The sequence below is a fragment of the Rhinichthys klamathensis genome, unplaced genomic scaffold (genome assembly GCF_029890125.1).
Source record: "Rhinichthys klamathensis goyatoka isolate OS25496 unplaced genomic scaffold, OSU_Roscu_1.1 h1tg000055l_1, whole genome shotgun sequence".
NCBI lineage: Eukaryota > Metazoa > Chordata > Actinopteri > Cypriniformes > Leuciscidae > Rhinichthys > Rhinichthys klamathensis.
In genome coordinates, this window is record NW_026606600.1 from 7,004,741 (window position 1) to 7,076,829 (window position 72,089).

The 72,089-nt window shown below is 41.6% G+C and overlaps 1 protein-coding gene across 3 annotated transcripts; it reads right to left on the reverse strand.

Moving 5' to 3' along the window:
* Positions 1 to 5,596: 5,596 nt before the first annotated feature.
* On the reverse strand, positions 5,597 to 44,273 carry tshz3b (teashirt zinc finger homeobox 3b). Of its 3 annotated transcripts, none has more exons than XM_056248496.1 (3): positions 43,174 to 44,273; positions 42,443 to 42,796; positions 5,597 to 10,560 (listed from the first exon to the last, which is right to left on the reverse strand). In XM_056248496.1, exons 2-3 carry the CDS (start codon positions 42,480 to 42,482, stop codon positions 7,157 to 7,159), a joined length of 3,444 nt encoding a protein of 1,147 aa, XP_056104471.1. In that variant the 5' UTR covers positions 42,483 to 42,796; positions 43,174 to 44,273; the 3' UTR covers positions 5,597 to 7,156. The 3 variants fall into 3 exon arrangements, with proteins under 3 accessions (XP_056104471.1, XP_056104472.1, XP_056104470.1); XM_056248497.1 differs by having other exon boundaries at positions 42,443 to 42,832; positions 43,174 to 43,385; XM_056248495.1 differs by lacking the exon at positions 43,174 to 44,273 and having other exon boundaries at positions 42,443 to 42,918.
* Positions 44,274 to 72,089: the final 27,816 nt, after the last annotated feature.

A 72,089-nucleotide genomic window follows, 5' to 3' on the forward strand; every position in this document is an offset into this window, starting at 1 on the left:
TTCCTTTCCTCTCTCTTTGTCTGGCTCAAAGCTTTGGCAGACATGAGAGCCTGATGTTGTAATCAATATATGTGAGCTGACGTGAGTCTGGACATGCGTGTTAATTAAGCAGCTTGTGGGTGGAAATAATTTGAGTGTGATAATGAGTTTTGAGAGGGGACTAGAACAAGATAACTGTCTCTGGAGTCCAGCCACTGACACGCAGCGCTGTCTAACAGGCTCCACCTACTTTTCTCAGCCCATTCTGACAGACAGGTAGCAATCAACCAATCACAAACAAGATTCACGTTAATGTGTGGTCAAGCTTTTGTGTGGGGATTTACTAACTCAGAGTGTGCATATGATCAAGACAAATGCCATCCTTTGTTAGAGTTAGCACCTGAACGGTGGAAGGATCATCTTTAAAATCCACATAAATCAGGATCAAATATAGAGATTATCTATTAATAAATGAATTACAATGTATAATAAAAATATATCAAATTTAATATTTTTAATACCTTTTTATATACAAATAACATACAACTTTTTAATATACACGTTGCTTATTAACTTAACATGTGTGGATACTTTTATTTTTTTCAAGCTACTGTTCAAGGAAAAAAAAAACCTCAGGCTGATCACCGCCCCTGCCATTTCACAAAACATGACACTCACTATAGTTTGGTCATGCTGACCTCTTAATTCTGTTATTCTATTAAAGGTGGGGGTAACATTTAATTTGTGTGTGTGTGTTTATGGAGCAGTGAGGGGTGTTCAGGTTAAATGGCACTAAGCACTTTCCCTTATCACCCCGCTTTAGAAGATTCACCTCTGACCTTTCTGAGAGGTCTTCTTTAGTCTGAGCCCCAGGGCAACAAACCCTCCAACATCAGCAAGCCAAACACAGACAACCAGCTCACATCACTTCCCTGACTGCCCTCGAGCGACACTCGCAGAGCTTTCCTTTCCTTTCCTTTCCTCTCCATATAAAACTGTTTATTTCATATCCTTTTCTTTCCATTTAAAAGTTTATTTCATAACAGATTCTCTGTTCAATTTTACTTGTAGAGATTGAATTCAACTTCTGTAACCTTTGCTTTCCAAACTCAACCAAACCAAACAATAAATGAACAAACAATTTAAACGTCAGATTTCAAATAACTGTGGAGATGTAAAAGGGAAAAGAAGAAAGATGAAATAGGATGCAAGAACATGTGTCAATGTTGCTAATTCACAAATATATTTTTCTTAATCAGTATATTTACATTTACATAAAATCATTTAGCAGACGCTTAAATGAGGAGAGCAATAGAAGCATTTAAACTAACATTAGGACAACAATATGCACGTGCTGTGACCCTTCCCAGTTTAGTCTACACATATTTTTTTAATAGATATTAAATAGAAAAGAATGAAAAGAAAGTATATATTAATATATTAACCAACATTGCCAATCATCCCCAACACAGTGTTAAAAAGCAATACAAGGAAAGCAACAAACAGAAACTTTTTTTATACAAATTCAATAGGTCCTCTTTGCCATGTAAAACTTTTTCTATATTCAATCTTTATTATTTTTTGTGAATTACTTTCTGCTAAATGTTACTTGGAAATGCTGAGAAGCAGAGGTTGTGGATACATTCAACTTCTGCCATTCACCCCCACGATCGGGGTCAAAGGTCAGAGGTGAGTGACAGGACAAGAGGGCCATGTCAGGGCTATGTTTATTTAACTCTTCAACCAATGGTGATGTCACCACATTAATGACAGGATAGTACCGTAGTGAAAAATAAATATACCAAAATGTATTTGAAATACATTTATTTTATGTTAAGTATACTACAAATACATTTATATATTTATGTACTTAATATAAATACCCTGCAATTGAACTTTCGGAACTAAACTGGTATACTAAAAGTCTGTTAAATTGGAACAACTAATTTTGTACTTAATGCTTTAAGTTATCCAGAAATAGTGCTGAAGTTCAGCTAAAGATACACTTAAGTATATTTGATTGTGCTGAAATTATTGCTATTGTAACTATAGGTAGACTTTAAATATCTTGCATTTAAAGACTGATATTATACAGTGATCATACTATCCTTACTAATTTTAAAATTTTATTTTCTGTTTTTATTTTTATATTCTTGAGCATCCCTGTCTGTTTGTTACTTGTTGTCTGTGTAAGTTTATCCTCTATGTGCTGCCTTCTTGGCCAGGGCTCACTTGTAAAAGAGATTTTATTCCCTGGTAAAATAAAGGTAAATAAAAAAGGCAAATCCTTACTAATAGTGATATTAAAACACATTGTAGGCTATATATTAAGAAATGTGCATTGTGCAATAAAGAAGTACTCCAAAATAAAGTTTAATTAATATTTATATTAGTGGGTCTCATGTCAGTAAATAGGCCTATGTTAATGAATTTGTAGTATACTTAGCATGAAATAAATGTATTTTAAATACATTTTGGTATATAGTTTTTTTTTTTTCCACTAGGGTAGATAGACATACAGATATCTATTTTTCTTTGCCTGACCTATAACATTTTAATTTCATTTCATTCTTATTCTCTTAAGAGCATTCTGATTCACACAACATTTAGCCTAATAACAGCTTCGTGGCATCTAAATACCATGAACACACTGTACTGAGAATGGCAACATTAAAAATGAACAATTTCAGTTTGTCTCTAGGGCATAGGTGCAGTGCAAACAGAAGTAATGCTGTTTTGAAGGCAAATTAAAATGAATTAGTATATAAATGAAAACATGGTGCAGGCATCAGCAACTCCCAACCATCTCAGACAGATTTTATTGTGTTACATGTGCTAAAAGATTCACCCTCAGTGTCTTTTATATGCATTTTATAGTGGCTTTTTTCATTCATCTGTGTTGGTGGGCTTTAACGTCTGCTGTTTGTGATGAATACTTCAGCGTATGTGTGCATCTGTATTGTAGCAACTAACTGCTTTTGCACTGTAGATAATTCTTCCCCCCGGTATGTTTGTTTCATAGACGTGCAGGCCCACGTGGGAATGTGAGCGGGTTAGGAGGGAGTGAGTGTGCGCTCACTGAGACCTTATTACCTTTTCCTGCGTGGAGTGTGTTGTGTCTCGAGTGATTGGTGATCACATTTGTAATGGCACACTGCTGCACAACGCCATTATGCCCTTTGTCATCTTACTGAGCCACTGACAGCCAACCGGCTCTTGGAGACAAGAGGTATAAATGACAAACACATACACACAACCATGTATGTGAGATGATTCCGAGACTACAGGTGTGCGTTTAATGCTTTTAAGTATGCATTAAACTCTCCGACTCCTAGTTCCCTAATATGTGTGGCATATTGATTTCTTGTTGTGCAAAGAACCGTTTAAGATTTCTATCCTGCACGTAGCCGGGAGCACACCAAGGCCCCGTAAATTAGGGAAATCGCACATTCATCACACGCATTATTTTAAGATACTTTGGGAACGTGACAGCTGGAAGATCAATGGTGGTGCATTACAAAACGCTACGACGCCTCCTGTTCTTTCTTTCCATTACTCTTTGGGGTAATGTTGGGGTCATTGGGACACGCCCATGATTTAAAGGAGGGGTTTTTCTTGTGCTAACATCCATTTTTTCCATGCGTGTATATTGTTAGCGCACGAGCGTGTGATTGAGAGAATTTATAAGGTGCTCTAAATTAGCATTTGTAATGGGAGTGCTTGCAAGGTGAGATTGCAGATGGTGAGTGAATTACAGTGCATGTAAATTACACAGGTTAAGAGAGACAGCTCGCCTCAAAGGCATCCACAGACAAAGTGAAGACTTGGGTCAGCTCAGCAGTGAATCAATCAGGCCCGATTGTGGAAGAGTGGATGGATGTTGCCTGCGTCATTGTAATTTGCTGTGGCTAGACGCGCCAGTGCCCGCTTATTGTAAAGGCCTACTGAAAACTGTCTGCGCATGTTTGTTTGTGATAGTGCGAACACACGCCATGCGTAATCCGCAATTTCGTTTATCTGAAAAGTCCAGCAATACATGAAGTCCCTCAGTTAGCTCAATAGCATGACAACACACCACTCATTTGTGTTGGAGAGGGCTGGTTCGAGAGTTTCACTGAGCTTTAGACACTCTGGTCTTTTGTAGTGGCGGAACGGAGATAAAGCCTCCAATGTGTTGTTCGCTCCTGCACACGTAAACCTCTCATTCTGAGCAGATTATGTATACAGACCAATTACGCTCCTCACATCCTGGGAAATATACTCATTGTTGAGGTATTTAGGCACAAAGCAATTATGAGGGATTTTTTCTACACAAACATACCTTTGGCTGTGCATGTCTGTTTACAATTTGTTTACTCCCCGTCGTGAACTGGGTCAAATTCAAAGCGCAACGCAATCTCGAGACCGATACAGCATACACAGTGTCCTGTACACGGATATCATTTAAAGCTCGAGTAACTTTAAAAAGATGCCATTAGTATCAGGGTGGAGTGGGATATTGTTTATTTGACTGTGTGGGAGTGTGTAGGCATTTCTTGATAGTTAAATGTCTCCATGTATAGTTGTTTTCAACCTTAATAACCCTAAGTTTGGTAGCTCACCAGGCTGGGAGAGAGGAGAGAAAATGGCTTTCAATTTCACGCACATTTTCTTTGCGCCTAATGAGCACCTTAAATATGGCGCCAGACTTCAGGGTAGCTTGTGAAGGCTGGCATTTTCACACACAGCAGCACCTTGTCACCACACATGATGTCCCCTCTACCTGGCTCCTGGCGTCTTTGAGTATGCGCGTGCGCATGCTGAATGCTCTCTGACAGATCTGACGAGGAACATATTCAGTAACCAAACAGAGTAAAACATTTTTGAGAAAGTGTCCCACCATTATGAGGTATTTCTTATATATGCCCCTACTTCCACTGATCTGTTAAGAAAGGTTCTTTCACACACATACACAAACACCAAGCCAGGAATCAGCACATACAGTATGTCATTTACATTTTCTTTCAGTTCAGAATTTTGTAGTCAAACTCTAAATGCGATTCTGTTGTCATCCTGGATGAGGCCCAAACAAAATTGTCCCTGCTAAATGGGAACCTGAGCTAATTACAACAGTGAAAATGGTGAAAAAGAGACAGTTAATGCCAAAGCAATTATCTGCTACATTCCTTTGTAGATAGGGAATGGCGCATCGCTCTTCACACCGCCTGATGCTTCCCTAGTTAAACCATATTAGGAGACGTTGTGAGCCGATGTGTCACCAGGCAGGGAATTAGATGAGAGGAGTGATGGGATAGATCTGCCAAAAATATATGACACCACTAAAGTCTGCCGCATCAGAGATAAACACTTAATGTTTGTGAGACCAGCAGCAAAGGTCTATGTGCACACACACAGACACACACACACACACACACACACACACACACACACACACACACACACACGGCTGATTTTAAAATGCTCATGCCTGTCAGAGGTCCGGTGGTCTACCCTTACCGCCACACAAACATATTTTCACACACTTGTCGACTGCTATTTAACTGACAGCAGTTCTCTTTAATCTGCTCATTTCTTATCCCCCGGCGCCCGACAGACTTGTGAGCCATGACACATCAAGTTATTGCAAAAAACCAAAACAATTTCAATTTAATGCTGCAGTAGAAAAAAGGTTATATGAAGTCATATAATGAGAGCTTCATTGTCAACAACAACAAAAAAAGAAACAGCACAGAATGCATAACAGTGCCTGTGCTGTTAACATGCCAATATTTTACACATACGATTTCCATTCACTGGCAGCTGTCAGTTACTTCAGTAAATTAACTGCCAAAACGTAGCAGAACTGTCAATTGGAGGTAAGGTAACCATGGTTACCTTTCATATCCCCAAAAATTATGAAGCTGCAATGTGATTTTATGGAGGAATAATTAGACAGAACAACAAAATAAAAGATACCAATCAAAAAGGCATTCTACAATATGAAACAACAAACAAGAGTGTTTATAAATAAAAGGTTACATTGTGGAATTCCTCCTTACATTATAAAGTAGCATCTTTTTATACAACCATTTAAGTGAAATGATGGAACAAGTACTGTCTTGTACAAGAAGTTTAACCCTTTGAGCACGAGGTGGAAATAAAATGTGATTTCTTTTTTCTTCTCATTTTCATATCTTCTGATTAAATAACATATTTATAAAACTATTGTGCAAAACAATTTCATTAATGTCTTCATATATTGTGCACCAGTAGATAGTCATACTCATCTTAAATTAAAAAATATAAAATGATGCATAATTTAGACAGAAATTAGTTTATGTATTTATGTACACATTTTTACACTGACCTGAATTCATAAAGGCCCCTGATTTGAGCAAACTAAAAAACTGCTATTTTGGATTCACATATATTTATGCACCGCAACCTGTATAAGAGGTGATATATCAGATGATGTAACTTTTAATGGGTAGACAAAATACCCTTGAATTTTCCCACTCAAATAGATATCAACTTGATTTCCAATCTCTAATTTATCTCTTTATATATATATATATATATGTTTACTTTTGGAGGGGGATTGTAAATATAGAAGTATTTAGGCGTACTCAGAGGGTTAAAAATTTTTCTGCTGACACCAGCATACTTAGGTCACGTAAAAAAAAAAAAAAAAAAAAAGCAGAAGAGAGAAGTAAAGAGAGAGAAAGAAAAGCCCAGATTTAGTTATCAAATATTGAACTAAACCATTTCATTAATGCATGCAGCTTACTGCATCTCAAGGATGCCAAAAAAAAAAAAAAAAAATCAATTTACACAACTTTCAAATACATACAACTTCATTTTAAGTCTTTTTTATTTACCTTCATATTTTACCAGTGACCTCTTCACTCAGCACTGCACAGTTAGAAAATTATCAATTGTCATAATTTTCTCTGTTTTCCATTGTGAACTAAAAATGCTGAAAATTAATGTCTCTAGGGCCAAATGAGTGTTCCCCAGAGGAAAACTCCAAATGATGTGCCAAAACTAAACAGCAGTTTTTTTGGCATCTATGTGCAGTTAGTTCTTCGTTAATTACTTGCAGTTCTTTCTTTTTCCTTAAGAAATGTTAGTCAGAAGGCTTGAAAAAAAGGACAGGAGATAAAGAGATGAGAGACAGAGTTTTTGTCCTTGGCCATCGCTAAGGTTTCTCAAGTTCACTAACATACATAAGATGGTCCTCAGGGGATTTACCATGGGTCTTACTCAGATGGAGCTTGACAGCGTGCTTGCTGGCAAAAGTCCGGTTACACAGTTTACACTGATATGAGGTGCCATTTGCCTCCTCATCTGGGGAAGGGGAGGGGGAAAGAGAATGAGGACTGGGGTTGGGGATCGAATGGGCCAAAGAATGCACTTGGGCTGAAAGCAGTTTCTCAGAGAGCCCCTTGGTGTGGCGTGAGATCTGGCTAATAAGATGCTCTCCAGACAACTTAGCCAGGTCCCTGAGCCGGAAGCCCAGATGTGATTCAAGATGGCTGACATAGGTAGAGGGGGAACGGATTTGTGATGCACAGTCACTGCAGAAGAAGACAGGGTGGCCAGAGTCTAGATTTTTCAAGAACTTTGTGCCACCTGTCCGCCTCAGCTGGTATTTGACGTTGGCCAGCCAGTGACTGATGGTGGTCATTGAGAGGCCAGTAAAGCGAGAAATATGCATGCGCTCCTGTGGACTGAGGTCCGACATAATGTACTTGCCATCGCCTGTTTGCCGCAAACTGGAGGCAAACTGTGCCTGAAGGATAAGTAGATGCTGAGGATTCCAGTTGGACTGCCGGCCCTTTCGTTTCTGAGCGGGAGAGATCTCCTCTGATTCCTCTGGAGTCGATCCATCTATATCCGAGCGCTCTGAAAGACTCGTTGGTGTTGAGGATTTAGACGCATGGCTCTCTGTTAGGTTGCGCAGCATATCAGAGATGTCGGAAAGGGCATTTTCTCGCAGAGGTGAGTTGGACATGAAGGAAACCACAGCAGATGAGGCTTTGGCCATGGTGATGGTTGATGATGGTGAAATTGAGGTGGGAGTGGAGGTGGAGGAGGACAGGGCAGCAGATCCCAAGGAATTGCTCTTATCGCTCTTGCCTTTGGTCAGATCAATAGGCTGGTCATTGTTGATGTGGTAGAAATAGCGGTCTAGATGCTCATTGGTTTTTTTGGTCTGAGATGGAGTGGATGCAGCTACAGCTGCCTTCTCTGCCAGGCTGTTGCTCATCTTGAAGAGCATGCTCATGGGATCAAGAGATGGCAGGGCAGGTTTGGCAGCTTTGCCTAGGTGAACATTCATGACAGACTGAAGCGCACTTAAAGGGTTGACAAATGGCTGCTCTGGAGGATGGTCAGTTATAATAGCAGTGCTGCTGCATAAGGTAGACACAGAGGTTTTGACAACATGGTCAGTGCCATTCTCCAGAGACTCTTTTGTGAGAGCATCACCATTTGAATCTTTGTGAGTATTTCCACCCCCATTAGTCTCAGGGGTTTTGGCTCCTCTCCTTTCCTTGGGGGACTCCCCTCTGGCAGATTCGCCTGCATCGCTACTGCAAGGAGAAGGTGTGGTTCGTCTAAGTGGTGAGGACCTGGCTCCAGGATCCCTCATTTTCTCCTCTACTTTGGCCACTTTTTCTGTGACTTTTTTGACTAGCTCCTCCATGGCATGGAAGTTGTTTTTGGGCAAAGGGGATGTTTGGCAACTAGGTGGAGAAATAAGAGGTTGGCTTTTGGTAGGAGACAGAATCTCTTCTCCAGAAAACATATACTTCAGAGGAGAACTTTTCCCTGAGTTGCGCAGGGACAGTTTCATAATGTTTGGAAGCTGGTAGGCAGCGTGAATACTGGGGTAGCCTCCCCAGCTGGGTGTGCCATTCTGTGCTTTGTTGATGGCAGATGTTACTGTATTCTCAAGAGACTTCAATATGTCAAACCCCCCCTTAGGGCTTTCTTCAAGATCTTCCTCAGTCAAATATGGATATTTGGATGAAACTTCAAACTTCTCGTCGGTTTCACTTTCTGTTGCCTTCTTGTCTTTGCTATTATTTGTCTCCTTGGTACACTCCACTTCCTTCTCCTCTTTTTTAATCTCCATGGGTGTGATGGCAGGGGAGATACAAGGGGGAGGAGGTGCAGGTGGTGGTGGAGAAAATGCGGTGGCAGCCAGTGGCACTGACTGTACCTTTTCTTCATTGGTAGGTATTGTGTTAGGAGCCGTTATGGACATCGACTCCATGATAGGTTTGCCTTTCTTGATGGCAGAGTTAGTGACCTTGATGAAGTGTCCTGTAACCATCATATGGGCCGTCAGCTCCTGCAGTGTGTCATGCGAGCTTCCACACTCCATGCATTTCAGGATCTGGGATTTCCGTGACTCAAACTGCCACGCATAACTAGCACCGTTCTGGTGTCCATACCGATTGTTGGGTGTGATGTAGGGATTGGGGGTCTTTTGCAGAAGGTCATTGGTGTCAGATAAAGAAGGCTTGGGGGTGCCGCCATTGGAATCTGGTGAGCTGGGGAGTTCTAGCTCAATAGGGGCTCTTTTACGAGCTGAGGAGATAATCTTGGCTGCCACAGGAGTTACAGGTTCCTTAAGAGGCACTTTCTGGTAGTGTTTCGTCTTGATCATGTGAACACTAAGGTCCTGCAGTGACTCAAAGGAATGTCCACAGTACATGCACTTAAGAACTTTCTGGGCATCCTCTTTTCCTTCCATCTCCAGGAGGGAACGCTTGCGAGGCTTTGACCAGCGCTTGGTACCTTCACTGTCTGTCTCATGGTTGTCATCCCGGTAGTGGCCCGTCTCGTTCATGTGCACCGTGAGATCGACCAGAGTATCATAGGCGGCACTGCAGTCTTTGCACCGGAACTTGCTTGCACCAGTGAAGATGGAGCCATACAGTTTGGTGCTCTGCCGATAAAGCTGCACAGTACTGAAAAGGTTTGGCTCAGAGGCTGGGTGCATCAGTCTACTCTGGTTCTGTGAAACATTCTGCAAGGTCTTTGCAATGGCTGTCTGGTGCCAGTCGTAACCACCACTACCACAGCTACTGCTGCTGCTACTACTGCTGCTGCTACTACTGTGGCTACGTGGGGGCTTTTCTGCTGGTTGCTGAGACACATTCAAGTTCAGCGATGACCAGTAAGAGTTGGTCAGGAAACTAGTGTAGATAGCTTTCATCTGCTCCAGGCTGTCTGGCCCTAATTGTGTCACCTCCTCACTGATTGGTGTGGCTGTTGTCGTCATCATCATTGATGAAGTTGAAGAAAGAGAGGTGAGGGGCTCCTTGGCTGAGATATCTTCTTCGTTCTTCACTGAGGCACTCTCAAAGTCTGACATGCGGTCACTGGATTCACTCAGGTGTGACTCGCTGTCCATCTCATGGCTGGAGAAATCGGCTGGTGGAGAGTCATGAAAGCCTGGCCTGTCTTTAAGGAGTAAGTCTTTGTCCTGGCACACATACTTCATGGCAGGTTCCTCCTCCAAAGCTGAATCCTCTCCCTCAACATCCTCATCGAGTAAGGCACCCTCCTTTAGCTCTTCTGGCACATATGCTACAGGTAAAAAAAAAAAAGAAACAAAAAGAAAATATGTTATCACATTGTCCAAATGAAGATTTAACACACTGCATTCCTACAATGCCTTGTATGGAGGATAGACAGCTGATGAAATGTCAAGCATCAGTGTGTTTTCTCCAGTAGTGAAAAACAATCGGTCAGAATTTTTTATATTATAAAGTGTTGCAGTAATGCTTTCTCTGATTTCCAATTGCATTACATTGCCACATGGAATGAAGTTATGTTTCTCTTTTCCTTTCTGAAAAGAAAGTGCAGCAAAAATAGAGAGACGTTAAAAGAACGGAAAAAATGACTCTTCAAACCGAAGTTGCCACCTTATTCTTCTCAAGGGGCAACAGCTTGAAATTAAAACTAAATTTGAAATTAATGAAGCACATTCTGGAGGTGGCATTCGTTTCTAAAGTAATAAATTACTTGTATCAACCTCAGAGACAGCAGTTCCTGTCTGTCAATTAATATGTCTTACGCTTCTTCAGCAGCACCTAATGCATTCCCAAACAGACACACTCACCATTTAAATTAAGAAAGCATTCTCATTACACAGCAAAGGGTTGCCTGCTTGTAAATAAAAAATATTGTATGTATGTACAATGCTTCCTACATAAAAATCCCTGCACCAAACACATTTGTGTCAATTAAGATTATAAAGTTGAAAGTTATTATTTACAGTTTAGCCTGGAGAACGCAAATGCTCAAGAAAAACATGGTCATGTTTTGTGCACGCCAGCCTAAAAGATAAGAAACTAAAATATACTATTTTTAATTCCAGTGCAAGTGATGCAGAATAAAAGGCAAAAAAAGAGAAAGAGACACAGAGAGAAATGCAATGCATTTAAATAATTCCATGCATTCCTAACTGTGTCAGTTTATCACGCTTTTGACCAGGTATGTAAACAATGGAGAAAGAGGACACTCCATTGGACACACTGGTTTTCTGTGAACACATTCAATCATGTCTAAATACCACAAAAGTCAAACTAGTCATGCTAAAACTTCAACACACAGCATTTAGATTTAATTCTAAATACAATGTCAATTTGTATACAAGGAACATTCATGGGTTTCCTCAACAAAGACTGCATATAATTAGAATTTTATGAATCATCCCCTTAAAAACATAATCTTTTTAGGTTAGTAAAGAGATTTCATTTAATCTTAACAAGACAACACTGCTGCGATGCAGCTATGATGGTTGTGTAACAACAACAAAAAAGTAAAAAGAATGCCATAAACATGAGGACAGACATTTTGTAGTCCTTGGCAGAATGATGTCAAGGGACTGGCAAAAACCCTTTTTTAGTTTGTATTTGTAATGTGCGTACCTCGTGGCTTCAGGCATTCTGTGCTGTTGCAATAACCCTTAACAGGACTGAATTGTTTTTTTTGTAATGTAGTCATATTATTATTATTTATAATTAATCATTTTTAATTAAAATAAAAAAATCTAAACTGATAAATCCACAAAAATTATGTAATAGGATTTAAACCATAGATATCAAATGGTCAGCTATTTCATTTTCTGAATATTACTAATTTCTGTGTGTGTGTGTGTGAGAGAGAGAGAGAGAGAGAGAGAGAGAGAGAGAGAGAGAGAGAGAGAGAGAGAGAGAGAGAGAGAGAGAGAGAGAGAGAGAGAGAGAGAGAGAGAGAGAGAGAGAGAGAGAGAGAGAGAGAGAGAGAGAGAGAGAGAGAGAGAGAATGTTTGAATCTGAAATTAAGGGGACAATATTAAGAAACTAAACAAGTAGTTTCAACAGAACTTTATTCCAAGTAGGCAGAATAACAAAGGAAAAGAGCATTCAATAGTGATTTTTTACAGCATTATTATTAGGATCCATCTTCTCACACACATCACAGTCAGTCTGTGAAATCGAATCACCCCCTACACAAATCACAACCAACTGTGATCGTGCAGCACACACAAACTCACATGCACACGCTTACACACAGCCATCTGTTCTGAATCAGCCAAAACGACAGCTGTTTAAGAGAACAATGCCTTCGTTCAGGAAGCAGGAGAAGCTGAGCTTTACATCAAGGCCAAATAGCAAGGTAAAAACCCAATTCCTTCAAATACATACACTTTAAACCTCCTCTCAATGATTACAACACACATACACATGCACACACGCACACACACACACGCACAGAAAGGTGGTGATTTTAGCATGAAATTTTTAGCTCCCACTAAACCACTATATGTAAAATGTAAGGTCAACCTTGAACATAATTACACAAAATGATTAGCTGGTAATTAAAGTTAAAAAGGAGGGTGAGTGTGCCAATGGGGGAGAGAGAGAGAGAGCGAGAGAGAGAGAGCGAGAGAGAGAGAGAGAGAGAGAGAGAGAGGATGAGAGAGAGAGAGAGAGAGAGAGAGAGAGAGAGAGAGAGAGAGAGAGAGAGAGAGAGAGAGAGAGAGAGAGAGAGAGAGAGAGAGAGAGAGAGTTTGCTCATCACTTCAAGTACAAGCAAACCTGTCTCACTGTAACCTTGACCTGAACTTGACTATATGCACAAAGTGAGTATTGCCAGTGAGTAGGCGTACTCCCTGCAGCAAATCTGAGGAGAAGTGTGTACGTTCAGTATATTGTGTTTTTTTTTTCAAAATTCATTATTCCGACACCAAACACAGAATTAGCACTGCTTGACATCACAACAATCAGCCGTAAGCCCCAAGGTAACATGAGAGGGATGGAGAAAGACGAGTAGAAAGCAGAGGCAGGGGCTAACGAGAGAGAGACCCAACAATCTGCGACACACATCCCGAGTGTTGGTGCATGTCCTGGCTGTATTCCAGGTTCCTAAGCCCCCAGTGTACCTACAAGTCTGTGTGATCTGGCTGGGAACAATATTGAGATTTCATCCCTGGACCTTCAGAAGCCAGTGCTGTGGTCCAGGCCTACCCACACCACACAGGTGCTGTTTTAATTAGAAAACAGGATGCTTGAATCCAAGAGTGGTAAGGTGGGGGTAAAATGAGAATGACCTCCCAATGATTTGGCATCAGATTGGAAAAAGAGCTTGATCTAATTTACACTCAGACATCCAGGGAGATGACCAGCAGAGAATGCTGTTTTCTAAGGGACTGGAGAGTGTAACCTTGCAAATTTAAAGGGACGTCTGGGTCTGGATTATTAGAGCACATACTGTCTTTAAAAAAATCAGAGTAAGTGGAAAACCTTAATTCATATAACATTAAAAAAACTAATCCGCAAGCCCTTTTATCAAAGGAACAAGATTAAATGTTAACTATGCAAATATGACTCTTTTTCACAACCATGTGTGACTATATTGTTTGATTTCAAGAACTAAGGTGCCATTTTTAATTAAAATAAAATGTCTACTGTCAACCAGAAGTAAAAGTCAAATGTATTGAATGTGACAAAATCTCTTTACTCTGTCCACTAGGATCTAGGATGGGTTTTCCATCTATATGGCCAGTATAATGTGAATATAACACGCCACTAATGTACGAGTTAAATATTTTTTAAATAAGTCAGTAAATCAGTAATCAGTAACACTGTAAAATATTTTACATTTTTTGTCCTATTTTAATATATTTTACATTTTGAGCAGCCATTACTCCAGTCTTCAGGGTCATATGATCCATCAGAAATCATTCTTATATGCTAAATTTCTGCTCAAGAAACATTCTATAATTATCAATGTTGAAAACAGTTGTGCTGTTTAATATTTGTGGAAACTTTTTTACAAGTAAAACAATGTAAATGCAAAATGTAAAGAGTCATCTGCTTTTAGTGCGTTTCATCCTATATACATAATAATGTAGATCTATACATGCATGTGAACCAAGTTAACACCCCTCAAGGTGCTTCCATTTGTTCTTGTTTGGAATTGAACCTCATTTATACAGACAGAAGTTGAAGTCGGCAGCCCGGTCCAATACTTCTGGGTGTGCGAATGAGCTGGAGAGAGTGAAAGAGTAAGTAGTTGGTAATTAAAGCTGCTATATATAGCCCCTAAAGCCCACATTTATAATGGGAGGTATCTCTCTCTAATATGCCACTATCTGCAATGTGATATCATTAGGAGGAAAATGGTTTGTAGCCTTAAGCAGACAGGCTGTCTGTGTGCGGCTGGAGAATATGAGATAGCACCAATCCACTTCTCTTCTCCTCTTTCCTATCGTTCTCCGCCCTCGCTCCTTTCCTCACCTCCCCTCCATCTCTCCTCGGCTATCCTGACCCGCGTTAATGAAGTTAATTGAATCTGAGATCAATAATGCTTAATTATTGCAATTTGACATGCACAGACAAATTGGTGGGGAGGCCAGACGTGTATGCATGCATGTGTACGCTAGAGGAGATGTAAGTGTGTGTGTCCAGCACCGGGGTGGGCGAGAGGGCACGGCTGGACAGCAGAGGAAGAGAGAGAAGGATGGACGAAGCAGACAGGCGTGCCATCGATTCCAGAGAGACGCCCCATCGACCAGGCCTACTGACTGATGGAGGCCCTGCTCCAAGGCTAGCTGGAGAGAAAGAGAGCTCACTGAGACCACTTTCACCAGCCTGGCCTGCCCTGCCCACAAACGGCACATTGAGATGGATTGGATGGACAGAGGAGCGTAACACGGAGAGAAAACCAGAAAGAAAATGGCAGACACAGATAAGAGGGTTCTACCTATGGAATCACTGGTGTTTTGTTTATAGAACGCATGGCTGTTACTAAGTGATGGTTACCATGGCTGTAACTGTAACAAGTTTTGTTTCCCTGCATTGTCTCTGCAACCAGATGAACCAGAGGTATTATAATTTATGAAAACATTAAAGGAATATTCTGGATTATTTACAACTTAAATGTTTATGGACAACATCTGTGACTTTAATTGCAATGTTGATAGCTGCATATTTTAAATGTTTATTCGTGATGCTGCACACTTGCCTGCTAGGCTTATACTGCCAGTGCATTGCTGTAAACACGTTTTGCATTTATTGAAATTATTGACTGCAGTAACTGACAGCATGCATGCCACAGATGCAGTACACGGACATTAAACTATGAAGAATATTCCCAAAATATTACTTTAAAGTAAATGTGAATTGTCAGCCAATTTTACTTCCACATTTCCAAGTGAAACAGGACATTCAATTGGGGGGAAAAAATAGAGTAGGATTTTAGCTATAATTACAAACTGTAATGCAGACAGACTGAATGATAGTTTGTTAAATATGAATGACAACAGCAAAAAGATAAAGTTGTTTAAAACAAGCTAAATTATTAAAGATTAACCTTATTTTTTTTTTTAAATAACATGTTCCATGAATCATTCCCAATTAGACCATGAACATGCATTAAGAAATTAAATTCAAGTTCATTTTGATTATTTCATGCTCAATTTAAGAAAGAATCATAGCTACTGTGATATCAAAAACCTTGAAAAAATGTTAACAATGAATCACAGGCACTTAAAACCTTTAAAAAAAACCTCTCATCTTTTGTTATAATAATGTGGAAATATGAGGTGGTGGAAGAGTGTGAGAGAGAGCGAGAGAAAGAGCAAGCTGGTGTGGATTAAAGAAAAGAAACAGGGCTGGAGGTGCATCGGCGCTGGCAGAACTGAGAGAGAGAGCTGGTAAACACAGACGCTAGCACGGCTAATCGCCCGCTCATGCCACTCAGCGGGAGAGCCCCTGACAGTGTGTGTATGTGTGTGTATGTTTACACACCCCCGCTCTCCCCCCCCTGCATGTGCACAGCAACCGGTAACCACGCTGGAGAACAGAACTTCCCCCTGCTGCCATAGCACCTCCACTGGAGTTAACACTCCTACACGGCATCAAGATTCGACAGCCTCGAACACACACGTGAGCGCTCAGTCATACAAATTATCCTGTGTGCAACACAATATCGTACAAACAAAAAGTTGATTTATATTCAGAAACTGGCTCGGTGCTGATGCAGGCATTTAGAAACCCCTGGCTAAGGAAACGTAGAGGGGGTCTTTAACCTCTGATGAGCGTGTTTTAGCAATGATTATTACAATAACTGCTCAACTGAAATATGCTTTATTCATTGACTTCAGTGATGTATACGGTTGTGTTGACAAAATCTCTCTGGAGCCGCAACCTCGCGAGATTCCTCCAATAAAAAGCTTACATGTGCTTTTTGGATCTATCTCTTTAGAAATTTGAACTGAGAGGTTAAAACAGCACAGCATGGACATTCTCAGGAGTAAAAACACGCTCCACCTCTTCCAAAATGCTATTAGTTACTAATGAACACTAACGTCCGCCCTGAATGTCTCCTACGATTCTGGCTAATGCTTCTTCTGAAGGTTTGCCCACAATTGCTCCTTTAAGAAGGCTCACATCATCAAACAATCATTCCCATGTCCTCTACTACAAATAACAAATACAAATTAGAAACAGGCAAATCATTTTCTAAGCAGTAACAGGATGATAAATAATAATGCAAGATGTAGGCTACTGCATCAAAATGCAGTGAATAATTTCCACTCTTAAAAATCCCTGTGCCTTAATGAAAGTAACACTTAGAAATTACTAATCAACCTTCATCATCTCCATATAGGGCTACCTATAGATCTAAAAGTATGTGGGTTGAAGGTTAAATCATATTATTTATTATATTAGTGAACTAATATATATATTTCTACCTAATGTACTACTTTTTATTCAGTCACATTAAATTAAATTAAAAAATATATATATAAAATCTAAAATCTTATTTTAGATGTTACTACATGAATCACATTTTTTAGGAAAAAATTGTTTTATAGTTTGGGGTCGGTAATATTTTTTAATGTTTTTAAAATAAGTCTCTTATGCTCACCAAGACTGCATTTAAAAAAATAATATTGTGAAATATTGGTAACACTTTACAAATAACATTCATTAATTAAAATTAGTTAACTACCTTAGTTAACATGAACTAATAATGAACTGCACTTCTTCAGCATGTATTAATCTTAGTTAATATTAATTTCAAGGTTTACTAATACATTATTAAAATCAAAGGTTGTATTTGTTAACATTAGTTACTGAACTGAACATGAACAAACAATGAACAGCTGTATTTTTATTTACTAACATTAACAAAGATTAATAAATACTGTAACAAATGTATTGCTCATTTTTAGTTCATGTTAGCTAATACATAAACTAATGTTAACTAATGCACATTATTGTAAAGTGTTACCGAAATATTATTAATTAAAATAACTTTTATTTTATTATATTTAAAATGTAATTTATTCCTGTGATGCAAAGCTGATTTTTCAGCATCGTGTCTCTAGTATTCAGTGTCACACGATCCTTCGGAAATCGTTCTAATGTGCTGATTTGGTGCTCAAAAAACATTTCCTATTATTAGCCAAGTTGAAAACATTTGTGCTGCTTAATATTTTTGTGAAAAACATGATGTGTAACACCGCGTCTACGCCGGACGCGAGCGGTGCGACAAGACAAAGGACGATAGAATCCATTATAATCAGTGATGTTGTCTACACTGGATGCGACATAACAAGGCGAATCCCCTTTGTCGCGTCCAGAGTAGACAACCTTTAGCTGTAGCGGAGCGACAACGGTTGCGTCCCGTGTAGACAAGGTGTAACCAACTCCATCAGATCTGTGATCTATATTTAAGGATGTCACACTAGAAATCAGTGGTTACTAAGGCTGTTCTCTGAACGATGAGTAAACGTTCTTGAGGACAGACAGAAATCTGTGACTGCAGCAGGTGTTTCCTGTACGGAAAAAATGCTGAATTTACTGCTCACCTGTGCAAAGATTAGATCAAATTTATAAAATGTGTACATTTGTCAAAATCGTATATACACGCATAAATATTCTTTACTGATTTTATTTGTATTTTTTTTTTTGGACTGGTTGAATATATTGTAAATATGGGCCCAGATATGAACTCTAGTTAGTTAATAATCAGTCAAATGTGTGTGTGGCTCTGTTGTCTGAAGCAGCTCTCAAACAGACACCACAAACAATTATAAAGCAGGAGGAAGATGATCTCCAGCAAATGATCCACCCGCCTTCCTTTGTTATTCAGATGTGCTCCACTTGGAGAAGTCACATTCCTAAAGCACGGGGCAACCGGAGGTCAGACACATCTACACAAACACTAGGAACTCCCAAGAGGCCGAAAGAGAGCCGGAGAGAGGGAGGGGCGATTGTCTTTGAATGAGTTTACATGTGTGTCTTACTGAGAATCTCTCGGGTTTTTTCGGTGACTTGTGTTGTTCCTCTTCCTCTTTCAGTAATCCCTCCCATAATGTGTCTTTCCCTCCCTCTCTCTCTCTCTCTCTCTCTCCCACTCAGAATCACAGGAGTGTGTCAGTCTCCCATTAGAGAGGGTTGCTGGGTAATGGGAGAGAACAGATCTGCCTTGCTGTGATCCCCAGGGCCTCACTCGGCACGACTACCACACACACACTCACAAAACACATATTAACACCACAATATAAACATGGTTATGTGTCTGCAGGAAGAAGGAAAAAAAAAACATGCATAGAAAACAAAACATGTGACAAAAAAGAATTTTAAAAATCGAACTAGGCTATGGGTCTCTGAATGACTAGCTTATCGGTCTGAAAAGGATAGTTCATTCAAAAATGAAAATTCTGTCATGATTTACATTCTTTCTTCTGTGGAACACAACAGAAAATATTTAGATAAATGTTATTTATTTTTATGGTCTATACAAAAGAAGTCAGTGGTAACCAAAACAGTTTAAGATTCTTCAAAATGTCTTGTGTTATGTTCTGCAGAAGAACGGAAGTCATACAGGTTTGGAACATGAGTGTGAGTGAATGATGACATCATTTTTGGATGAACTATCCCTTTAAGAAACATGTTGTTAGAGGGCATTTACATAATACAAGTTCTTGCATTTGAAATAGTTAGACTACTTTTAATTAAACATGCAATGACGGGACGCTCAGCGCAAAACGGCCTAAAGACGTCTGTCTGAGTGTGTAACTGTAGCGGTGCTGCTTAATGTGTCATGTTCCTAGCATGCTAATTAAAGCACCGGTGCTAAAAACATCAAAATAAAGATATCCAAATGCCTAAGAAAAAAAATGTCCACCTCACTTACGGACAAGTCATCCAACAAGCGACAATTGTGACCCATCCCTCCCGCAAACACACAAAGACAGAAAATAGACAAAATCTCTGATTTGAAACCAAAAAAGTCACTGTGTCTCTCCCACGTACACAAGCCCTGAACTTGGCAGATACGTTAGGCAGCAAAATAATAGGCATTTTCCAACCCATAATGCAGAGTGTTAGCCAGTGGCAGTCCACTGATTTAGGTACTACGTCGAGACGTCAATCTGAAGGCCTTGGAAGAGAGAGAGAGAGAGAGAGCGAGAAGGAGGGGGATGTAGATACACAGAGTGGGCCTGCAAAGCAAAGATGAGCGAGATAGAGAGAGCGAGATGCTCCTAATGGGAGACATGCAGTCATCTAGTCGCTGACTCTCTCCATTCAGCGTGTCACTGGGTATCCATTACCTGCCACTCTCCTCTGATCTCTTTGGACAGCTCTGATCAAAAGATGTCATTTGACCTACTCGCCCGCTCGTGCCGGCCTGCCGGGGTACGTGGCCCGCGAGCGCGAGGCTGCCTCGCCCGTAAATAAAACGACATCATCGCTTCAGCGTCCCGTCATGTTCTCGGGCCGATTATGATAATAGTGGATCTGTCAGCACGTAAACGGACAGGGCAGCCACGGCGCTAATGCGCAGGATATAGCCTCTCTGCCTCCACCGCCTTAGTTCCTGCTTCGCTCTTTATTGGGTCGACTTTTCCCTCTCTCTCTTCTGCTCCTCTCATTGGATGGCACCTGAGAAGCAAGCCCCGCTTGTTGAAGATGTCAGGGTTAATCTGTTAGCATCAAGCTGGGGCCGCGGAGGCAAACAGAAAGAGATTTGCCTTATTCTGATTTGGAGGGAGACAGGGCAGAGGGTGTAGATGAGCTGGGAGGGGACTGATTGTCTATGATATTGCTCATGCCGCGTTTCGAGAGGTCCTGCTCGGGCTGCGGGCAAACATGGAAACAGACACATAATCTAAACAAAACCAGACGTAGAAACAACACGCCGGCGCACAAGCACATCATAGAAGATGAAGAAAATTACACACAATACCGCAAGAGGAGACGCTTGGGCTCGGTGGAGGCAGGATGGTAAAAGACAGGCGAACGTGCAGGGTTTTAGAGGCGAGAAAAACGGCGCACAATAAAGCGAGAAAACAACACTGCTCGGAGGCAATTTAGACTGCAAAACACAAACCATTAAGTTTGTGCATTATCTTTTAATTTAATCTGGAATGATTTATAATCCATCACGCAAGGCTTCAACCATATCCAATTATTCTCTGTGCCTTGATTGACAACAAAGGTGATTTATTAAGCTAATAAAAAGTGATGTGCACCCAGCCCCCCTCCTTCCCCCCTCGACACTCCCCACCCCCCTGTGAAAATAGCCAGTGAGAGAGACACTCTGCTTAACAGGGGTGTAGCGGTTCACTGCCGCCCTTGGCCAAGGAGCGGGGGTCACGTTTGTCGTTCTGGAGGTGTAGTTAGAAAGTAGATCTGAGATCAGAACATTGCAATAAGCATGTTTTTTCTAATGACTTCATTTTATCTATATTTCAAGGTGTAGTACCCCTATCGATGCATGACAGGAAATTAACAGTAGCCTGATTCTCGTGAAGTACTATTAACATACTATTTGTTTATCTCAAGTGACCAGAAAATTACATAAATGCATATTCAGAGGGAGAGAAAGAGAAAAGTGACATTATGTCTTGGATTCGTTCATTTTGGGTATGTATGTGTCATCTTGTCGCAGCTGCTAAGGGCTAATGTTGTGCTTTAGATATTATTTCTGATTATTAATGAAAAGCAGAGGACAAGAATGATGTTTTTCTTCGGGACGCTCGTAAATAATATTAAAACTGTGCCAACAACAGGGCCGGCCACCTAATGAGCCTTTAACCCTGTGAGTCGCATATCATGCCTTGTTTTAATTTTAGACCTATAGAGCTACGAGGTCACATTCACACAGCTGTGTGTGGAAGTAGAGCAAAGAACCCATACAACACACTTTACCTCTTTTTAAAGAAAATAAAAGATGTGGCTTTAGGGTACGGAATAGTTTGTGTGCAGATTCCTTCAACTGTACAATATATTGTCACGTGAACTGTCGATCGCACGTGTGTGTGTGTGCATGCACGTGTTCTGAATGGCTCATAAACCACAGGAGGACACATTAATGTCCACAATGTTCAGCCTGCCCTGGTAAACACACAACCCCCTCAACTAATGATGCAATAAGAAAACAAGCCATCACAGCCCCTCCGCAGAGAGAGACACACACACACACACACACCCGCTGCAGCCGACAACAGATTTAAGATCTTAATATCACATACTTAATAAGGGTGGGGAAATATGTTGGTGGTCTACCAAAGAAGTATTTACTTTCTTTTCCACAAAATTCTCAGAAATCTCTGGGAATAGCCAGAGGACGACAACAACAGAAACACAAAAGATAAGATACTGAAAGGTAAAGAGTCACTGAATGGACGACCACTAATATTGTAAATGGCACATTTTCCTTAGCATGTGTGAAAGTGAGGCTTGAAACTGGCTTCTTTTGTCCAGATAAGCAGACACGGCTCTGGCAGTACATTCCCTCAGCTCATAAAACTGGGGCCCAGGGCAGAGGACCCTGTTCACTCTCTTTACAGGCTTCCACTATTAACGAGAGAACGGCTCTCGTTATAACTGTCCCGGCACAGCCGCGGACCTTTGCTTTGTGACGTTTAAAAATGTTGCCTGGCTACACTAGGTCACTGTGATGCTATAGACTCTATAGTATAGAGCCATTATTTCACTATCTTTATCTCCTGCCCTTCTCTCTCTTATATTTGTGTCAATTATATATGTACTATATATATATATATATATATATATATACGTACAGAACTAGAGAAAGATCTGTAGAAGAAAGTTGTCTGGAAACTCGCTTGTGTGCTACGTGCCGAAATTAAATACAATAGGATGTAAACAGGATGTGCAATTAAGACACCACCAATCCAGACAGTTCGGCTGCTGCATAACACACACACACACACACACACACAGAGAAATATACATGCAAAACAAAATACAGAACAAGTAATTTTAAATAGTGATATCTAAATCATCAAAATAAACAAGCAGGTTCTATCAGTCTCATCCCGTTCTGTATAATTATGTATGTTTTTCCTTAAAGCAGAAAATCATTGCATGCTTTTAAAGGGCAATAAAAAAATAGTTTTAATAAAGCCATTGCAATATGATTGCATTTAAATCAGCTGATTGTTGCTCTTCATTAATAAATAATTATTATGGAATTTCTCTCTCTGGATATCACTTTTAAATCAAAGAAGAAGAAAAATCTGTACAACTGTATTCCATAATAAAAGTGGATTTCACTGAATAAAATATAAGGATCATTTGTAATATTAATTTATATGTATTTTATATAAAATATAGTTAAAAAAAACAGCCACTGCCACTAAAAACAACATTATAATAATATATTTTTTTTAAATTAAGTTTTAAAAAATACAATAAACTCTGGGATCTGTTTGAAGTGATAAGAAACCAAAGTGCTGCATATCAATCAATTTGCAGAACTCTTCAATGAGGTTTGTTTCCCTCTGTGTCAGATTGCATCCTGCATATTTTTAGCTTAATTTGATATTTCAAAACCTGAGCTCTTATTTGGAATAAAACTTTGATTATTATGTTTGTCATTCTATGATTTATTGCACGACTAAAATTAAAATGCAACTCTAGATCTTTTAAAATGGCATTCACTCTAAAAGGGCATTCATTTACTTTGATATTGCATTACAGACAAGTTATTCCTAAAATCACAGTGAATGATGGATAGCTAGTACTCTATAGCCATCAACACCTCTTAGTGGGGGCCGCACTCTGATTGGTCGAGTGCCGCAGGGCCCTCTCCTCCCCTCCCCATTGAGTCCTAGGGGCCGCAGGGCCACTGATCTGGGCTGGGAACTGATAGAGTATCCATTTCAAAGGCCTGGCCTGTTCCACGGCTCCAAAAGGGGGGGGGGGGATGAAATATAGCAGGAAGAGGGACGCCACATTTAATTATCTCATTATCACACAACGACAAACGAACACAAATGAAACAGGCCAAAGAGTGATCCCAGAAACGCAGAGCATTAAAACCGCCCCTCTGTCTACGTGTGAGTGTGTGTGAGAAAGTGCGTCAAACCTCAAAGAACTAAAGGCTCGTATTTAGATGTTTAGATGTACAAGCTCCTTTAAACTGCCATTTAAACACACACACACACCCTCAGGGCTTATGCTTGGGAAGATCATTAACCTCTCCATACCCAATTAAAGTGAGAGTCTGTGTGAGCGAGTGTGTGTAAGAGTAAACGTTTGCTTCCATATGTGTATGTGAAATATTGCATCTTCTCCTCAGTGTGATTAATTTACAAAACATTCACATCAAGAACACATAGTGAATAAAATGTGCGGACACACACACACAGACAAACACACACAAAAGCTAATCAGTGTGTCTGTTGTGAATGCAGTAAGGATGAGGAAGAGTTACCACCTAGCATTGTGTTTGCAGGATGGAACTCCACAGGGGAGCACAGAAAACCGAGCCACGGCCATGAACCTCACAATAACACCACAATACAATCAATACGACACACACACTCTGCACACAACTCACGGCTACAAACAAAAAAAACACATTTCTTGCAATAACCTGCAGCTCAGGCGCTGCTGCACACTACGAATGGCTACAAAGAATCACAATGTCGCCTTATGAAATACAATAATAAATTCAGTGAATACTGCAAATGTATGGTCGTGGTCTCCAGAAATGATCTGAGGCACTAGTAACAGTTCAGACACACACACAAAACACCTCCCTCGCCTACCGAGAGGATGAGGAACTCTAAATGTCACAGATGTTCTGAAACACCTGCCTTGGAAACTGAACTTATCCTCAAAAACAAAAAACATTGAGAATTGAGACTGCTCTGCCCAAGGCCAATATTAAGGATTAAGAGGACTTCAGTCATTTTTATTCATTTTAGTTTAGCCATGCTATAATGCATATGACTGCAAAGGGAGGACAGGAAGCGCAGGATCAGGATATGACGCATGCTGGAATCGAACTGGAGTTGCTTGCATATATCACTGCATGTGTGCTAACTGCTTGCCTTTTGATGTTTGGATTAATTGCATTTATGTATTATTATTATTTTAAATTTAGTTTTGCTGTAATAATCCAATGGTCGAGATCACATAATGTATCATTATCACAATAACTTTCCAAATATGTCACAGCCTTTCACTCCAGTGGAATAAAAAACCTGCAAGACAAAGACAGACAGCATGAACACTCCCTTCTTCCTGAACAAATCTGTGTGTGAGTATGTGCGTGTATCAGGGGAGATAAAAAAAGACTCTAAAGTTTGCCAATTTTTGCTTGATACCATCTTCTCCCTAGTCTCGTGTTTTTTTCCACTACCACTTCTACTCTCTCCTTTCTTGCAGCACCTCCAAACAATAAATAAAGCATGTATGTATGTGTGTGTGAGCGCGGGCTCTGTTGATAATCCTCCAGAGCTGCAGCTTATCTGCATTGTAGAGAGGTGCGAGGCAGACAGTCCCTATCGCAGGTATTAATGTAGCGCAGTTCCCTGTGTCACGATGGAGAGATAAGCAAACACACAGCAGTCCCAAACACTCCCCACACACACACACACACACACACACAAAACATAGCCAGAGGTATAACAGATTGTTTCCCCCCTTAGCCTACAATAGAAACACAACTAACAGAGGAATAGTGAAAAATTGAGAGCAGCTTTAATACTGAATCCAAAACATAAAACACACGTAATAATATTAGTGCACACATAATATATATATATATATATAGAGAGAGAGAGAGAGAGAGAATTTTTGCAGGAATAATGTGTTAGGATGTTGAAAGAGTGATTTGGGAGTGTGTGTGGACACAATGGGACAGCTGCTTGTTCAGACCTCCTACCCAACTGTTACACTCATGTGCAGCATGTATGCAATTCAATTACACAGCCAAAAATTCATTTGATTCACTCAAAGCCTTCGGTTTGCATCCACACACACACACACACACACACAAAAATACCTCTTGCTCAGATGTGCATGTGTACTTAACACGTTACGGTAAAGATACGCAGTCAAGATGGCCAGCGTCATAACATTTGTGGTTTTACACGCACAGCTGGGAGCGCAGAGACGTACTCTGGCACACAAACTTTTCCCCTACTGAATTCCAGGGTTGGGTGACTGGATCGAGCCAGAGGAATTCATAAACAGTGAGGGCCTTATCAGCCGCGAGAGGGACATCCTCTGAAGCGCACAGCAGGAGTGATGTGGACCGTGTCATCAAAAAGCGCCACAGACAGCCGCAGGAGAGGGGAGGAGTAAATTGCACTCATTCATTTAGTTTTTTTTTTTAAATAACATATTTTTATAAGAAATGTGTTAAAAAACAGTACAGGATCAAACATGCTTGTAGAAATATGCCACAGGCATAAGAATAAACACATTTAGAAACTAAAAATTAAGTTATAAATAAATAATACATAAAAAACAATTATTCTAGTTTAATACTACTAATAATGATACAACTATTTTTCTTAATTTCAAAAAACAAAAATGTTGCAGAAACATTGTATTCAGAATCATTTATATTCATTTAAAGCCACTTTTGGAGACAGAATTATAATTTATCTGCAGCTCACAGATGCGAGGTACTTTGAGGCCATATCTAAAAGTATCTAAGTCAAGACAAAAAAATACCACAGCAGCCCCCTGAAGTGATTTTTTATTTATTTATTTTTTAGCAATCCAGTTGTACATAGCTAACCATGCTGGGGCCATTTTAACATTTGGTTTCAGAGGCATTTGTTTTTAACATTAACGGGCCCCTGTCAAATTAGGTCTCTGTATTGGAGCGGACAAAATTTGCATCAGCAATCAGTCGTGAGAGTTGTAATGTTTGACTTCAGTGCGTAACTAGCAGCTATAGGGACTGACCCAGGACCAGGTCAATATATAACCTCACAGCGACTCAATAAATCACTTAAACCCATGTTTGACACAAGTGCAACTGCGAAGAGAGATTACGCTGATAAGCCATTTAGCTACACATTTACTGAAGCCAGTGACTGAACTTACGATTGATTATGTACCAAGAGCAGAGCAGGGATGCTAGGAACATTCAGAAGTGCCCTAACATAAACTAGCACACAAATTACATTCGTCCCAAAAAAAGAGGTGTTATGATGAATAAAAATCTTTTATCATGAAATGAGTAACTTAGTAACTCTGAATAGTATATTCACCACACCACAATATTGTTATTTATACAAGAAATCCAGTGGGGAAAATGGTTTATTTTAATAGCCATGGGTAAATGCCTATTTTTGGATCATTAATGCAATACTTTACAGTTTACACGTTAAAGGTGCTTCATCTAATTGGACTATTTTCTCCTTTAAGATTGACCCAACCATAATATTATTCATAACAAATAAATGATAAGTCTCGCATCAGTGCTAAACAAAAGTCATCAATTACTCAAACTCAAAAAATCATCAATTACATACTGTTGCAACATTGCTCTGCAACTATGGACAACAAGTCTTAACCCTGTTTTGTGTCAAATATTCACAGCTCTTCTTCGTTTACATTTTTTAGGCATGTCCAGCTCTGCATTTTCTCATTATGTTTTGTGTCACTCATGTAAATAACGTAGAATGCCCACCAAGTGTCGCATATACACACACCGCAGTATAAACGGTACAGCCAAATATCTAGCGGTGACACCTTTTGATAATATCAAAGAAAATGCTCATCATATTAGTCTGCAGAGTAATAGTTTCATGTCAAACATATCAAACACTAATCAGATATAGCCTGAACAACGCCTTTTTTAGCAACCATCCTGTGAAAAAACAACTCTAACGCTCTCACAGACACTGAGTTAAGAGCCTTGACATTTCCATCTCTATAATTTTATCAGAAAGGTATGTTGAGGATGTGTGAGAGTAGTCGTGTCTATCTGAGGCATATTTGTGGAACGGGCCGGCGCAGTAAAGCTATTTTTTCTCCATTTACACAAAGGGCAAACCATGTCAGTGTGACGTCCATGAGTGCGTTTTGCAGTGTTTTGACTGGACTCTTAGTCTGCACCTGTGTGAGAAGATTAGAGTGACTCTTTTATCTGATAATGACTAACCAAACACTACTTACAACATACAGCCCGGCGCTCCCTCGTGTTTAAACTAGCATGTGGGAAAAGCACCATTTTAATATTTTAAACACCTCTATTCCCATTCTGAGCCAAAACATTGAAAGGATACGCAGGCTGATTGCTGTGTGAATTCTGACATTTACAATAAACTTTGATATTAACGTCTCATTCGAGAACACTTTGGCTTGGGAGGTGATCACATTGTTCTGACTCTTATCGGTGTACGTAGAGTGAAATGATGGAGAAAGAGAGAGAGAGAGAGAGAGAGAGAGAGAGAGACAGACAGACAGAGACAAAAAGACAGGCCCATGGGAGAGCTGCTGCTAGAGGCAACATGACCTCACATTACCTCAGAGACATGTAGGTGCAGGAGACACTGCTGTCTAACCAAGTGAACAGAGACACGGGCACAAACACTCCACACACCATGTTACTGCAAATTATTACATGGCTTTCCAGAATACTTGATTCTGATCTGTTGCAGGCATTCTGCGATCAGATATTTTTGGATAATGACAGCTAAACTATGATTGACTGTCTGACTCTTTATTATCCTATTTACAGCACACAAACAGCAAATATTTACACACAATGTTTTGCCTGCAATCAAACCCAAATAAACGGCGTGAAAATAAGGCATAAAAGAGTGATAAAGAAGGAGAATAAAATGGTTAGAAATTTAGTCTAAAACACATTTGCCAAAAAAAAAAAATTGAATGTTTAATTAAAAAATGTCACCAAGTAAATAACTACATTTTACTTAGCCTACACCTTAAATACATACGAGCATTTACATCAAATTCCGTTATATATATATATATATCATTTTTGTGTGTGTGTGTGTGATTATGATGTGAACTAGGGTTGTCAAATGTACCGGTATTACCAGTCGATAAAAAAAGCTCAAACCTTCTTATTTACATCTTGTTTTTACAAGCGTTGAGCATTGTAGGCAATCACAATCATATCTATTGAGCATGTGAACGAAATGGCCTATCAGAGGTGCTAGTCAGAATCCGCTTAACACCGGTGAAAATGCATGAGGCGCACGCTTGCGAATCCTTTCATTATAACCAACAAAGTGTAAACACGATGTAAATAAAAGATTCATTGTACAATTAAGAGCTTTTTTTATTATAACAGGAGTTTTCGAGAGCGTGCGGAATTCTGTGCTGTAGAGATTGACTTATTATAAAGGGAGGGCTCTTCTCTTGATTTCTGTATAACCCATTCACAATCTGAATAAAAGTTAAGCTTTTAAAGCTGCAGTCCGGCATTTTTCCTCTTTGTCGCCATCTCTGTTTGAAATCTGTAATTGCAGTTATTCGCGGAATTATTAACTTTGCGTGAGTTGCACATCGGCATGAAACAGCGCGGATGAACACAATGTTTTGAGACTGCGAGTCTGTCAGTCACCGCGCCGATGTGGAAACTGGCATTCAGAATCACACATTCTACTTTTGGAAGTAGGCCTGCAGTATGACCATGACAACATACGAATTTTCATCGGAAAATGTCATCTGAACAAGTAGGTAACATCCACATCAACTAAGGGGGGAAAGCCTTGCAGTAAATCGTGCTGATTAAATATAACGATCGCGTCAAACCTTTCAAATTATACTTTGTTCTCAAATTATCAACATCAGCATTGTGACTACATTTAATGTGTATTATGATTACCCTGTAGTTCAGTTTCTATTTCTGTGCAGTCTAATTTCTAATTGTCATACCAATAAATTAATGTTTCTTTACTGGTTTTCTTTGAGAAAAAAGAAAAAAAAAAACACGTATCTGTAATCCGATGCATATTTAAAACTATATATAATTTCGGAGGAGGCCGGTTTGGTTTGCTTGGAGTAGAGGTGAATTGCTCCCTCTCATATCTAGCACAAAATATTTACCATAATAGCTAAACGAATAAAGACAGGAAACTCCGTAACTGTGTGAATTAAGCGAACAAGTGTGCTACTGTTACACGATTGAACTATTGAAATGTCTTACCTGTCCTAAAAGAAAAAAAGCCGTCTCTGCGTCCGTTTTGAACCGATGTTTATCCTTGTTTTCACGTGGGCCAGTTGCAGTCTCTTTTTTCTCTACCCACTCCGAAGTCCGAATTATTTGGGGTTTTACAAGTGGTGAATGTCCAGTTGTCACTGGTGATTGTCGTTTGAACCTTTCTGGATCCGCCATAAGTTTAATTATTTAATGCTGTGAGAAAAGGCTAAAAATGTCCACCTCCAACATCCTCACGCAATATAGCCGACCGGGACGCCTTCTTTATGTGTACAGATGTGACGTAATGACGCAAAGACATGCTCGAATTTCCCGCGGAAATCCACCAGTACCACTGGAATTAAAATCATTATTACAAGCTAACCGTTTTGAATCGGGCAAAAGCAAGCAGATATTTTTGAACACTGGCTGGTTATGTTTTTTTTAATTATTATTATTTTGGATAATTTTTAACCCAAAAAAGTTACGGACAGCAGCTTTAATGCGGCGAAGTACACTGCAAAATTTCTGGATTGACAACTGTATTTAAAATGTGCGACTGAATCCGAAACTGTGATAATTGACAGTGATGATAACCAACGGACGAGACAAAATGGGACAAATCGTTTTAAAGTACTTAATTCAACAGTTTTTGCTCTGGTACCGAAATTTTAATGGTATTGGTACCGACTACTGAAATTTTGGTACTGTGACAGCGCTAATGTGAATGCTAAAGGTTTTAGTTGTTCATATTTTTGTAACAGTTGGCTATAGAATTGATTACCTTTATTTAAAGAAAATAATACACACACACACACAGATAAAATGTAGTCTAAAACCCATTTGCCAAAATTAAATTAAATTCAAATGTTAATTTATGGTGTAACTATCAAGAAAAAAAAACCCAATAAAAACATTCTCTTAACAACTTGAATACATGCAAGCGTCCACATCGTAGTCATTAATTTATAAATGATTATGATATCAGGACAGCTGTATATCAACCTGATATTTATTTTAATGTATTTTTGAATAAAAAAGATTTGGGCATTGACCCAAAACGTATGTGCGGTCACTCATTATTCTGGACTGTAGGGCTGTCTGTCTCTCGCTGTATCCGAATAACATCAGTGACTATAACTGTGTGCACACGCATTTCAACAGAGACATCTTAAGCTAGAGTTAAAGAAGGCACACCGTGTAGGCCTGAGGCTTTGTGGGAAAGTCGCAGCGCGTACACACACACACACACACACACACACACACACACACACACACACACTCTGAGGCACACGGGAGAGCGAACGACATGGATTTGAAGAGGAACACTTTTAAGTACGCGTTTGTAGCATTTGCTCGTATCAGAGCGAGGTACTCAACCCTTTCATGTGGTTCCTCTCTCTCTCTCTCTTTCCCCTCACTCACTCTCATCTCCTCCGCCAGCCCTTTTATTATTTCTCTCCCCTCTCTCTTTCTCCTCCGATCTCTTTTTAATTAATTACAACCTGGTCTAGTGACGGAGAGAGTAAGCTTTATCTTCCTCTGCTCCACTCTCTTACCGTGTCGAGAGAGTAAGACTGAGTTAAAAAGAGAGAGAGAGAGAGGACATGCCACACGCCAGTGCTTTCCTCCTGCTCCACTCTCTTCCTTACCCTCGTTCTTTCCTCTTCACTCTCTTCTCCGGCAACCCTGAGCAAGTGCTAGCAAGGGTCATATCTTTTTAATTATCTTTCTTGCCTTTGATTAATTATTCCGTCTGACAATAGCGTGTTTCTAATGCTTTTCACCTGCCCGTCTTGATTGACAGTGCCTCTGTCTGAGTCAAAGCAAACAGCTGCTGCCATGATTGCCTAGCAACCAGGAGGTGATGGATGAGACCCAGAGATGGATGGCCACAATAAATCATGTCTCCTGCTATAAAACTGGAAAAAAAAGAGAGAGAGAGGGAGAGCGAGGGAGGGAGAGAGGGGTACTAGGAAGGGGAAGAAATAGAGCATACAAAAACAAAACAACCTATTCTCTCCATCCTGTTCTTGCTTTCCCTCACGCCTCTATGTTTTTCGCATGCACTCTCTCTCGCTCTCTCTCTCCCTGGAATGGGTCTGAAACTCTCTAAACAGTTTGACCCGAGCTTTCAACCTCCCTTAGAAGGGTGCAGCTCAAAAGTGTGGTTTGCAGGGGCAGATGAAGCCCATAGGACTTTATAGAAGCAGACTGCTGAAACCCAAACGCTCAAGGAGTTCGTCATAGGGTGGGGCCTGTCATGAGTTGGGACACGTTCTAGGTGCTGGAAAATTCAAGAACAATGAATCCGAGTACACCCACCATGTCCAACGAGCCTGCAAAGCAAAATAATTCATCAAACCCATTTCAATGCGGCCGGGAGCATGATGCATCTCACGTCGACAGTCGCATAGCCCCCTACCGCAACAATGGACAAATATATCAAGCATTGTTGAGCGCTCAACTGCCACTGCCAGAGACGACAGGAATCTGACCAGCCCGTGAACTGCAGGCACACAGCGAGAGCGCACCGTTAACCGAATTATCAGATGCTTATAGATACTGTGAAAATATGATTCGGACAGATCTCCTCTTACAGTCACAAAAGGGACGGAGGAAAACATGACAGAAATGTTTTCATTAACGTGGGCCGGGCGCGGAGGATCACGTGCGATTAGAGCGCTCAGTATGTGTTTCTTTTTCTGCTTTCGTTAAAGGTCGGCTTCATTTCCTGCAAATGAAGCCCAGCTGTTCCCGCTCTTTTCGCGTCCATGACGACAATGGTCACCTCGTTCCTGAGGGGCTGTCGACAAAACTTTACGACCTCGATGAAAAACGTGTCAGCGCTGGGGGAGGAAAACAAAAACGGGGAAAAAAAAAGTCAGGGTAACCTAGGTTACAGGGCCACAGTGTTGACAAATAAAACACTTTGAGCTTTGTTTTCAGCAGCAGCAACAACAAAAAAAACGGGCTAGAGAGTGGGTGAATGAGTGAGCAAAGGAGTGCGGCTCCTCTGGTATCTGGTAACGAACAGTGCAAGAGCTCGGCCCATCCATCAGAGGAAGCCCACGTCCTGCTCCGAGCTCTCTCTTGTTCCCTCTCTCTCTCTCTGAGCCCTGCTCAGGTTACAGCTTTACACGGCCAGTCTAAATAATATTCAAAATGATGAATGACATGGCCAGCCTCGTATCCATCACCAATTTCTTTTTTTAAGGAGCATCCATCTTCAGTAATGCTCCTTTGAATCATGGGAAAGCGAAAGAGCTCCGATTCACTCATGCAGGCCCCTGGAGAGGCAGAAGGAGGGACAGGAGGAGTGAAAGAGGGAGGGATTTGGGTTCTGACTGATACCTGACAGCCAGACGTGCGCACGGACACAGCCATCCCGAGTCGGACACATGTAGGCTCACTTATAAAACCCAAGACTTCCTGTGACCTCAATAAATACAAACTTTTGTAAGTGTGTCATTTAAAAAAGAACCTTCACAAACATAAAAACTGAGGAAAAATGTGAGTGGCATTGTTAGTGGCCGTGTCTGCCCCTCATCCGCCATCCCCTCCCCTGGCTGTGCAGACCCCTCGGTGGCGTGGAGGCAGTGGCAATTCTCAGAGGGGGGGGACAGCCCCTAACACTGGGCTCCTTGGCAAGGGCCCGTTTGATAAATGACACATGTCATTCTGTCAGGAGAGAAGGGTGGGTCCATGATGTATGACCGTGCTGAGGAGCTGGGGAAATCGACTGTTTGGCATGGAGAGCCTCTCTCTCTCTCGCTCTCTTACACTCTTTCGGTCCCGCTATCTGGGTTCAGGACGGTATCAAAAAGGTCGAAGAGTTGTATCTGCGTGTGTGAGAGCCAGAGAACAGGCCGGCTGTTCTTTATTTCCCCTGTCTATTGCTCCATCTCACTCTCTTTCTCTCATTTTTTTTGAAGTAAAAGGAAGAGGAAACAGGCCAATGAAGGAAAGAAAGGGGGGAAAATGTGTAGGAGAAAGAAACAGACCTAAAAAAAGAAAACCTGGCTCGGAGTAGTGCGAGAGGGCAAGCGTATCAATCAAAGTCAACTTCGGCAACAACGAGACTACTATTTCAAATAAAAACTACATACGGCAGACAAACGACCTCGGCGCAGGACCGAAACCCGAAACGGCTCGCCGACCGACCAACCGAAACTCTCTACTCATCCCTTTCTCGTGTCTCCTCAAAGGCAGACTTCAACTCACCCCTCCTTTACTGTAAAAATCGTCTTCTCTTTTTCCTTCCTCTATCTCATGCTCTTTTCTTTTTTAACACACTGGCAGTGGGGGCCTGACATCTGCAGAGTGCATTTAAAGAAAAAAATGTGTCAAGGAAGCGTGATCCCCCCTCCACCCTCTCTCTCTCTCTCTCTCTCTCTTTCATTAGCTCACTGGCAGGGTGGCACTTCTCAAGCTCATTACAGCCAGAGGATTTATGGTGCCGAACCCAATGGCGGAGAAAAGGCATCTGTCAATAATTGCAGGGAGCAGCGCACACACATCTCGAGAAGCTTTGAAATCTCATTAGGTATGCAGTTATCAGGCATAAAGATCAAAAACATTACTCAACTCAGACAGAATCCTACCAAGAAACATTAATTAGCAACAGGCCCGCAGTATAAAATAAAACAGACTTCCTCTCTCGCTCTCTCTCTCTCAGCCTCCCTCCCTCGCTCTGCCCCTCACACCTGCCTGCCTCTGCCAAGAACCGGCACGACCCAAGCAGGCGATGCGTACGAACACATTAAATAGCGGGATCACACAGGAAGGAAACGCAGGCATGACATTACACTCAAGAAAAATGCACATCATCATACGCAAACATTCATATATGTGCACCGAGGTTGCGCAGATGCAGACGTGGACAAACACACACGCACCGGGGACTCCGGCAGAGTTAACAACATCCCGAACCCCTGCGCGCCACATTCCCCTCTTCTTCCTCTGCCCTCATTAAATAAAACACAACATGGAGGGAGGAGGGATAATTCCCAGCATCTGAGACTGATCAGGAGTTTGGGAGCGTTTGAGGGCCTCCCCTCTCTCTTTCCTCCAGTCTGAGTAGTGAGGAGAGAAGGAGGAAGAGGCCTGTCAGGCCGGAGAAGGATGTCAGAGCTCAGGCTGGCCCTGATTACTAGGGCCCCTCTCTCGCTCTCATTCTCTGCTGCTCTGCCTTTCATCACCCGCACCGCCATCAAAAAGCCTGCATGTCACACGCACACACCGTGATAAAAAGCGAAGCAAGACTGATGGCTGTCAGTTTTCAGACTCGGAGTGAAAGAGGAGGAGGGTGCCGAGACAAGCCGAGCGGTGGGGCAAGATCCCTGCCATTTCAATCGTACACACACACGTACACACACACACACACACTCACTCACTCAAGTGACACTCTGAAACAAACCAACAACCAGCCCCCTGCCAAAATCTTTACTGTAGTCCCTGCCCCCAACTTACTCTTGGCACGTCCCTATCCCTCTTCGACATGACAGGGATTACTTCCACACGGCCATATTTCATTGGACTACACTGGGACTCTCGCAGTTGCGTGTAGCTGCCAGAATGGACCGGCCTCACAGATACACACACAAAGAACTACAGTATCACTCAGAGTGAGAGAGCGAGAGTGGGAAGGCGGGACAACTCAAGCATATGGAAAGAGCGCAGGCCGGATGATTCATTAGTACTGTGATACTCAGTGCCACCTCTGTGCAAGGCTAAGCTAATATCCCTCACAGTACTGGGCAGGGTAAAAATAACTGTCTACCACAGCCAGACACATAGATCCCAGAAACCCTCTTCATTTCCTGTCTCCTCCCAGATTCCGCCCCACCGGAAGAGGTGTGGGCCACGGTAGCAGCAAATCATGCAGCACAGCCGAGAATCTTGACCAATCGCCAGCGTAAAACAACAAGTAGATTTGGAGGCGTATTCTGGGTAATCGGCAAGGTTCAGTGTTCATTGTTGATCGATAAAATAAACAAGAATCAGGAAAATGAGCAAAAGGGATATGATCAACACTTGCTGTGGTGCGTTCTCTCCGTGGGAACTATTTGTAAAACATGTTTAACTATTACAGTGCATGCAGTTCCAATTCTCTCAATAACAGGGGAAATCATCAACAAACTACAGCATACAACCCACTGAACTAAAACTATTCAAACTTTTCATCATATCCAAGCACACAGAAACCTTGAAGGGGAACATAAACAATTTTGAAACGTTTATTTTTCTTGTACTTTTTGACACGTAAATGGCAGATAACCTACTCAAAATGTTTTGTTTAAATGTCACTAACAACGCTTAATTTATTTTCAATTTGTGTGACTTTCTCAGCTGTAGGTAAAACAAGAATGGTGCACTTTTTCCATGTTATTCTTTAAAAGATAAATAGATTAATTTAATCATATTTAAGCAAATAAAATCAGACAATGCATCATAAACCCATAAGACAGCAAGCAAATTCAGTGTCAAATTTAACAAACACCAAATGCCTAATAGTAATAGATGCTAATCTATTTTTTTAATGTCCACTGAATTCCACGCAGGACGATATTTCAAATGAAAAATTTTGCGAGTATTTAAAGCTTCACATTACTGCATTTAATACAAGACAAATATAATATATTTTGACAATGTTTTGCATCCTTAAACAGCATGAAAAAAAATTACTTATGTGTTTTACTGTAGGGCTGAAATAGCACAGTTAAAATTGATCAAATAATGATAATGAAAATAATTGAAAACAAATGTAATTATCAGTTAGTCTGGGCTTTGCGTTGTGCACGGAAAACCTCCATCACTTTAAATTTGTGAAAAACACATTTGAAAAAAAATATTTACATTACATTTTATATGATAATCTTATAATCCAAAACAATGTGTTCTAACAGCAAGCAAGCAATTACTGCCGGTGTAAAAAGTAAAATATGTCTGCATTCAGGTCAATCACACAAAAAGAAATGAAGGGAAATCATCTGGATCAAAACAATATTTACTTTTAAACTGTACAACTGTTTGTTTGCTTTTTTACTTTAATGGGATTTACTGAAAAATGATTTCCCTTATATTATTTTTTTACAGGAAAAACCGCATTTTATGTTCAGATTATGGTCAATATTATATATACCTTTTTTTACCAGTTAATACTTGCGGATCTGTATTTTTGGTTATTTAAACCAGCTGTCGTAACTACTTTCAAACAGTGAAAGCACTTTATATTGTAACCTTTATATTATAAACATATTTTGCACACAGTGTGTAGCATAACTACTTACAAAAGCAGTGCGCAAGATGAATCATAAAAATAATCAGCAGATAAATTGATTCTTAAAATAGTTGTTAGCTTGAGTGTGTGTAAAAGCAATGGAAACAATGGAATCGCCCTGCATTCTCATTAACCCTGCTGCAGTTACCATTCATCGTCATATCTTCACCAAATAATCTCTGGAAAAGAAGGGGTGAAAAGTAGGGATGAGTGAGAAAGAAACAGAGAAGGAGAGAGAGAGAGAGAGAGACAGTAAGGGGGTAGAAAGGGGGAAAAATGAGGGAAGGATGCAGCCTTGTGAGCCAATTTAAGAAATAAGTGCTGATGCATCAGCTATTGACTGTGTGAACGCTCCTGATAACGCTCAAGGCGAAACTGTGAGGGAAATGACAGCATCAACCGCCTGCAATAAACTGCAGCCCGCGAGACCAAGGGAGCCCTAATTGACAGCTGTCAAGCTAATGGGAGCCATGACGGAAGATTCAGGAAAAAAATTCTGTTTATCAACCATCAACCCTGGTGTGGATCCACAGGGAGGAGAACTTCCCCTCCCTCCGTTCTCTCTCTCTATCTTTCTCACTCTGTTTGGCTGTTAGGTTATTCAGCTTTTTTCCCTTAACCCCCATCCCTCTTTCCTTCGTTCTTTCTTTCTTTCTCTTTCTCTCCGTTCCTGTGCTTTTTCCCCGCCTCTTCTGCTCTTAACCCTTCTCATTGTTGCTCACTTCTTGCGGTGAAAAAGGCGGAGGACAGCCATAACTAATCATAGTGTCAGTTGGCTGCCTGGGAGCGCAGGGTTTGGGCCGGAGCAATGTGAGGAGGACGAAGACTCAGGCCCCATAATCCACGCACACACACACACACACACTGCTGAAGAGACACCTACACAGGGCCAAATGCAGTTCTATTTCCAGCTACTGTGTACATAAAAGCAAAGAAAAATCTGCGACTACTACAATAAACAAATTTCAGTGAAACAATATATCCAACAGGCATGCTGCTCACTCTCCTGCTAAAATGACCATCAAGCTATAACAAAATGTGTTCATGCGCCTCATTCATAATGCTGTTAGATAAGGAAATTTGATACAGAAATACTCAAATGTCTATTAAAGAGCTGCAGGTGATGTTTAATTAGATCTCCTGTTAGATTTGAAGATTTTATTCTTACGCTCATTACATGCAAAATATCTAGATTAAAATTCCATCCGTCTAGACGTGCATTAGTATGCAAACTTTTGATTAATCATTTTCTGAATTAAATAACTGTATATATTAAACAAAAAAAAAACAATCATTTGAGGAGAGGAATGTAATTCTGGACAGTGGTGTACATGACATAATTTTCCTTTTCTTAATAATGCATATGATTATCATGACTAGGTTTTAATAAGGGTAATTAACATAATCAAGTCACCATGATGTTTCATTATAATTTAAGTAATTAAATTGCAGCAGGGGAAGAAAAAAAAAAGAAACTTGAACCAAAGTGGACGACTCTTCATTTGCAAAGAAGTCAAAAGAGATCACAGACTGTCACACACACAGAACTTCAACACCGCCAACTAGCTACTACAATATTCTTTCTGCGATTTGATCTAATCATAACTAACCTATTAGTGTGCACGTGTTCCATATAAGCATGTGCTAGTGATCATTGTGTGAATGTGACCGTATTTACGAGCCCACCGGTGCGGTGTTCCCCATATGATCTCACGCATGCAATCCTCCACACCCTTGCCGGAACAGGCTTTGAGTTTGATTAATCATTGCTCCCTGTCTGCAATCAATCAAACACACACAAAATCACAGAAATCAGCTCCTTTCCCCAACTGCAATCCATCTCAGCGCAGCCTCCGTAACATTCGTCACAACCCAAATATTTTTATAAATCATATTTAGCCGCTCTAAACACAATGCTGAGAGTTAACATTTATTCAAACGCAGATGAGATAAACTAACTTTAAACACGCTATGAACGCCATCATAATGACCGATATCAACATCATTTGTCTTCATACATCAAATCCGCTTGGTTCAAACGCATGTATAGAGATTACATTTCACCAAACTATGAGCCAAGACAGACATGTAAACATGGAGACTCTAGTTTGGACACTTCGGTATTAAGGGCACGTGGATGTTTCCAACAACGCTGTGCTTTAGTAGCTAGCTTTGATATTAAAAACCGAGACGGACAAAGAGATAGCTGGAGGAAAAAAAGTTTGATGTTCTCTTCGACTCCCCAAAACAATTGATATGTTTGGTCTGGCAAAAGCTTTGAAGCCTGTGAACAAAAACATGGTGTGTACGCTGCATTGCCTGCGCCTGAATGGCTGAATTTTTTTTTTTTTTTTTTGGCGGGGGGTGAAATCACCCTCACTAGACAGAGAGTGCTGTGTCTGTCTGTTAAAAAAGAGAGATAGATAGAGTAGACTGAACAAATGGAGAGCAGGCACGAAAAAAAAAAAAAAAAATCACGTCAAAGGTGCGCATGCACAGAGCCGCCCACTTCCACCCGGTTACCTTCACAACCCGATTTTTGATTCTGTTTTGTCACCTCGCCACTATTATTGCTCTTAGTCTCTTGACCATTAAAAGCGCTCTATTTCAGCCAACATGATTACCCAGGTACCCCGGCCCATTTGTCACCTGCAGCAGCAAATTGAGTTAGTGCACCAACTAAAGGCATGGAGGACTGTGTAATATCAACTTGATTACATCAAACTAGCTGCAAACCTAATTGGGCTGGATGACAGTGTGCGGAGCTTGTCATCTCCAATCATTAGGCCTGTCAGGAATCCATCAGCTTTACAGCTAATTAGGTGAACACTAATGAAGCTGGCAAAACAACTTTTCTTTTTCTACGGCTGAGCGGGCCTTCCAGACTTGGTGGGAGGAGGGAGGAAGGGAGAGACAGAACGAGGGAGTGAGAGAAAGAGACAGAAAATGTGAGGGAGGGCGAAATTTTCTCATGCAAAGCTCAAGGTTGCAGGGGACTGGATTTCCCAAAGTTCCTAATCAAGGCCCATCATCTGCCATCTTTCCTTTGCTCTTTCCATCACAACGGCGCAATCAATTTGTCATCACTCTTTGTATGCCACAGTGCAGTCGTCAACCTTATAACTTGCAGCTGTGAGGGCTGCTGGGAGGGAGGGAGTGAGAAGATGAGGGAGAGACGGAGGGGAGGGGCATTGGTTTGAAGAAAGGAGAGAGGGAGTTAAAAAAGAAAAAAATATATATCACAGGAAGTTGCCTCGTCTAAAGAGAGAAAAAAAGGCTCTCAGCCTGCTTTCGTATTTGTCTTCATCCGCTCATCAAAGGCATAAATGCCTGATTTTCTCTCTCGCTCTCTCTCTCACTCCTCTGAAATGAGAAGCTTCTCAGTCACCCTTGTTCCCCTCCTCCCTCCTTCCCTCTACCTCTGCGCGTCCATTAGGCAAAAGCATTTTGATAAAGTAAAGCACAAGCCTATCGTATTGGGAGTGGAGAGGAGGGGAGGGGGACAAAATGAGAGCACTCACTCTGCCAACTTCTGATTGACCATTAGAGCTATTGATGAATGTGGCTGTCAAACGAGAGACAATTAAATCAAATATGAAACAAAGTTGCTTTGACGGGTCAGACTGATGGAGCAAACCATTCTTCCGTCTCCAGATTAGGTTATTAGTTTTGTGTATGTGTGTGTGTGTGTGTGTGTGTGTGTTTTTGTAGGACTGTAGGTGTGCCCTCTATTGGACCGTTCATGAGTGTTTCATGCTCCGGTGATATTCGTATGCATGCAAGAGTGTCAGTGTTGATCGTGCCCGTCGAATAGTACAGATGGTTTATACTTGTGAACTGTACTCAACTGTTAAATCTGATTGACAATAGTCTACTTGTTTTTATTTAGATAAGATCTTCACCTGAAAGTTTCAGCAATAAATATTGTGCCGTGTATCACACAGTAACAGCGTGTAATTCATCCATGAATAAACAAAGACTTCTTGTGTCCCCTAAAGTTAGACAAGGATTCAAAAATCACAAGACGTACGTATTCTAGTTTTGAACACAACAAGAACATCAGTCACTGCTTTAAAATGCAGCTACTCAGTAGGCTTGGCCTACAAAAGACATTAGCAACAGTTAAGCTGACAGATTTCTATTTTTGTTTCTTTGACTACATCATTTTTCCTTGTTGCAGATTTGTCGACTAACAATCAAAATGTCATAAGGTATCCATTGACGTGTTATTTTTAGACAGTTCATTAAAAATAAAGCAGATTTAGATGTCGCCTATCATTATTTAAACGGTCTGTTTTTCCCGTGTTCCTCCTGTTAGTGGTCTTTGAGCAGTGGAAGTAAATGTGGCCTTGTGCCCCGGCCTATGTGGGGGGAAAAAAGTAGAAAAGCAGCAATTAAAGATGTTTTAATGGGCGGTTGTCAGAGCAGACGTGACGTCACGGGGTTGTGGCGTTGCCATGGCGAGTGATTTATTGATGTTTATCAGGAATGAATAGATCAAAGAGCAGCCGAATGACAGGCAATCAATCAGCCGTCAAATCAAAGATGGCAATTGTCCATTAAAGGCTCTTCTTGGACCCCTCGTGCGTCGGCTACAAAATAATTTTTTGAGGCTTTCCCAGAGACAGAGAGGAGTGATAAAAATAGAAATAATAATAACAACAAAGTTGGCTTTTTGTGATCAAATGTTTTCGCACAAAATCCCCCAAAACAACGAAGACAAGCATCAAAGAGAGTCATGACAGTCAGCTGACACCTAAGCCCTTTTTCCCCCCTGCGCTTCTTTATAGATCTCTAATTCATGGAGTCAATATCTACGCCCTACGAGGAAAGAGAGCGGTGTGAAACAGAGAACAATCAAAAGACTTGTAGTCGACTCAGCTTCAGCTGCATGGGGCCAGGCGAGTAAAATAGTGAGTATTCACGAGGATAAAGTTAAATATTGTTTCCTCTGATGAAAGGAAATGTCACTATGTGGCCTCAAAAAAAAAAACTGCTAGACTAACATGATAAACTTAATATAAAACGACAGACTTTCGGGAAAAAAGAAAGAAAAACTTTTTTCGAATACACATCATACCGCTAGAACACTGTATAATTCCATATCATTCACACACACAGACATATTCAGCGTTAGCCTACTATGAAGATAGCACAAAAAATATAATAAATAAATAAACGGGGAGGTGAAGAGGAGCAAATGAGGAAGAAGAAGAAGAAGAAGAAGAGCCGTACCTGCCGAGCGCCGGGGCGCTTGCTGTTTCCTCCGCGGCATGTTTCTCTTTCAGGGTTTTTTTTTTCAGGAGCCCCTGAGATCCCGAGAGCTGCTCCGCTTCTGCTCTGATACACGGCACCTGGGGCGCTTTCACACGCCTGACATGTATCGGCAGTTTTCAAACCAAAAAATCAGACGGTAAGATCTGAAGAGGATGAAGACGAAGCGGGATTTTCCCCCTCTTTCCTCTCTCTCTTTCCCCCCGCGCGTCTTTTGGGTTTGACGGAGAGTCGAGCCGTTACAGCGGGGAGAAAAACCGCTCGTGCCTCAGTGCGATTCTCACTCACTCCGCGCTGGAAGCTGCAACAGGCAAGCTTAAAGGAAAACGAAATGATCGCGTCACTCAAAGTCTGCAAACAGAGGCAAACATCAAGCACTGTCATATTAACTCCTTCCATCTCGAATGGGTTAGCTAGCTCATGTCATGTGGGTAGGCATATGTCTCTCTCTCTCTCCCTCTCTCTTTTCTCTCTCTCTCTCCCTACCGCAGCCAACCCCAATGCACTCTAATAGTAAAAGTAGCAGGTCACAAACACAACACTATAGATATGCAATGATTGACACTAACATAGGAGTGTATCAAATCGACAATCTGACTTCATGTTTTGTTTAAGCGTAAGACGCTTGCAAGGCAGGCAGCAGTCGCCTTTATCAATGATTTAGGAACGTAATAGAGCAAAGCTTTACTTACTCGATAGCTTGAATAAACGTGTTATCCATGAGGAATCCAGCCCGAGTAATCGCAAAAGCAACAACAACAAAAAAAAATAATAATGATAATCTACGCGGCTGTCGCCGATGGCTTTCTGTAAAAATCCAAAAGACTCCAAGTGCCCACCGCCTTTCAAACGTCCATCTCTTTTATAATAAACAAACCGGGGAATAGACAAAAAGCTTGAAGGAGGAGATGGACGGACTTGTCGCCCGCGCGCTGCCTCGTTTGCTTATTTTGTCCGCGCGCGTTGGGAATCCGCTGAGAGAATCGATGCGATAGGTGTTTGATTGGGTATTCCTGCTTGTAATAACGCACATCAGAAGGAGGGGATTGACTCGGGCTGCGCCTCAGCTGCTGCTGCTGCTAGAGCATGGATCACTGAGCTATTGCCAAACACTTTCTTGGCCGCTAATAGCACTTTTTAGCCTTCTTTGTGGGGCTCGTAGCAGATATTTAAAAAAACAGCAACGGGCGAAGCAGACGCGTCTTCCTCGCGCTCGCGAGACGCTTTTTCTCTTCTGTAGGCTAATGTCACTTTCGAAAATCCCTTATCAAACGCTTTCTTCACAGAATGGACTTTTTAAGACGGTAAGATCAACATTTTCCAAATATGTCCATCATCAATTAAAAACAGTGTTATGAAGAGCTGATTTTTCGTTTCTGTTAGCGTGAACTGTCAAGCGTAAACTCTTTGTAGTGAAGAATCAAAGTTGTCCGTATTGGATGAGAGAGGGAGATGGGAACTGTGTCCTCTGTTTACTAGCTGAGGGTGAGTTGTCAGATACTGCCTCTTCCCCTAAAGTCCTCGTGCGGTCTCTCCTCTCACTCATCTGACCGCAAAGGGAATCGCATCGAGCCCTCGAAAGGGGGCAGTTGGAGTCGTAGCTTTCACTAAAACTAGAATGTCCAGAATCTCTTGAATGTCCGCGCGCCAAGCTCACGGGGGGAGATTGAAAGGGAAGAGCAGTCTTTCACGGATCCGGGATGTTTTTGCCCAATCTCACTCACTCGTGTGTGCATGCCGTTAGATCCGCCCAAGCATCTGTCCGTCTAACCATTGGCGCATCCATCAGTGTCACACGCACACACACAGAGACACACACACGCCGCACGGAGTCGCTTTAACTACGGGAAGCTTCTCTTCTTCACCAAACGACGTATAAAGCAAGATCACACTGTTTTGTGGGGGATGCATTCCGATTTTACTGTAAAAGAAATAATGATAAAGATATAATGCTATAGGCTACCTAGGCTAATGGTGCATCGGAACGCTGTACCAAGTAGCCTATATGAGGATGCAGCCTATTTTCAAACTTTAGTGGACGAATGTTTCTCTCTATTAGCTACTTAGCCTACACCATAGCTTATATTATAGCAGCAACACTATTAATAATAGCCTGCCGACGAGTAATGGCAGCGTATAATTGTATAACTATTTACAAATCTTAAAATCTTAAAGCAACTCACAAACAAGTTGATGCAAAGAATGTTTTTTCTTTCTTTTTTCTTTTAATAGCCGGCTTTTCAGTCTCGTTGGCAGTTGGCAGAGTGATGTGAATGTATTTTTCTTGATTTGCTATGGATTACCGCGTGAAGGGTATGAAACATAGCTATTCTGGACCGCAGGCTATACTGTTTATTTTTAGAGCCATATTTCACCGATGGCCTCAGTGTACGAGCATACAAAACAACTTTAATTATGAACCACAAATTTAATTTCGAAAGTTTGAATGTCTGTAAAACTACAATAAGCACAAATAAACTGTGCTAATGTGGACCTGATTTAGTCGCAAAGACTATTAAACAGCAAGTAAACAGGTAAAAACTCCCTTTAAATGTTCTTTTCAAGCTATAGCCTAGATTAAATGATCTGTATCTAAACTTGAACATTTATACAATTAATGAACGAGAAAATCGCATCTTTATATACAACTATGTATATAAACTATATATAAAACTATAAAAAACTAACATCTTTATATAAAAATGTGCTGTGTGTGAGTGTGTAACAGAGAAAAGCTGCATGAGTACATGAACGTGAGCGCGCAGTTCATTGTAAACGCCCCCTTTTATGTGCTTATTCTAAAATCCCCCAAAATGTTTTATTTTAAATAACATCGACGTAGGAAGTTTTACAATGCTATTTTGTCAAAAATCACAGCACTAAGTGTCATTGTGCTCAGTTGCCCAAAGAGAAGAAAAGGTACGTGGTTGTCTTGTGTTTCACTTGATTTTCTGTGGATTCCATGTGTATATCCTTCAAGAGTCTGTTTTGTCCTGGTATTGTATATGTGTCTTTAACTGTTATAACAAATAACCACTGTTTTTAATGTCAAAACGAGAGGCATCTGTTTAACGTGAAACAGGCCTTTGCACCTTAAAAAGTCTTTAGGCTATTTTCTTGCAACTTATCCATTATTATTATTATTATTATTAATAATAATTCACAGTCTTTCAGAAAATGCAGACTTGTGATTTATTGTTGTTGAGGCAGAAGGGAGTGACATTACAGAGTTTCTAAGACTGTAAACGAACTTGAACATCATTCTTAAAACAAAGATACACTTTATACTTTAATGAACCCTTTGCTATTAAATTAATATAATTTCTGGGAATGTTGGTCTCATTTTGTTTTTGCATACCTGCCACTATGAGAAAGAGAGAAAAATAATATTTGTATCATAAATAATGAGTTATTTAGTACCACTTGGAGGCTCATTTTAATTGCCACATGCGCTGAGGACAACAGGAACGCTAATATGTTTTATTTGCCGCAATATGCTAATGGCTGTGTTAAAACATTCCTGCTTTTTAAAATGATGTTAGTTCAGTTTAAAGAAATAACTTTTTATTACATAACATGTCTAGTCGAATATGAAGAAATTAATGCTTGTGTAATCTGAACAAGAACACACGTGACGATGTGAAAATAAGTCTTATTCTCCAAAAAGTCACTAGAACTTTGACATTCAGAAAAATAAAAATCACAATGTGCTAGAACGAAAAAAAGTCTTATGTTTTTTTTGTTTTTGTTTTTTTGCCTCCACATATTAGTGGAGCTCTCACTAGTCGCAGAAATTTGAGAGTTCGTTTTTACCTTTAAACTGAGAGCAAACTCTGAAATAGCCCCAGTGGTCCCAGTCATTAAAGTTTGAGCATTACCCCAACATGACTTTAATCATACACGTATATTTATCCTATACGTTTTATAGTCTAAACTAATACTTTATTGGAAAGTTCCAGCCTATTTTAATTACACAGATGTCTAAATACCGGAGATTAATGAATTTAATTTGCCCAAACTAATCCAAATTTCAGCCTCAGCTCTTTCATTTCATTCAGTCTGGTTTCCAAAAGTGTCCGATGAAAGCACGAAATTAAAGAAGAGAACGTAAACGCGAGGGAAAGTGCTATTTTTTTGCGCACTATTTTACAGGCATGTGAACTTCTGTTCGTTTGTCTTTTTCCTCATTCGACTCTACACATCTTTCTTTTGTTAAATATTTAATTTAATCTAAGCAATCGTAATTAGTGCCATGCACATAAGCTGAATAGTGAAAAAATATACGTTTCATTCTTTTTACGCAAAATTTTGCGAGGTGGGATAATACTTTGAGGGGAAAAAAACGTCAAGAGCTTAAAACAACTTTAATCAATTCATCCCCTTTGTAAAGCTAGAATTATTATTATTTTTTAAATCACATTGGATGAATTGGCATTGTCTCATTGTGCTAAATGCAAAAGTTCAACACAATTCCAGACGCTTCATAATCCCTCTCCAGTTTAACACCTGTTTTCCATTTTGTGATTTCTCTCTATGTACACAAGCTGACACGACACAGATCCACAGGAGGGATCGCAATTCATCCAGAATCTCAGTACGATCATAAAGCAGTGCCAAGTAACAAACGCGACAAACGATAAGACAACCATGATTTTTACTCCTGCTCAAATGAATGACTGTTAAGTTTAGTTAGTCTGTTTATTATGTAGAATTCAGTGATTTTGTAGTTCTTTTGACTAGCTAAGCTAACTATTAATTTAACATTAGTTGTCCCATCAGTGATATCATTAGGTTGGACGCATTTTATATTGAGGTAGCATATAAGCAGGATTGAGATGTTTCTACAGAGAGCTATCAGGTGCATAACCTCTGGTGCATGTTTAACCTCCCTTACAATGCTAAAGGAAATAACTCTGTGTGTGTGTGTGTGTGTATGTGTATGTGTATGTGTGTGTGTGTGCGTACACGTGTGTGGCCTGGTAAACCCTACATTATGGGGTCAATGTCCCCAAAAAGATGGCAAAATCCGAAATCATTGTCCTTGTGGGGACATTTTTTAGAGGAAAACAGCTTATAAATCATAATAAGTGATGTTTTTTGAAAATGTAAAAATGCAGAAAGTTTTCTGTGATGGTAGGTTTAAAAAGAATATACAGTTTGTATAGTATAAAAATCAAGTCCCCATAAAACATGGAAACCTGTGTGTGTGTGTGTGTGTGTGTGTGTGTGTGTGTGTGTGTGTGTGTGTGTGTGTGTGTGCTCTTGTTTTTATTACATTGTGAGGACCAAATGTCTCCACAAGAATAGTAAAACGTGAAATCACCTACATTGTGAGGACTAGCCAATGGTCCCCACAGGGGAAATTGATTAATGAACATACTTAATGATGTTTTTTAGAAAATGTAAAAGAGCAGAAAGTTTTCTGTGATGGGTTTAGGGGTAGGGTTAGTGTAAGGGGACAGAATATACAGTTTGTACAGTATAAAAACCATTACGTCTATGGAGAGTCCCCACAAAGATAGTGGACCAGACGTGTGTGTGTGTGTGTGTGTGTGTGTGTGTGTGTGTGTGTGTGTGTGTGTTTTCAATTTAAGCGATGCAAAATTACTTAAGGGTAATTCGTTTATAGCTTAATAGCATATATACATATATTACTTTAATTGTCTTTATTAAAAAAAAAAAATCTTTGAAAAAGATCCATTGTACACACTACTTTTTTAGTAGTGTGTGGTGCTAGTAGTTAGTAGCACATTACTACGTACTTTTTAAAGTGTGATCAGCATTAATGAAACCATTGGTGAATATTTATGAAGTTATACTGACTAGCATGTTTATATTGTTTACTAGCAGTTGGATGAGATCAATATAGTATCGGAGTTAAAGTTAAGGTTTATTGGCCATGTGAGACTGCTCTAACCCGGGATTTGAGTTGCTCCCAACATTAAACACAAAACAATTAACAATGCAATACAATATGCAATACAACATATAGCACAGCATAAGATACACAGGTTAGGCCCAGGGCAGCAGCAGGCGCTCATTGTTTCAAGGAACATCTCTTATGAATAAAGGTTAATATATGGTGATACCACCCATGAGACTAGGAGACCCAGCTGTGCTAGACCAGGGTCAGATCAGGCTAGACCCACACAGAACATGCTCAGCTTGGTACCCAACTCATTTTTGTGGTTTGAAGAGAGTAAATATCTTTACCATCATATCCTTACCCTCTGAAAATAATGGCTAGGACTAGATCCTGGCCAGCTATAAAAAGCATGTGTCGTAATTAGAGCTAGAGATGTCTCGCTTCTGGAGCTCACGCTCTCCTGCACCACGCATCTTCACGGCACACTTGTTCCTAGTAGTGTGTGTAAAGAGGCATCAGAGAGATCTACTCAAGAGAGGCAAAACTTTTATTCAGTAGCAAGCAGCAAATGCCTATTCTAGATATAGCAGATCCCACATTAGACACACAGAATATTTTTTTCTATATCACTCATCTGTGGCAGTTTTATACTCTCTTTTTTGCTCCACACTCTCATTGAAAATGAATTGTAATCCGATTGTAATACAGGTAACTTGCAGTGCAGTGCAGATCAAAGCCATTTAAAATGTGCAATATAGCCAGATATAAAAACATGGTGTAAAATACAACATAAAGTACAATAGCATCAATGCCAATTCAAACACTGGCCTAAAACTGTCTAAAGTCTGATCTCTCCTAGGGCATCATATGAGTCTGTATACTGTGTATATGTACTATAGGTAATTAGACCGTATTTAGAACTGGTTCACCATGCGTCTAGTTTGGCTCACAATTGTTGTTGTTCAGCCCTGAAATTTAAAGTGCCCTCAGAGGAAGAAAAGGACTGCTGGCCTCTTCAGAGAGGAACCATATTTCCTCTGCCTCTTACTGCTGATGTGTGTCCCACACTCTGGTATGTGTCCTTCTTCCTCAGAAGAGGAACCTTACGTGTTGGGGGCTGCTCTTTTGTCTCTCTCTCTCTCTCTCTCTCTCTCTCTGACTCCTTCTCTCTCTCTCTGGGTGTGCTAGCTTGCAGGGTTGAGAGGGCAAGTGCTGACCAGCCCTCTTTCTCTGCCTGTTACTAGGTCATGGAGCACCCCCCTCCCCACTCTCATACCTCTTTCTCCGGCACCTTCCCATCCTCTGCCACCAGGGAGAGGGTAATTTAAGCCCTGCTTGATATATCCAATTCATCACTGTCCCACAGACCCGCTTCAAAATTAAAGTCTGATCTACAAAGTTAAAGCAGGTTGAGATAAAAATTGGCATAGGTCAGAGAAGGAGGGAGCAGTCAAAACACGTGGTGCTTTTTCATCTCTTTTGATTTATGCTTTCAAGGAGAGCAGCAGAAAAATTAAAACATTGCCCAGTTCTATCAGTTGTAGCTTATGTTTTTGGTCATTAAAGCCAAATCGGGTTTAGGTTAGAGAAGAGGAGAAATGTGTTACTTCAGAGGTTTGATGTGAGGGTCAACAACAAATATAAATAAGTATATACAAATATATGATAAAGACTCACATAAAAAAAAAATAATAATAATAATAATAATTAAATAAATAAATAGTTGACTCAAAATAGTTCACCCAAAAATGTTGTCATCATTTTATCCTCATGTCATTCTATACCTTTATGACTTTCTCTCTTCTGTGGAACATAAAAGAAGATATTTTGAGAAATGAAAAAACTATTTGGTTACCAACATTCTTCAAACATTATTATTTTCTGTATAAAGGTTAAAAAACATGAGGGCGAGTAAATGATGATGTTGGTTACACAGGGATTTTTTTTCTTGTTTTTTTTAATTAATACCAATTTGATGAAAAGTTACAATTTATATATATATATAATTTTTTTAAGAAAGTTGTTCATTCATTTTTTAAGTGTAAAAAGTATTTTTAGGTTTCAAATATCATTACATTTTTGGGGAGTCACACAAGCACAAATTATGTGATTTTTTTAATAAAGACATGATATTTTAAAATTGACACCTACAAATATAAAAATGAATTTTAATGCAGAAATGAAGACATGATCAACACAGAGGTGTATTCAATTTTGTATGTAGGATTTTTCGAATAAACATAAAATGATACGCAAGTAGGCCATTATGGTCTTTTTTTATCTTATTTTAATTCACAGCAATTAGGCTACATACCAAAGAAATCAGTTCAAATTACATGGTTTAGCTCAATAGTTTCCTGGTTTGATGTCAGCACCATTATTGACTGTATGCAGTTTTTTGATCTTGAAAGCATTTTCTGCAGATTATCATTGCCGAAACAGACAGTGATTGAAGCTCCTGAGTGAGATAAAGATTGCGGTGTGTGTTTGTGCAGGAGATATATGATGGGTGACTGTGATTATACAATAAATGAGCAGATGTGGGTGAAGAGCTTGATTATGAGTGAATGTTTGACTTTGATGTAGTGGTGAAAGAATGACCAAGTAAAAGAAAACAACTTTCACTTTAATGGGCCCATGGAACTCTGTCTGATTGGACGGAATGACGTAAAGCAGGCATGAGTCAGTCGTGATTGAAGGAACGTGAGCATGTGTGTGAGGGACATGGAGTGGTTGGGGTGGAGGTACTAGTATCAGCTCACAATAAAGACTGATTGTTAGTGCGTGAGAGTGCACATGATGTGTGTGGGAGAGGAAGCGAGTGTGTGTGCACATTTGAGCATGACCGTGGATATAAGAACTTGTGTGTGTGTGTGCAAAATGGCACATTTTCATTCATTTTGTGTGTGGGAATAAGCCTGCATGTGATTGCCTTGCTTCTCTGTGTGCGGGACCTGATCCACGGCGCTGTATGGTAAACAGGAACGTTTTCCCTGGAAGGAGGAATTTCCCCCAGCAGCCCCCTATAGCAGTAATGGTGGTGGTAATGAGCTGCAGCTGTCAGAGCTCTTTCCGCCTCTCGTCCCTGATTCATGTTCCTGCCGCACAACATCTACAACTGGAACAAATGTTTACCCCAATGAAAACCAGACAAACACGGCCAGCCCGGCTCACAGCTCCTAACGGAATAACTAATAGCCCCGGCTCGGTTTTAGCGCTAATAATGATGCAAGTGAGCTCTGAAATGCAGACCTTCAAGGTCAACAGAACTGACCATCAAACAAGGCTATCATTATTTGAAGACACAGGCGTTGCTGAGATTTAATTGACCAAAATATGATATTTTTGATATTATTTACCACTTGTTTTTGTGTAAAAGAAAATGTTTCGAGTGCAGGGATTCTTTAAAGAAATGCAGAATTCAATGCATCCATATATTGTTTCGTAAAATCCAGTGTTCCAATCAAGGCATATGTGTGTTTTTATAGAGCAGATGGAGCTTGACTCATTCTGGCTTCCTGACTGGGTTTCCTCCCAGATTTCTGCTCCCATGAGGTTGATATTACTAGAGAGCACAATCTATATCCATTGGAATGAGTGTCATGATTCAGGGATTGGGATGAGTCACTGATTGTGACTGAGCTGGAATGGGATAATCCGAAATGTGTTTTCATAACTTTTTATAACTTGCTGTCATTATACTGCTGTTTAAATATAGCTGCTGTCTTTTTACATTCCACTTGGGCGTTTCTCCCTTCTGCAAATGGCTTTTTTTTTATTGTGGCTGTTTTACCTTCTTCTATTCATAATGAAGAATCGAATGCATTAAGTGATGTAGAGAGATAAAGCGCCTCAGAGTGTGTTTGTGTGTTTACCCCATGCGGCCGTTAATGCTACGGCTGTGTGCCAGCGATGACATTAATCCATTAATCACACGTTTTTTGTGTATTTGTGCAGGCCTGCTTTATTAATTAAATGTGATGTAACGCTGACACAACCTCTCTCTCTGTCGGACTTCCTTCCTCATTAAACACAAAAACTACCATCAGCCACCTGTCAAAAGACCCCACCCTGGAAATCAGACTCTGGAAACTGTAAGAAAAGACATGCTAACTGTGACACAAGAAGGAGGGGGAGATTAAAAGTTATGGAACAAAATTATAAGGGTTTACAAACAAGCAAGGGGTGCTGGAGAAAAAAAAATCAAAGATCAACCTTTCTTCCTCTTTCCCTCTCTCTTTCTGCTGTCTTGTCAACCGTGTGAGAGCCACTTCACTATGCTGGTGTTTATCTTACGCTGACATTCTCTGCTCCATCTATTTTTCAGCCCTCCTAAGCAGAAGCCTCACCTCGAAACACTCTAGGAGAGTCTAATGACAGAGAGATAAAGTGAGAGAAAGGGATAAGAATGAATCAACACAATCGCATGGCAATTTGTAACTATTTTACGTTTTGGCGAATTGGTGGCTTATTTGTATGAATTTGTACGTTTTCATACGTTCTGCTTACGCCCCAGTGACGGGTATGTTTAGGGGTGGGGTTAGGGATGGACCTTCATGCTTATACTTTCATATTCGCATCGGACAAATTCATATGGAATCACCACCTAGTAAAATAGTTACGTTTTCCTGTGAGATCGGGTTGGAATAAATATACTTAAGGTAGGGACAGGTCACTAATTTTATCAAAAATTAAATCTGAGCGGGTCAGTGTATAGGGTACAATGGGGCTAAAGGCACACCCGGGTAAAAGGCGCCTTTCATTTTATTTTCCTCTGAACCACGCACTTTCCAAAACATGTGCTTTTTAAGATGCACGTTTGGCTGATCCTTGACGTGATCGCTGGCAGAAAGTTGATTCTGTGCTAATTTGATCTAATAATTGATGTTTTTAAAATGTACAAACAAAGGTCTTATTTTCCGTTTTGTTCAAGGTAATTAAAGAAACAGTTTTTCATTAACGGAAGACAATTTAAAAGTTTGGTATTTGGGGTAAAAGGCGCCCCTGCTGTTGGGGCGAAAGGCGCAATAATTAACATGACAGGAAATAGCTGGCTGACTTTTCCATTTGTTGACATGGTATGGTTAGATTCAGATGTCCACCTTAGAGATAATCACCATAATGCAACAATTACATTAAAAAATATAAAGGCCCACCTTGCCACCTCATACATTTACAAGTTTTTTAAACAAAATAAACTACTTTTATGAATTATTTTCATACAAAATAGTGAGTAGTGAAAAGCACATTTTTCTTAAGGTGTGCCTTTAGCCCCGTTGTACACACTGGGTCTCATTCATGAAACACGAGCAGAACGAATTTTTGTGTAAATCGTGTGTAAAGTGGTTCTGGCGTAAATTTTCGGATTCATTAAAATGTTCGTATTTTCCAAATGTTAGTTGGTACACAAGAAATCTACACCTGCTCCCAGCCACGCGTAAATAGTGCGCTTAACACCCGAACGTTTTGCTCATTAATAAGGCTGCATTTTAATTCACCTTAATCGGGTACATATTTGTACAGCATTTTGAAAAAATATTATATATAGTAATACGGTTTTTCTTATTATGAGAGCCAGTAATAGCATCTGCGATGGTGGTCCTTCTCCAGTTTGAATACTATTTTTCCGAAGTGAACTAATTCGTTTTTTGCTCTCAAGCTTAATGTCGAACCATTTTCTTCTCACTTCTGGGAATGTTCGATTAACAGATGAAACTCCATTAACTGGATCTGTAATATGCTGCCAAGCTTCCTTTTTCTTAGGACCCGATACGCCACTATGTACGCTTAAAAATAAAATGTGGCGTTTTGAATGAACTTCTGATAATAAAACTTATATTTCTGCATCTGAGAATTTTTTTTTTTTATTCGCATTCATGTCATAATATGATGCCCATATATAGTTGTCAGTCGGATTTAATGGGCGGGATTTATGGTAATTGAGAATGAACGTGCACGCGCATCCCATTTACGACTGATTGGAATTCATTAACACACACACACACACACACACACATTTCACTATTACATCTGACGTTTACGAAGTATTTGTGAATCAGGAGAAGAGTTTTCGGGAAGGTCTCTTTACGCGCAAATCACTCGCATATTTACTCGTATATTTATGAATGTTTCATGAATGAGACCCTATGTGTATAACCGAGTGTGTATGTGTGTGTGTGTGTGTGTTGCTATAGCAATTTCTAGCTAATTATATCATATGTTTATATCATATGGTTATTGATAGATAGGCAGACTATTATATTCTTTGACTCAGAGATGAGAGAGAAAACAAGATCCCACTCAGTAGAACCAATAATCATATCACAGCTGAACCAATGTGACACATTGCTTTTGAATAGAAATCTGATCAGAAGACAAATTCAAATACCCATATCAGTGCGCACACACACACACACACACACTATCAGATGTCATCATGTTGACTCCTGGCTGACTTGGTTTACAATGAGAGACTCAAAGTGCACCCAGAGGCTCGCCTTTACAGCCCAATGATTAGCATTCCCGTGGCTAAAGCCAGACGCTAGAAGAAGTGACACTTGTGAGCTGGCTACTGTATGTTTCCTGCCAGTGTAAATCAGCACTTCCACATATTCTCCTTATGTCCATCTGAGAGTTATCAAGGACATGTTTAAAATACAATGGCACAGAATGTATCAGAAAGGAGTTTGATTTAATATGCAAATGTGATAAAAGCATGATGTGATTTCTGCACTTTGTACTTAATTAAAATCAAATTAGAAAAATCTCAAAATGAAACGTATCATTCATAGTAGCTATTTTGGCTGGTATTGCCAGTGATATGAATTCTATTTTTACCTTGAAAAGCATTTCACCAAGTCCAAATTCTAACGTGTGTGAGTTCTCTGAGGAGGTTTTCCCTTCTGAAATGGGATCTAATAACTGTCCTCTTTATAAGCAGGAAGTGATGCGTCTCGCACCTGATAATAGTTAATCATTCATCTAACCATCATAGATTCAAACAGGGCTCAGTTTGTATGAGTCTATAACAGGTGCAGGAGGAAGGGCACACAGGAATTCTGAAAAAGAAGTGCACATGTCAAAGGTCAAATGTATGAGCGCACAATCACCAGGGCTAAATAAATAATAATAATCAAATGGTAAATGAAAGAAATACTTCCCTTAGATCTACTATAGGAGATGGTTTGTGTCAGTGTTTGTGTGTATGTGCCCACAGGAAGGTGACTAATTAAATGAGTACATTAATTACACGTTAGATACAAGACACGGTGCATGATCTCTATGTGTGCGCACACGCTTCCAACAATTCAAAACCATGAATACAATGGCAATAATACAAAATAGGCTCACACTGCGTGTGTAATGACTAAATGAAATGAAGCCTGCTGGTTTTCCTGGGCTCATTGTGGCCAGTGTTCAGCTGTATTTTAGTACTGTGTTCCCCAGCCAAATGTCATGCAAAGTGTCTGCAAAATGGTTTGATCTGAGCAAATTAATGTTGGACATAAAAGTCTAGCTTTCTCTTGGGCAGAGGCCAGGCTTTTCAGAGAGAAAGAGGAAAAGCACTTAGTTGTAAAAGCGAGTTGTGCTTTACATTTTGATTAGGTCGTTTTTCATGACTGAAAAGAAAGAAAATAGAAAAGCTTTTGATTTCAGGGGTTAATGTGAGGTATTTATTCCCTGTAGTGCTGATATAAGCTCCACAATATATATTTTTTTTCTCTCTAGAAAAAAAAACTGATATAGTTCATCAATATCTACTTTGAATAACAGAAATTGTTTTCAACTCAATAATGTGAATAACTACATGCTTTTAACTACATGCAGAAAAAAAATAAACCAGCCCATGAATGGTTCGTAATACTCCTATCCATAATTACAATGCTTCAGTCTGTGAGTATAAATAAAGGCCTCCATCATGTCAGTCTCAGATGCTCAGACTTGGATCATGATCTATGAGCGGTTGGCTCCATGGTAACCAGTATTAAGTGGACACTATAATCATATCATTAATTCAGCTTTGTGACCTCTTTGTCTCTATTTTTAAAAGCAGGTGAGAAGGTAACAGAGCTCCACACTCCTCTGCAAAACAGCTCTCCACTCTTACACAGCAGAGCAATTTTACACTACTGCACATCATTGGAGAACCCGTGGTACGTCTCTTAATGCCTTTACTGAAGAAAAAAAAAATAGAGTTTGTTTCTTATCATATTATTAGTAGGTATGCAGCCTGCTGTGACTTGACATTATATATTGTAACAGAGACATTTAGTGTCTCTATTGTTTTGTTTCTTTAATTTTGTTCTTTAATCAATAAAATCTCTCTCTATATATGAACTACCGTTAAAAATTTTGGGGTGGTATAATGGTTTATTATGTTTTTTAATTATTATTTACTATGTCTCTTATTCTTGCTAAGGCTGCATGTATTTGTTAAAAATACAGTAAAAACAGTATTATTGTGAGATATTGCAATTTAAAATAACTTTTCTGAATATATTTTAAAATGTAATTTGTGATGGCAAAGCTACATTTTCAATAGCCATCACTCCGGTCTTCGGTGTCACATGATCCTTCAGATATCATTCTAATATGCTGATTTGCTGCTTAAGAAACATTTATTATTATTATTATTAATGTTAAAAAACTGTTCCGAGTGTGGTATGTATGACTGACACTAGGGGTCGTAGTTGGGAGCCCCAAACACCTCTGATACTCCAGTGAGAATTGGTGAGTGGAATTTGCATTCCACTCCCCGGGACATATGGGTATAAAAGGGAGACGGAGAATGTCTTTTTAAAGATGCCTTTCCGCCTGTGTGTTTCTGGATGCAGTCGATGTCTTTCAGCTTCGGATGGTCACGATCGCTGCCTCAAGTGTTTGGGTCTCACCCACGCTGAGACAGCCTTTGTAGATGGCACATGTCCTCATTGTGAGAACATGACCTTGGGAAAGTTGCGATCACGACTCTCTTTTCTGCCAAGTCAGCTCAGTTGCTCATCCCGGTCCTTATGTGATGCACAAGGCTGCTGCCGCTAGGGCTGAGAATAATATGAGGGAAATGGGAGTGTTTCCACCAGGTCATTCCCCAAGGACCTCCCGTTTACTCTTCTTGCACGTTGCGCTCCTTGGAGTTCCAAGAAGACTTTGGCGGTGCATCTGACTTCTCATTCGGGGCTCTGGATGAGGAAGAAACTATCGATAGCAGCATCAGAGGATGGGTTTATGCCTTCCGACGCTGAGGAATCAGCTGGACTCCCACCTTCAGGTGCGGTAGCTCAGTCTGAGTCTGATGCAGAGTGCAGCCATGCTTGCCCAAGTCGCCGCGAACATCAGGCTACAGTGGAATCCTCCACCCTGTCCCGAGCATTTCACGGGTGCATGATTGGTATCTGGGCTCGGAATGCGACTCACAGCCATGCCCGGCCCCAGTACCTTTCTTCCCAGAAGTGCATGAAGAGCTGACCAGGTTGCGGAGGGCACCTTTCACTGCCGATCTTGCTTTACAAGTTCTTCCACCCTCACTACTCTTGATGGTGGGATGGCCAGGAGGTATACGGACATTCCACAGATGGAGCATGCGTTTGTGGTGCATTTATGCCTGCAAATTGCCGCCAACTGGCAGAATCGTCCCAAACTCCCATCCAGGGCCCTTAAGTTAACTTCAGCTCTAATGGCGAAGGCTTATAGTGCTGCTGGACAGGCCACCTCCGCCCTGCATGCCATGGCCATCCTGAGGTCTATCAGGCCAAAGCACGAGGGTAGTTCTGAGCCGGGATTGATACAGGAACTGCACTTGGCGTCGGACTTCGCTTTCTGAGTGGTCCAGACGCGCCATCTCTGGCTTAACCTTGCTAAGACGAGGGAGGTAGACAGGTCTGTTTTCTTGACGCTCCAATTCAGGAAAGTGGCCTATTCGGCGACACTTTCAAGGACTTTGGACTTCCAACAGTCCAGAAGCAGACGGAGGCCACCTAATGGCCGCCAAGGTCATCATCTGCTCATTGCCGAGGGCTTCAGCCTGCAGCTGCCACATCAGCCCCGCTGCAGCCTGAGCCCACAGCCCGGCCGCAGAGCAGAATCTTTGGTTTCATTTTCTTTTTGTTCCACCACTCGCCCCAGTGGGACTGGGACCCAAAAAAAATAAATAAAATAAAAACTCCATGTAACAAGGTTCGTGTTTAAGTGGAGGAAGAAGGAGACAGGGTCGGCGAGACTGGGACTCGTACATTTTTATTTTCCAACAAAATAATAAATGGTGCGCACACAGCGCATTCACCGTAGTCGTACTACAGCAACACAATACTTCCAATAATAACTCTTTCCACGCTGGTTCAGCTTCAAAGTCCTCCACAGCTTCAGATAAACTCTTTCCACGCTGCTTTCAGCTGTCCCAGTTTCCACACTGCTCACGCATGAGTCGCCAGTCCTCCTCTCTCCCCTCATTCTCTCACTTTGTGGTTTTTATCCGTCTCCCCACGCCAATCACTGCAATCAGACACAGGTGTTTATCATTTGCACTTGACCCACTTACTCACCGCCGCGCCCTCTGACTTGTCTCTCACTACAGACGGCGCGAAAACCACGCCCCCCTCATCACATACCCCCACCGCCCGACTCAGGCCGGGGAACCGTCCGGCCTGCAGCCCCCCCCCCCCCCCCTCCTCCTGGAGAGGAAGTCGGCCACAGCCATCTGCGTCCCCGGCCTGTGGACCACCTGAAATTTAAACGGTTGTAAAGCCAGATACCAACGGGTGATCCGCGCGTTGGTATCTTTCATGCGGTGGAGCCATTGAAGGGGAGCGTGGTCCGAACACAGGGTGAACTCTCGGCCCAGGAGGTAGTATCGGAGGGTGAGGACAGCCCAACGGATGGCCAAACACTCCTTTTCTATGGTGCTGTACATTGTCTCTCTCTTAGAAAGCTTCCAACTGATATACAGCACCGGCCGTTCCTCCCCCTCCACCTCCTGGGACAGGACCGCGCCCAAACCCCTGTCCGAAGCATCCGTCTGTAGGACAAACGGGAGAGAAAAGTCAGGAGCATGCAAAAGCGGTCTGCCGCACAGAGCAGCCTTTATGTTGGTAAAAGCCTGCTGGCACTGCTCCGTCCACTGAACCGTATCTGGAGTGCCCTTTTTAGTTAGATCAGTCAGCGGGCTAGCGAGGTCCGAATAATTGGGAACAAACCGTCTATAGTATCCCGCTAGCCCCAGGAACTGTCTAACCTCCTTTTTGGTCTTAGGACTCGGACAGGTCGCAACCGCAGCGGTCTTATCAATTTGGGGACGCACCTGTCCATGTCCTAAGTGGAAGCCCAGATACCTTACTTCAACCCGCCCAATTGCACACTTCTTCGGGTTGGCTGTGAGCCCAGCTCTTCTCAGCGTTTTCAGGACAGCACGCAGATACTGCATATGACGCTGCCAATCATTACTATAAATAATGATGTCATCTAAATAAGCAGCGGCATATGCAGCATGCGGCCGGAGAATTCGGTCCATTAAACGCTGAAAAGTCGCCGGTGCCCCGAACAACCCGAACGGAAGTGTGACAAATTGGTGTAATCCGAACGGCGTGGTAAAAGCTGTTTTTTCTTTAGATATTGGAGATAAGGGGATCTGCCAATAACCTTTTGTTAAGTCCAGCGTCGAATAAAAGCGAGCAGAACCAAGCCGATCAAGCAACTCGTCAATCCTGGGCATTGGATACGCATCAAACTTAGACACCGCGTTCACCTTCCTATAATCCACACAGAACCGAATCGAACCGTCAGGTTTGGGTACCAAAACGATCGGGCTCGCCCAGTCACTGTAGGACTCTTCTATGACCCCCATGTCCAGCATTGTCTCTAATTCGGCCTGAACGGTTTTCTTTTTGTGTTCAGGTAAACGATACGGGCGGCAACGTACCACGACCCCCGGATCTGTCTCAACGTGGTGCTGAATGAGGTTCGTTCGACCAGGCAGGGGCGAGAACACATCGGCAAATTCTGCATGTAAGGTTGTGATGTCAGCGAGCTGCGAGGGCGAGAGGTGATCACCAGAGGGAGCCAGAGCGAATGATTGGGATTTGATATTCGCTTCTGGCCCGAGGTCCTCCTCTCCAGTCACCACCGTCGCCAGCATCACTGCTTCAGCCTCAACCCATTTTTTAAGCAGGTTGAGGTGGTAAATCTGACGTCCCCCACCCCGATCCGATCGAATTACCTCATAGTTGAGATCACCAACTCGCCGTGTGACCTCAAATGGCCCTTGCCACTTTGCGAGTAATTTCGAGCTGGACGTGGGAAGTAATACAAGTACCTTATCTCCCGGTGCGAATTGACGAAGTTAAGTCCCCCTATTGTATTGCTGTCTCTGTCTGTCCTGGGCCTGTAACAAATTCTCCAAAGAGAGCCGCCCCAATGTGTGGAGTTTTGTTCTCAGGTCCAGGACCAATTTCGTTCTTACTAGCGGACGGTCCGTCCTCCCAAGCCTCCCTCAGTACATCCAACACCCCACGGGGCTGGCGACCGAAAAGAAGCTCGAAGGGGGAAAACCCCGTGGAGGCTTGGGGAACCTCGCGTACAGCAAACAGAAGGGGTTCCAACCATTTATCCCAATTTTTGGCGTCTTCGTGAACGAACTTACGAATCATGGTTTTCAATGTACGATTAAACCGTTCGACCAGGCCGTCCGTTTGTGGGTGATAGACGCTGGTGCGAATCGATTTAATGCCCAACAATTCATAAAGCTCGCGAACCGTTCGTGACATAAACGCCGTGCCTTGATCGGTGAGGATCTCTTTAGGGATCCCCACCCGGGAGATTAATGAAAACAGCGCGCTTGCCACACTCTTAGCGGAGATATTGCGAAGCGGGACTGCTTCCGGGTATCGTGTTGCGTAATCTACCAAGACTAACGCAAAACGATGCCCTCGTGCTGACCGTTCTAATGGCCCGATGAGGTCCATACCAATTCGTTCGAAGGGGACCTGCATCAGCGGAAGGGGGCACAAGGGTGCTTTTGGGTTGGCCGGTGGATTAACCAACTGACATTCACGACAAGACGCGCACCACCTGCGCACGTTCTCGTGAATGCCCGGCCAAAAGAATCGGGCCATGAGACGGTTTAGTGTCGCTGTTTGCCCCAAATGTCCGGCCATCGGATTACAGTGAGCCGCCTGGAAAAGCATTTCCCGACGGCTCTTTGGTACTAACAACTGGGTTGTATCCTCCTTTGTCTGGGCGTCTTGGGTCACCCGATACAACCTATCTTTGATCACACAAAAATAGGGGTAAGAGAGCGGTTGCTCCGGGTGGAGTAGCTGACCGTCGATGGAACGGACCTGGTCAAACGCGCGTTTTAGCGTCTCATCCTGGGACTGCTCTAGGGGAAAATCATCGCGCTCGGAGAGGATATTTCCCTCCAAAGTGCTCTCTTCCCCTACAGCAGTACCCAGAGGCCCCGGTACTAGAGGTCTTCTCGGGTCCTAAAAACTGTACCCGACCCGAATCGACCCGAATCACTACTTACCCGAACCCGACGTGCATAAATTTTTTTTTTTTTAAGAAAAACCCGACCCAAGACAGACCCGATAAAACTATACCCGAGTCCGACCCGACCTGACGCCATTTCCTTTAGAACCCGACTGGACCCGAACGTAAACGGCATTTACATTGTGCACAGCCTGCAGCCCTGCGTTTCTCAAAAATGCACATAGAGGCGCAAGTGTAAGCGCGCTGAAGTGGTAAAATGTCAATCACACATCACTGTAACCCATTACGTCCTATAAAATTTGGCATAATGTTATTTACCGGTCCATACGATGATAAGAACCACCATTCGTTTTCCCTGACATTTTTCGCAATTTCTGTTATCGCCTCCATGCTTTTCTGACAGTGTCGCGTATTTTTAAAATTGATTGACAGGCCTGGCTAAACGACAATTCAAATACTTGCATTTAGTCAAACATCCATCCACATGATGGCGCACTAGTTCTTCTTGGCAAAGGGAGCGAGGGGTTGGTTTATGTGGAGCGAGCAACTGAGTAAATAAATGCGGAGGCAACCGTGTTTATGCTTATAGCCCATTTGCACGTTAAGCGCGGATTCGCTCTCTCACTTAGAAAAAGTGAGAGAACGGTGTCAGAGTTGTTTTAAATACTGCAATTTTCTTAAATGCCCAACATAGTTTAAAAGATTTCGGGTCTTCTCGGGTCCATTTGGAAAAGGCATATTTATTTTAAATTACCCGAGACCCGAGGCCACTAATACCGAACCCGACCCGTGTCCGAGACACTCGTCGGAGTTTTGGACCCGAACCTGCTCGGGTCTCGGGTCGGACCTCGGGTTTTCGGATCCAAGTGGACCCGTGAAGACCTCTACCCGGTACAGCATCCCCCACCTGAATCACCGCTGTCTTCCCCTGGTGCTTCTTTTCCCATGAGACATCCGCACATAAAGCCCCCAATAACTTCTTAAAACAAGGCCAATCCGTTCCCAAGATTAGCGGATGCCGGAGGTGCGGGTTAACTGCGACCTCCACACTATGTTTTTGTCCCCTAAATTGAATTTCTACCGACATTAAGGGATAACTCACCACCACCCCGTGCACACACCGCACCTTAAGCACGCGGCTGTTATCCAATGCCCCAGATCGAACCAGGCTTTGATGAATAGAGGTTTGGTTGCATCCTGAATCCACCAAAGCCTGATAAGTACCCCCCTTTATACTCACTGGTATTTGGTACGGGCCGGCTTGATCGGGGGCGGCCTTATGGCGCGTCGGGGACCCGAACCAGTGTCCCTACCTCCATCACCGGGCACCGGTCGATTAAGTGGGCCGGGTCCCCACAGCGCCAACAGGCCGGCCCAGGTTTTACCGCTGTTCCAACGGCAGGAAGCGGGGCAAGGGATTGACGTGGGGAGAGAGGTGCCAGCTGCGCCAGGGTGGATAGTTCCCCAGCCGGTGTCCCCCTCGTCGCCGTCCTCCCAGCCGCGCCATTGTCACCGGACCACCCAGACCTCCACCTCGGCGCTGGTCTGGGTGCGAAGCCTCCTCGCGACCTAGGAAGGGGGACAGGCTTAGTAGAAAGGGAGGGGGTAGAGGCCGGGGAAGAGAGAGAGAGAGAGGGAGAGAGAGAGACAGATGGAAGGGTTTCGCCGACCCCAGAGCACGCCACCATGTGATCCTCCGCCAGTTGGATGGCCTGGTCCAGCGACGTCGGGCGGTGGCACTGGACCCACTGTGCAGTTTTCTTGGGGAGCTTCACTATAAACTGTTCCAGTACCACCTGGTCGATAATCTGCTCGACGTCGCTTCCCCCGGCCATCAGCCATTTGCGGCAGGAGTCCCGGAGCTGTTGCGCCATCACGAAGGGCCGGCCGGCCTCGTCGAGGGTCAGAGACCTGAAGCGCTGGCGATGCTGTTCCGTGGTCCGACCGACCCGTTGCAGGATGGCGCGCCGTAGGTCTTGATAGACCAGGAGACTCGCGACTGGCAGCTGGTGGGCGGCGACCTGCGACTCCCCTGACAGCAGCGGGATGAGACGCAGAGGCCAGTCTGCCCTGGGCCAGCCCCGGGTCTCGGCCATCCTTTCGAAGAGGTCCAAGAACGCCTCCGGGTCGTCAGCTGGGCCCATCTTCGACAAGGTGAGCGGCGAGGCCGAGTCTGATGCTGGGGGGGGGCTGGCCGGAGTCTCCCGGTCCAGACAGCTCCGGAACAACTCGCGGTCTTCCTGCTGACCTTGGAGCAGCGCCTGAAAGCGCCGCTCATGCTCCTCCTTAACGCTCAGGAGGGCCTGATGTTGATCTCTTTGAAGAGCCGCGAGTGATTGAATGATGTCCGCAAACGGCGTTCCTGACGGGTTCTGCATGGCGGCGGCCGATCTCCTTCTTCCCGGGTTTTCGGCACCAGTGTAACAAGGTTCGTGTTTAAGTGGAGGAAGAAGGAGACAGGGTCGGCGAGACTGGGACTCGTACGTTTTTATTTTCCAACAAAATAATAAATGATGCGCACACAGCGCATTCACCGTAGTCGTACTACAGCAACACAATACTTCCAATAATAACTCTTTCCACGCTGGTTTAGCTTCAAAGTCCTCCACAGCTTCAGATAAACTCTTTCCACGCTGCTTTCAGCTGTCCCAGTTTCCACACTGCTCACGCACGAGTCGCCAGTCCTCCTCTCTCCCCTCATTCTCTCACTTTGTGGTTTTTATCTGTCTCCCCACGCCAATCACTGCAATCAGACACAGGTGTTTATCATTTGCACTTGACCCACTTACTCACCGCCGCGCCCTCTGACTTGTCTCTCACTACAGATGGCGCGAAAACCACGCCCCCCTCATCACACTCCACATTATCTGTGTCACATAATTTTCAGCCCGGCCATGATGTGCGCTGACTTACCACCTTCTCATGTTCGGACGTGACTCACACAACCCCCCGCACAGGTCAGTGTGGCAAGTTCAGAGGATGTGCAGCTTCCTCAGCTGTCACAGGCCAGTTCCAGTTGTGGCTTACAGAGCAAGGTAGGTGTGTTCCAGTACACCCACAGCCACAGGATGGGGAGACCCTCAGCATGGACGCGCTGGCACACAGCTGGCCCCTGGGCCTTTGCAAGTATGCGTTTCCCCCAGTGAGCCTGATTGCACAGAAGTTGTGCAAAGTCAGGGAAGACGAAGAAGAAGTCTTGATGGTTGTGCCATACTGGCCCACCTGGACTTGGTTCTTGGAGCTCATGCTCCCTTGCGACAGCCCCCTCTACGAGGCGGGCCTATGCCTTAAACTGACTCCACTTTAAGTTCGCTAACTGGTGTGCTTCCTGAGGGGAAGACCCACAGAGATGCACAGTCAGGTCAGTGCTTTCCTTTGCTGCAGGAGAGGTTGGAGGGCCGGCTGTCCCCTTCCACCTTGATACCCTGCCAGTGTATCTGGCTGCCATAGCAGCACATTATGATGCAGTGGATGACAAGTCTTTAGGGAAGCATGACCTGATAATCAGATTCCACAGGGGCACCAGGAGCTTAAATCCTTGTTCCATACCTTGTTCCCTCATGGGATCTATCTGTAGTATTGCTATAGAGAACTCCTTTTGAGCCCTTGGAGTCAGTAGAGCTAAGTGCCCTCTCTGTGAAGATTGCCCTTATGACCTGACCCATTTCCGGGGAATTCCCCGGATTCGCCAACGTAAGTGTTTCTTAAAGCTGATCTAGTTGTTTTTGGTAACATGCTCGTTTTGCATGGCTTGCAATCATATTGACAATGTGCTTTACTTATCTGTTGTCATTGGCAACATGCCTGTCGCTGCCAACATGCTATGCTTAAACCTATCAAGCATAATAATGAAAATGATGATTCAGTGATGCAAACAGAAGGGGCATGCTGCTCTTCTCAGCTGCTTGTAACAGAAGAGCACCCCTTCGCTGCTACACCCATCATGTAAGGGGCACGCTGCCCCCAGTCTGCTATTTCAGAGGGACATGCTGCTCCTTTCCAAAAATGTACTCTTTTTATCTGTCTTAGTTTTCCAGTGTCAGAGTCTTACTTTTTCCAGTACCAGTATGAGAGAAGGGGGAAAAAAGGGCATTAAGATTTTGCAGTCAGTTAGTGGTTGTGGGGTGTTAGAATATGGTTTTGTTTTGGGGGGGTTATCGCTGCTCTCCCTGCTCTTATCCATACTAGACTGCATGGATGGACAGGGAGTTCTTGCCCAGAACAGAACCATACCGCCAATCCAAACTGTATGCTAATTCTTAATCATCTTTGACGATAGTGGTCCTGACAGAAATCAAGCGTAGCGTTAATTCTGGGAGGTCACGCTAGTCAAGCTTGTATCAGTTGACTCTCAGCTGATCTATAGGACTACGACACCTATCGCAGCATCCCTATATATAAGGTCCATTCAGTATTATCAGCAGCTTTATCATGTGGCTCAGGAGCTAATTACACTCCTCCATCCCCAGCTCCTCCTCTCGTCCCATCAGGACTTGGCCTTCTGATATTCCTCTTCGAATCAGACCCATTATTCTTGCATTATATTGTTACATTAAATTATTTTCATTAAGAACATTAATGATATCACAATACCTTTATGTTGGTTCTGTTATGTTATGTTACCCTGAGGGGGGTTATCGCTGCTCTCCCTGCTCTTATCCATACTAGACTTCATGGATGGGGCAGGGAGTTCTTGCCCAGAACAGAATCATACCGCCAATCAAAACTGTATGATTATTCTTAATCATCTTTGACGATAGTGGTCCTGACAGAACTCATGCATGCTCTTTTCAGGTCAGTCCGTATACGTGGGCTAGTTGCTCCATATGTAGTTATTCCCTGAAAGTAATCCCATATAATGTATGTATTGTCCACGATAAAGTTTCCCTAATGGTGAACCTGTGTCTTCCCCTAGGCAGAGCTCCATCTCTGCTGGCAGTCGCTGCGTTTGAGAGAAAAGGTCAAAAGATTCACTGAAGTGACCCTGTCCTAAATACTGTCCTATATGTCCCTGTGTGGTACGAAGGACTACATGGCTTAAGTGGGTCGTTGGGTAGGTTGCAAGTGCGCTTGTTACCCGGCACGCCGGGCTTGCCAACATCTGTACCGCAAAAACCTTATAACACGGTTCAGCTATTGTGCCGTTTTTCCCGGGGGACCCCTAGTGTCAGTCATCAACACCACGTCAAAGTGACTGACAGATAGGGAATGTCTCGGTTACTATTGTAACTTTCAACAAGGATGCTTATATACTAGGGGTGGCTCAATACTACTTTTTCATGTCCGATACCACAAACTTGAGTATCTTCCAATACAGATACCGATACAATACCATATTTTTCTCCCTCTTAATTAAGCTGTTAATAATACATTTGTCAGGAGGATGCACTGTGCTTAACCTAGCCATCTAAAAAGCATCATGCTCAATAAATGTTCTACTACCCTAAAGGAAGAAATACATAGCCCACAACATGACTCAGTTGTGCAATACTGTTGCTTAATTTTTAATAAAACAATTTTTAAACAGAACTTGTAGCAGCATTTTTAATTATTCAGCACCATTCAATGAATGAAATTTAAAGTGCAACTGTGCAAATTAAAAAAAATTATAATTCCAGTGCCAAATACTGGATGTAACACAAAACTCTATGTAGGTATAACCTACCATAAAAATAATGGTATCTCCATTATAAAATGTACAATAGAACAGAATAGTACAATAAGGCACTCACAAATTAAACCATTACACCTGATAAAGGAAAAAAAAAAATCTAGGGTAGACAGTCCAAGCTCTAAAGTTTTTTCACATGTAACATCTGGGGTTCATAGGCATAATTTGCGGGTGGGACATGTCCCCGCCACTTTTTCTCAGGATCGATATTGTCCCCCACCACTTTTGAAACATTATGAGGCACAGATGTAATACAAATAATTAAAACATTTCCAGTTAACAAGCAGAGGGCAGAGCATTAATTTAGTTAGCTATTAATTAATAGCAGAGCATTAATTAACATTGTTAGACGATCTAGCGCTAAAATGTGTTGTTTTTTAAATCAAGCTTAGCGCTCGTTGCCGCTGCTATCAGTTGGATGGATACAGTGTTCTCTTGTGGCTCGCGCACAGTCTTCACTTGGACGCACTCTTCAATCTATCGCCGTTGCGGAGACTCACAAAACAGAATGCACACAAACGTGTCCCTGCTTGGTATACTACCACTGATGAACATGTTCGGATTTGATGAGAAAAAAAACTATACGAGTGCGGACTAGAACCCGTAGCCTGTGACACGCTTGGCAAAAGTTCTGCCACTAGACCATTGAAGACCTAAAACAGAGTCTGCGGATCTATGCATTAATTTTGCGTCGGCACTGACAATATTAGTAGATCTCATTAAAAAACGAATTAAACGTTCGTTTAATTGATTTCTAGACATCGTAATGTTTTTTTTTCCCTAAAATTGTTATTGTACATATATCTGAAAAACCTCGGCTTTGTTTTTTTTCTTCTTTGAGTTTAAAATAACTCCACACAGCTGACATGATAATTGCTGACAGGTCTCACCTCACTCCGTCACGTTCTAGCTACCGTTCACGTCACGCCAGTGTTGCCAAGTCCGCGGTCCCTCTCTACCCCGAAACGCAATTGACTATTTTTTAAGAAGCAATTGGGTGGGTTTTGTTGTGAAAATCTGGCAACCCTGCATATTGCTCATCTCTCTTTATGGCATGTCTCTCAGGTGTTGTTAAGCATTTGTATGACAGTTTAGGACTAAGGTCTGTGATAGTATCGGATCAGATCGAATCGGATTATACTCCCGCGATTCATACAATATCCAATCCAGTGATGTTGGCCAGTATCGGACTAATACCGATACTAAATATATCGAATCGGTGTACCCCTAATATACACACACACACACACACACACATATATATATATATATATATATACACGGTCTGAGTATTTCACAATCTGCTCAGTTACTGGGATTTTCACGCACAACCATTTCTAGGGTTTACAAAGAATGGTGTGAAAAGGGAAAAACATCCAGTGTGCGGCAGTCCTGTGGGCGAAAATGCCTTGTTGATGCTAGAGGTCAGAGGAGAACGGGCCGACTGATTCAAGCTGATAGAAGAGAAACTTTTTTTTTTTCTTTTTTTTTTTTGTAGAAAAAAAAAAGACAAAAGGGACAATACATATTAATGAACATTTTTCACAAATGTAAATATGCCAGATTATAGCCATAGGCTAATTTCCATCTGCAGACCCCCAAGCAGGTAGATGTTACACATAAATACACATAAATACATACAGACACACTATGCACAGGCTATATACAGAGAAGCAAGGACAATAACAGTGATAACAACATACAAGCCCATATTACACTGACCCCTTTTACACAACCCATGCTATACTAACTCCTATTACACAACCCATATCACACTGATATGACAAACTTTGACTAAAATAACCACTCGTTACAACCGAGGTATGCAGCAAAGCATTTGTGAAGCCACAGCACACACAACCTTGAGGCGGATGGGCTACAATAGCAGAAGACCCCACCGGGTACCACTCATCTCCACTACAAATAACAATTTGCAACAGCTCACCAAAATTGGACAGTTGAAGACTGGAAAAATGTTGCCTGGTCTGATGAGTCTCGATTTCTGTTGAGACATTCAGATGGTAGAGTCAGAATTTGGCGTAAACAGAATGAGAACATGGATCCATCATGCCTTGTTACCACTGTGCAGGCTGCTGGTGGTGGTGTAATGGTGTGGGGGATGTTTTCTTGGCACACTTTAGGCCCCTTAGTGCCAATTGGGCATCATTTAAATGCCACTGCCTACCTGAGCATTGTTTCTGACCATGTCCATCCCTTTATGGCCACCATGTACCCATCCTCTGATGGCTACTTCCAGCAGAATAATGCACCATGTCACAAAGCTTGAATCATTTCAAATTGGTTTCTTGAACATGACAATGAGTTCACTGTACTAAAATGGCCCCCACAGTCACCAGATCTCATCCCAATAGAGCATCTTTGGGATGTGGTGGAACGGGAGCTTCATGCCCTGGATGTGCATCCCACAAATCTCCATCATCTGCAAGATGCTATCCTATCAATATGGCCCAACATTTCTAAAGAATGCTTTCAGCACATTGTTGAATCAATGCCACGTAGAATTAAGGCAGTTCTGAAGGTGAAAGGGCCCAAACACAGTATTAATATGGTGTTCCTAATAATCCTTTAGGTGAGTGTATATGGCTTGAGAACACTATGAATCACAACACATTATTGAAGTTACTTTTAATTGTTCTGGGGGGTTTTCTTTCCTTTTTTAGAGAAGTGAATATCCCGAAGAATCAGATGGATAACGCTTGTATATGATTGAATTCAGGTCAGTGCCAAATCACATCATCTTAACAGTCATACTGCTCACATTCATGCATTCACTTTCTCATACAGATGAATCTCCAAGCCACCTGTGCCAAAGACAAAAATCAGTCTAGTCACACCCAGTAACTTTTGCATAAATACAAGCTCATCAAAGACATTAAGTTAAATTACACATGAGAAGGACCATATGCACAAAAATTCAGACACACAGACCAAAGCAAAAGGTGCACACACACACACGCAGCTGATATGCATATAAAGGTGTCTGTCACTGTTAATATCATTCTGTCTGCTAAGTGAACGTCTTAGTCACCTCTCATTTTCTTCTCCTCATCACTCGCTCTCTTTTTACTTTTTCACATACAAGTAGACACATCATCATCATCTTCATCATCTCACACACATCAGCAGACACTCACTGGACACACACACTCACGCATATCCAGAAACCAAGAGATGGTCTTTCTGAGTGAAAGAGGGAGAGATGACAAGTAAGAGGGGAGAACACAGGAAGCACATTAGTTATCGGTCTCTCCCTTTCACATCCCATTACAGTTACACTCTTCCATCTGCCGCCTCAGTCTTCTTCACCTCTAACAGTCTGCCCTGCTGCACTTTACCTAACTAAATGACACTTCACACCACACACATACATATGACCAGCTGAAATATTTACAGAGCTGTAGGATTGAAAAAAGAAGCAAGGATTGACGGAATAAAAGGGAAATAAATAATTATATATATATATATATATATATATATATATGTGTGTGTGTGTGTGTGTGTGTGTGTGTGTGTGTGTGTAATGTTCTGTTTATCAAGAAAAATATCATGGTTTCCAAAAAAATATTAAGCAGCAAAACTGTTTTCAACATTGGTAATACTAGGAAATGTTTCTTGAGCAGCAAATCAGCATATTAGAATGAATTCTGAAGGATCATGTGACACTGAAGTAATGAAGCTAAAAATTCAGCTTTTCATCACAGGAATAAATTAAAAAATGAAAAATATATTAAAAAATAAATCAGTATAACAAATAGAATATAAACTATCAGATGTAAAATATAACATTTTATATAACAATATTACTGTTTTTTTACGGTGTTTTCGATCATATAAATGCAGCCTTGTTGAGCATTAATAGCCATTATAGCCACACACACGTAGCCTATATATATTTCACTCATTGAAACCTATCACTATAAAAATAGAAATTGTAAATAAAACAAGTTTGTTGAAGTAAGTCGTCTTATAAGTCGTCGTCGCCTTTTTTTTCTCCCCTTTAAGCAAATGCAAAGCTATAAAATACAATTATCATGAGGTCGTCATATATTTACCTAATTTACAAAGCTCTTATTTCCATTATTGCTCAAAGTAAACATTGCAGCAATGGGAGAAAGAGCATTGTTGAAAAGCCACAGTTGTGTTTGTCCCTCTAGACTCTCCATACACACAGACCTTGAGGGGGGCTCGCACAGAAGCTCTTCGGGGGGTTGTTAGCTGTGAGCTTAGCCACCACAAGGGCTCCAGCTCACACACTAATTATTTTCATAGTCAGCCGGGTGTGCAGAGCTGGCCTGCGAGTTGTGCAAATGCTTATTTAAGCTGTGTAACTGACATCCATATGGTTTTTATCACCACGAAGAAACGTTTGAACTGGTTATGTTTTCATGCGGCCAAGGCTCTGACCTGTCTGTCAGAAACACTCATATGTGTTGCGTCTTTGGGAAATTCTATTCCATAATGTTCTGGATCAGCATGTTTTTCCTTCACTGAGTCACTGTTGTACTGTAAAAGTGTTAATAAAAACTAAACCACATTTGGCATGTTTAGTGCTGTCTTTTTTTCTTTTTGGA

Coding starts and splice junctions, on each gene's coding strand:
- tshz3b (XM_056248496.1), bottom strand. CDS start 42,482: ATGCCGCGGAGGAAACAGCAAGCGCCCCGGCGCTCGGCAG. Junction 10,561..42,442: donor AGCGCCCCGGCGCTCGGCAG/GTACGGCTCTTC, acceptor TTTTACCTGTAG/CATATGTGCCAGAAGAGCTA.